This window comes from Hevea brasiliensis, chromosome 15 (genome assembly GCF_030052815.1).
Source record: "Hevea brasiliensis isolate MT/VB/25A 57/8 chromosome 15, ASM3005281v1, whole genome shotgun sequence".
Taxonomy (NCBI): domain Eukaryota; kingdom Viridiplantae; phylum Streptophyta; class Magnoliopsida; order Malpighiales; family Euphorbiaceae; genus Hevea; species Hevea brasiliensis.
Genome location: NC_079507.1, coordinates 67108507 through 67180595, shown reverse-complemented (window position 1 = coordinate 67180595; position 72089 = coordinate 67108507). Strand labels below are relative to the sequence as shown.

General features: G+C 32.9%; 1 non-coding gene and 1 pseudogene across 1 annotated transcript; both read left to right on the top strand.

The window, feature by feature from the left end:
- The first annotated feature begins 25057 nt into the window (after positions 1-25057).
- Positions 25058-56300, top strand: LOC131174105 (MDIS1-interacting receptor like kinase 2-like; annotated as a pseudogene).
- Positions 56301-69671: 13371 nt separating this feature from the next.
- Positions 69672-69778, top strand: LOC131174273 (small nucleolar RNA R71). The gene has a single exon (XR_009144521.1). It is a non-coding gene; the product is annotated as a small nucleolar RNA R71 (small nucleolar RNA).
- Positions 69779-72089: the final 2311 nt, after the last annotated feature.

Sequence of the window (72089 nt, the reverse complement as noted above, 5' to 3'; positions counted from 1 at the left end):
CAATTTTCGGCTGGTTCTGGTCACTTATGCGAAGCTGCATGACTTGGTGCATAGGTTATGCACAATCCCGTGAAGATGCATAAGGGAGGCGAGAATGTGCATAAGCTATGCAGTCTCCTTATGCACATTTCGGCTGGTTCTGGAACAGTGATCTTCCTCCTTATGCAGATCTGCATAGCTTATGCGGCAAGTTATGCACAGTTTGGTCAATGCATATTTCAGCTTGAAAACTTGTTTTTGACATCTTTTTGCTGTAGAAGACACTCCTCAATGGCAAAATTCTCTTCAGTCCTTCAAAAACACCATTTTTCCTACAAAACAAAGTAAAAATTACAAATTAGTGCAAAATCGACAATTAAGAAAAACTAACTAATTAACTAATGAAATTAGCTAAAAATGACTAATAATCAAATAAAAAGGGTTATAAAATTAGACCTAAATGACTATGCAAGATGTATGCATCACGGTCCTTTTATGGATAAGTCAAGGTAGGCACGGCTTGAGAGACACTCGCTGGCCCCCGCATTTGGTTTATTAAGCGAAAGTCCAGCTTGAGAGACACTCGCTGGCAGAGGTTGCATTAAGAGGGCTGTATAGGGGATCAGCTCCCATATATATACTGTTTGAACATTACTGAGTGTGTGAGTGCTCTAGATTATCTTTTGCTGCTATGATGTGATTTATAAGAAAGTGTTGCATTTCACTCTTCAGGGTGCATTAGCATTAGATAACTATAAAAATTATGGTTAAAATGAGTATTTTACTCTCTGAGTCAAACGCTCACTTCTGTTTACCTTATTTTTCTAGGCTACAGAAGGATTACTTATTGTGACTAACCTGCTCCTCTTCTTCACAGGTCAATTAGTAATGTTTAATGTATTTCATATAATTTAGCTAAATTCTAGAACTCCACATGTGTTAGGAGTATTTTAATCAATTTGGGACAGTGATATAAGATTATGTTAAAATTGTAAGAATATTAAACGCATGTATGTGTGCGTGTGATTGGACTGGATGAGGGAGTTGAGCTCCCGTTTGATTTTATGACATGATGAGTATATGAAGGGTGAGCTGAGCTCCCAAAATTATTATATGTTGTGTTTATAGGTCGGACGAATAAAAAACTCCCCGTTGTATGGTCCATATTATTGCCGGACTCTGTCTGATTGAATTCTTGAAATTATGCCTATATGGGCCTTAGGATTGGGTTGAGAAATAGTTAGGCTTACTACGGGTCTCGGGAGCTTTAGGCTGGCCCAGGTCTTAGTGCCGATCCGGCCCATAGGTTGGGTCGTGACAATTAGCTTATCATATTATATATAAATTTTTATCTAAATAATTTTAAATTTCAACTATTAAATCAAAATGTTGAGGTAAACCATAAATCAATAATACCCTGTAAGAAAGATAGACGACGACTACGATAATTAAAAAAAATAAAAATAATTAAGGTTCTCATTTTTTTCTTTTTATAAAAATGAAGAAATATTTCATTAGTTAAAAATAGAGTATAAAAGTGAAGTATAAATTTGACATATATTTTGTATAAATAAAATTAATTGTCTCTACAAAAAATAATATAAAAAATTTAAAAAATTCAATAATATTAATAAAATATGTAAATTAACTCATAGCCAAACTATATGCTCCTTTTTGAAATAATTAAGGCTCTCATTATTATTATTTTTTTTTATAATAATGATTAAAAAAATCATTATCTTGAAGTCATATTGGCATCAATACTTATAAAAGTTATATATATATATATATATATATATATATATATATATATATATATATATATATATATATTGCAACCACCTAAAATATGAGTAATAAGTAGATTAAAAACTCATATCTATTAATAATAAATATGTGAATGAGTGGGAATATACTATGAGCTGTACAGTTAAAATTTAAATTTTTAAAGAATTTTTCTCTTTTATTAGAAAATATTATCTATATATTTATGTGATATATAAATATGGAAAGAGGAGAAACATTGAGATTCCCCAAAATACCTTTCATTAATTTTATTATTTTCGATTATATTATTTTATTGTTTAAATTAATTATATAATTTATATAAATTAAAAATTTTTAATCTTATTTTTATTTAAATTCTACTTAATTACTTAAGTTTATTTTATAATTGAAAATATTTATTTGTAATTATAAAATTAAATATAAATATATATAAAAAAAACTGTGCGTTAATTAATGTTAGAGAACTATATTATAGTATTTTGTTAGAATTAGAATAGAAATAGCAATTTTTTCTGACTAAATTAAGAATATGTGAAGTATTAAAAGATGTACATTTTAATGGATCTTAATTAAATTGTTCTTTTTCCCAAAAACAATCCTAATTGAAATTTGCTTAGTTTATTGACGTGGAGCATTCACAATAATCACATAAATTTACTTGAGCCTTGTATTCCAAGTTGGGCGAATAATAGGATTATGAAAAATACCTTTAATTCTTTATATTATTTATAATATAATTATTTGTTATTTAAATTAATTTTAAAATTTAAATAAATTTAAAATTCTTAATTCTATTTGTTTAATTTTTTATTATTAAATAATATTTAAATAGAATTTACAAATTTGATTAGAGCTTTTATATATGTACCATGCTGTCAAAGATCAAAGTCTAGAACTCCTCTACCGTGAATCGTTGAATGTTTTTTTTTTTTTGGTAATTGTTACCATATTTATGTTCTATTTGATTCCAACTCTTTGTAATGATTGGAATATTGATAACTAATATCATCAATTATTTTCACAGGAAAAAATCATCCATACAAATTTAGAATCTCTCATGGACTTGTAGGCATACCAGCTTTAATTCTAGGAATAGGTTCATTAGTCATTGTGGAGACTCCAACAATTCTTGTGGAGCGCAATAAAATGTGGGAAGAAAGGGTGGGAGCATAGACAAATATTGATCTCGAGTTTGATTCCATGGTGCATGCTTGTGACATGGCAAGGCAAGTGACAGACCCATATCGCAGAATCATGAAGAGGCCAAGTAAACCCATGTCTCCCTATTAGTAGTTCATAATTTCAATTTTCAAGTGCTCAGACATTTCTATATATTTCCATGTTTCGCCTTCGTCTTTAAATGCTGACTACCATTGGAATTATCAATTATCCTGGTGAAGGATATGAAAAGACGGGGAATTTGCTAAGCTCAGAAGCATTAATTGTGTTGATCACGCTGTGTGTATTTGTTGTTGGTATTGTAAGAATTTATGATATGTGCTACTATTAGTTGTTGATCATGATGTGTGTATTTGTTATGGTATTGTAAGAATTTATGATATGGGCTACTATTAGTTATAAATTATTTTGATTTATAAAAATGGACTGAATAAATATAGTTTAGGAATAGATATATTAAGTCAAATTTATTTTTTACGATCACTTATACAACCAGTTTGAAAGGCCAGTATATTATTAAATTATTATATTATATATAAAAATTAATAAAAAAATTATATATAATATTATTATATTATATATATAAATTAATAAAAAATTATATATAAATAAATTAAATTACGAATAACACAAATAACATGCAATGCACATAAAAAAATTGTATCAATAAATATTTAAAATATCATATAATAAATTTGAATTTATATATATGTAATTTAATTGAGGCATTATTAATCAATTCATCTCATTTTGGTCGATACAGGATGAGATAAATTGGTTTCACATACCCAAATCCATAAAGAATCCCACCACACTTATGCAAAGACCTAAACTTAATTAGAAAATTTCATGGACAGTGTTGTAGACCTTAGGTATACATTGACACCACAAGCCAAATACTGGTAATTATATATGACTTGAACAGTTGAACTTTTAATAACTTTTATGGCAATGGCGGAGCATAAGGTTGACTATAAGGTTGACTAGAGGGGCATGGTCACCCCCAAATTTATTTTCTTTTTAATTTTTAATTTATTTTTTATTAAAAAATAGATAATATAATTTAAACTTATAAATTGACTCCTTAAATAAAATTCAAGTAAGTAAATTTAACCCTTTATTAATTTAGTTATAGGTTAACCACAAGTTAAAATTTTTAAAAGTCCCATTAAAATTATTTTTTAATTAATAAAGAAAATAAGAAAATTAAAACTTTTAATTAATCAAGAAAATCAGAAAGTTAAATTTTATTAATAATAAAAATTAAAAATTTAAAGCATTTTTATTTCTAGTAAATTAAATAATAATAAATTATAAATTTTATTGTAATTTTTTTTAAAATAATCTTGTATTATTTCATAACCATTAAAGTCTAGCTGATGTAGCTTATAGTCTACCTGATGTAGCTTATTGCTGAATAAACATGCATGTATCATTGGCATCAAAGCATCACTAATGTCTAAGGATTATAAATTTAATCTTCAAATAAATTTTCCACCAACAGCGTTTGGTAGAGATTCCACAGGACATTTGAAGGTTTTTATTTTTTATTTTTTTTTTCTCATATATGCTATATAGAGAGTAGATGCGATTGGAAATATGAAATTTGACACCACAGTGACTTTAATTAGAATTTATAATAAATAGCATACAGAAACAATTCATTCCCTCTTATAAGTTCATTTCACCTAAGTATTTTAGGATAGTTTTACATCTATTTTGTCTTTTTAATTTTGTAATTTTATACTTTTAGTATTTATTTTAATTAATTTATTAATTTTAGTTGCTTTATATTTAATTTTTTGAATTTTGATATTTTTAATAATTTTTAATATGATTTGAAGGTAAAAAGGTACATATGAGATAAATTTTAAATGATTTAGATGGTTAAAGTTGTAAAAAAAGTGAAGAAAATATGCCTAATAGAATTTACTATTCGAGATTTTCAAGAACTTTAACATGCCTTATATTGCAAGATGTGCATAGTTAAGAGTCAGTGAATAGAAATCCACATGAGGCATGTTGTTTCTAGTAGTATTCAGCACTAGGTCGTGCAACCTAAATTTTTGAGACCAAAACTCATCGAAAGTTTCAAGAACTTCAACATGCTCAGTGCAGATGGCTAATGCAAAATATAAAGCTTCTCTTTTGAACCAACATGAGGTGTGTTGAAAATCACTAAATTCAACACGAGCGTGTTGGAATATGCTAGCAGAGTTGCGAACCTAAAAAAATTCTTACATTTCACCATTTTCATATATTTTGTCTTTATCTATTTTTAGCCAATTTTAGGGCAAAATTTTGAGAAATATATAAGCATCATTTTCTTATTTTTACTATAAGAAGGAAGAGAGAGAGAGAAAGAAACTCTTGGAGAGAGAAAAGGCAAAAATGCCACTTTTGGAGAAGTCCTACCTTTGCAAGTGACGTTCTAACTTCTATTTCTCAGAGATTTGAATCCTCTTTTTTTGGGTTTTCTTTATTTTCAGTATGTTTTCATGTCTATTTACTTTATTTCATATTTTCTTCTTGTAAAGACAACTATGAGTGAGTAAATACCTGAGATTTTAGAGTTTGGTATAATGATTTAAGTTCTATTTTATAGATTTGGACTAGTCTTAACTAGATTTTGATATATATAAATTTTGATTTATATTTTATGTGCTTTATTTATATACCCATTGTTGGCACCCTTTGGGTTTTATTCTTAATTTTGGTTTAAAGGACCAAGAGGTAAAAATCTTTGATAGATAATCAAGATATTAAACTTAATCACCTAGTGTTAGAGATAAACTAGTGGATTAAAAGGAATTTTATAGTTAATTAAAGTGCTTAATGAGTTTTGGGTAATCAAATATTAGATGAAAATGAGGTTTAGTTCTTTTTTAAAAAACACTCTTTAGTTTGCTTAAAAGAGAAATTAAAGAAAATTAGAATCAACTTCCTTTAAACTTATATTTCCCTTAAAATTAGTTTTACTTATCCAAATATCAATAGAATTCACTTCAGAAACCCCAACTCTAGAATCACCTTTGCCATTAATTAATTCTATTTTTAAATACCCATTATTAATTTAGTGACTTGCACATAGTTTGGAGATTTAATTACTTGTCTTATTACTTATTTTTTTATATTTTCATTAAATTACTACAATTACTTCCTTTAGCTTATATACATTTTATTGATAGCCAAAACAATTGTAACATTTATAGTTTAGCACTCAAACAATAAATCTCTATGGAACGATATCTTTTCTTTATTATTTGAACGATCCATATACTTGTGGATTTATCAAATCATTAACTCCGTATTATAATTGATATATGGTTACATACACTATAGTCAACGCCTTTTCTCTCTCATATATGCTACATAGATGTGATTTGAAAGATGAAATTTGATAATACAATGACTTGATTTAAAATTTAAAGTAGATGATGGGAAAAGATGATATTTGATAACATAATAACCTGATTTTAAATTTAAAGTAGATGATAAGAAAAAATGAAATTTAATAACACAATAACTTGATTTAGAACCTCAAGTACGTAGGTGATGGGAAAAGATGACATTTGATAACAAAATGACTTGATTTAAAACTTGAAGTGGACGATAAGAACAGATGAAATTTGATAACAGAATAATTTGATTTAGAACCTAAGTAGATGATGGGAAAAGATGACATTTTATAACTCAATGACTTGATTTAGAAGTTAAAGTAGACAATGGGAAAAGATGAAATTTGTTACACAATAACTTGATTTAGAATGTAAATAATGGAAAAGATGACATTTGATAACACAATGATTTGACTTAGAATTTAAAGTAGACAATGGGAAAAGATGAAATTTGAGTAGATAATGGGAAAAGATGACATTTGATAACACAATGACTTGATTTAGAACTTAAGGTAGACGATGGTTAGAACATAAAGTAGATGATGGGAAAAGATAACATTTGATAACACAATGACTTGATTTAGAACTTAAAGTACACGATGGGAAAAGATGAAATTTGATAATACAATGATTTAATTTAGAACCTAAAGTAGACTATGGGAAAATATCAAATTTGATAGCACAATAATTTGATTTAGAACCTAAAGTGGATGATGGAAAAATATGACATTTGATAACACAATGATTTGATTTAGAACTTAGGTTATGTTTGGTAGAACGTAATATAATATAATTTAATTAATTATGTAATATAATCAAAATTATAATATAATATAATATAATTGTCATTGCATTTCTCTATTTGATTACAAAATAAAAACATAAATAGTATAATGTAATGATAAATTTTATTTTAATATTTAATTTGTTTATAATATTAATAATAAATGGTAATGCTTACAATGATTGATAGTCGAGTGGTAGTGGTGGCTAAGAGGCGATGGTGGTGGCAATAATAGTAGTTGGATGGTGGTAGTGGTGTTAGGTGATAGAGATGATAATAACTAAGTGGTGATAATAGTGATTAAGTGATGGTAATAGTGATGATAGTAACAGAATGGTGATGATGGTGGTTGTGGGCTGTAACACCCCTATTTGCATAACCTGATATATTTTACTGTTCCGGTGATCAGTGTCGGTCCGGACAATTAAGGGAAGTAGAACCATGTCTAAGATATCTAGATAAGCCTTGAATGAAAATAAGTATAGATCACCAGAAGTTAAGTATAAATAAGAAAAACAGAACACAAAAGGTTAAATGAGTCGGGAGTCACAGCGATGGGTGACTTTTCCGGGAAGTGACTGCGAGATTAGTCTTAACTCAAATTTTGAACCAAAAAATGTGACGCTGTAGTCTGTAGGACTATTGCGAACACAGTGGAAAAGAGAAATTCACAGAAAAAAATTGTTAAGCAAGTAAAATAATTAGGTCAGGGATCCTGAAGAAATATTGAATAATTAGCAAACCGGATCAGACCGGCGATGGGTAAATTGGTCAATTCACCCCTAGAGCTTACTCCTGACCTATCTGTTTAATAAAATCGGAGAAATGAAAATTTCGGAATCGAGAATTAAATTAAAGAACTATTGAAAAATTTAGGAAAATAGAAAAAAAGAGAAAAGAAAAGTTTATTACATCACCCTACCTCATGTATATGACATCATAAATAAAATTTAAATTCCCTATAATTTTTGACCAAGTCAAATACACTTAAATAATACATAAAAACAAAAAGAAAAAAAAGGAAAAATCACTCATCTTCTCCGCCCCATTTTCCGCCAACCCTTGTTCTCTCTCTTCCTCCATGCATTTTCTCCATGAAAGCTTGAATCAAGCTTTCAAACCCTCAAATCAGCCATAAATTTCCCCAATTTTATTGCTTAAAACTTCTTTTGGCAACTTGAAAAGAATCTTGAAGAAGAAAGGGAAGGAAGAAGTGGAGCAATTGAAGAATTGAACATCCAAAGATAAGGTGAGTGATCTAAACTTGTAATTGTTAGTTAAATTGTTATGTTTCTAGTTAAATAAACTTAGAATTGAAGTGATATGCAAACAAAAACAAATATGGGGGATTAATTGGAATTTCGGCCAGCCTATGTGAGGGTTTGAATTGAATGAATTTGGTGCAATTGAATTGCTAATTTAGGTGAATTAAAGGTGTAGATAATGAATATATACTTTGATTTTATTAGATTTTAAAATTGTGTAATTAGGGTTCTTGGCATTTTGAAAATTGGGGAAAAATTGGAAAAATTAGTCAATTGATGCAATTGACCTTAATTAAGTTGAGAAATGGTAATTGGGACCATTTGTGTTGTGTTTGAATTGATAGAATGAAATTGCAATTCGGATTGGTTAGGGTCACTGTTCTGGCAGCTTGACCTATGTCTCTTTCAGGAACTAAAATTGAAAATTTATCAATCCAATTAGTGTGAGACCAATTGGGAATGAAAAGAGACACAAAATGGCACATTTTTCATTTAGGAACTATGCCCAGAAAATGACATTAAGATAGTGAACAATTAGGTCAAACCCGGGTGTAGTGCACTGCCACTGTACCAAAATGACTAAATGAACAGTGTTTATTCATTTGGCCATAACTTGGGCTAGACAAGTCCAAATGACCTGATTTTTAGGGCATTGAAAAGGTATGACATAGCACTACAACTTTCATGAAGAACACCAACCCAAATTCTACCCATAAACCAGTCATTTTGCCACCCAAAATTAGTGATCTAAAACTGTCAGAACCAAATTAGGTGCCCAGAAATCTGGGTTAGACCAATCCGGCCAGCCATGTTCAAATGGCCATATCTTGGGCTACAAAACTCAAAATTGAGTGATTCAAAAAGGAAATTAAATCTAAGACAATAAGAAATAACTTTTATGAAGAATACTTAGCCAAATTCCTACAGCAACTTGACCAATAGAACAATACAAAATAGGACACTAAATCTGAAAATTTGCAATTGGGCTTAGGAGACCTAAAGTTTGAAGAAACAATCAAAACCAACAAATTAGGCAACCAAAATGTGGTATGTGGGTGTAATTGAATTTTTCATACTTGTTAAGCATAACAAAGTCAACATTTTGACTGGAATAGTATCATGAATAGTAACTCCAAAATGAAAATTTTCAAGAGCGTTAGTTTAAGCATATTGGGCTAGAATTGAGTATATATGAATTAATTATTGAATTTATTGTGAGATCAGGTACTGAAACACTGTCAATTATGTGTTTCAGCTGAAAAAGGCCCGGAAGGGACAAATGACTGAGTCAAGGCCTAAAGGCGACTCATATCATGTCTGTGCACAATAATTCTTATTTAAATATTTTGTTCTTAAAAATTTAACTTCTGTGTTAATTATGAATTGTGTTGCCATTTTATGATCGCAAATATGACTTTGGAAATTGATCAGATTTCTCACAAATTATTTGAATAAATTGTTTTGAATTGATTTAGTGTTCACACTTAGCATGACAGTACCATATTATTCCTCCTCCATTTATGGGGTTGAGATCATTTATTTTCCTCTCTCTCTGGCTTACCAGTTGAGGTCGAGATCGGATGAGTACTCATTACCTAGCTAGCCACCTCCCTCATTGATTTCGATTAGTGAGGTTGTAGATTGCTTTGTCATGGTGTACAACACGGCATTGATCGAAAATTTAGTGTCATGACTTAAGTGGTGTATGGATTGGCAACACTGTATTTATTAAATTGTTTGACCAAAATTGTGCTATAATGAGCTTTGAAAATTTGTGAAATATTTAAATTGTGATTTATCAATGAATGTTGCATGTACCGTATTTCGAATTTTTATTGTGCACCACTGAGTAATTTTATACTCAGTGATAGCTTCTTTTGCTGTCGCAGATAGAGGCAAGGACAAAGCAGCAGAGTAAGCTGCTGATTGTGGGGACTACACTAAGACTTTTGTACGGGTATTTAATTATACCTTGTAATTATTTTGATATAAATACTTTTGGAGTCATATGTATTATTGTAACTAAGCAGTTGTACAATCAATGTGTAATAATATTATCTTTTGGATTTTGTTGTTTGTACATTTAATGGTAAATGTAAGTTATTTATTTTGAATGCATTGTGCATAGCTTATTTTGAACTATTTGAAATAAAAATCTTATTTTGATTTGTGGAGATGGATGGGATTTATGTTGATTTGAATTTTGGTGGTTGAATTGGTAAAGTGTATTATTATTGGAAGTGTTTTTCTACAAGTAAAATTTTCAGTTTTTGCAAATACTGCCGGCACTCTGCTGAAATTTTTTCAAAATTTACGGAAAACTAAAAATGAATAAAACTCTTAACTAGTTTTGAAATTTAAATTAAATATTTTAATACCTGCTAAAAATGCTCACCACCTTCAAAAAAATAAGAAAATTATTTCAAAATCCTATGTAGTGTATTTAATGTGTTATCGGTAGGTGAAGTTCGATAATTCATTAGGTATACTATGGGATCATGTTATGTTTTACAGATGGGTAAGGTGTGACATGGGCAATTTACCAAAGGGTGGCAACTAGAAAAAAATTTACCAAAAAGTGGTGATTTCAAAATTATTTACCAAAAGATGGTGTTTTAACTGACGTGGAGGAGAGAGAGAGCTGGTTGCTAGTATAGGTAGTGACCAGCAAATAAAAAATTAAGAAAAAAAATATAATTGCTGAAAAAGTAGCTATACGTTACATAAAATAGCGTCTGGCTATTAGACGCTACTCTAACTAGCATCCAACTATTTTTTTGTCTTTAAAAATATGTATTAATTACTTTAAAACCCTTAAAAAAAATTTTAATTACAAAATAATTCATATATTTTACAAAATAATCCTAAATATTATAACTATTTACAAATAAGCCCTTATATTTTTGTAAATAATATTAATTTGTAAAATTAAAAAATTATTATTTATTGTATATAAAAAATTTGAAAATTGTACATAAAATTAATAAAAATATAATATAAAAAAATTTAAAAATATTAATATTATTTATATGCAAAGAAGCATTAATATTTATTTAGCAAATTAATAAAATTAGTATAGTGAATAAATTATATTAAATATTTTATAAATATTTAAAAATTGGTATTATTTAGTATTTATTAATTTAACAAAATATTAAATTATGATAAATATTATTAATATAAATTAATAAAAAACATGAATAAATAATTGTTGAAATAAATTATTTAAAAATAAATAAAATAATTTAAAAAATTAAATTAATATTTGTGAAATATGAAATTAAAAAAATCAAAATATTAAATATTGAAACTATATTTAAAATATGTATACATTATTTTTATTATTTTGTTTATTTTGATTTTTTTTTATTTCATATTTCACAGATATTAATTTAATATTTATAAATCATTTTATTTATTTTTAAATAATTTATTTTAACAATTATTTATTTATATTTTTATTAATTTATATTAATAATATTTATCATAATTTAATATTTTGTTAAATTAATAAATACTAAATAATATCAATTTTTAAATATTATGAAATATTTAATATAATTTTTTTATCTGATCCCATTGATTTGGGTTAAAGTAATTATAATTTATTTAAATTAATATTTAATTTAAATAATTTGTAAAAATAAAATTTAAATATTTTATAGAATTATTAAAGTTTCAAACTATTAATTATTAAAAAAATATATTTTTTTATGGATTATTAATTAAAAAATATAAAATTAAATAAATTTAAACATTTATTAAAATTAAATAAAAAAAGATAATTTTCACTAGTATTTTACCAATTACCAACTATAAAATATCTAATAATACTTACAAAATTCTTATAAAAAAAAACCTATAATTTTACAACCAACTAAAATAGTAGTAGTTGAGTACATTAAAAACTCATATCTATTAATAATAAATGCAATGTAAATGGGTGGGATTATATTATGAAAATTGTGCAATTAAAATTTAATTTTTTTAAAAAGAACATAGGCCACCAAGAATTCAATAAAAGACTTACCCTACAAACGGCCTTGTTCATCCGGTCAGGCACGGTGACGACTAGAAAGCAAATAGGAAAGCCTGTGTACGGCAAACAAAACAAACCTTCTCAAGTGTCAGAAGGCACATGGAAAAACAAAAAAGTCATACCAATTCTCATAGTGACATAAGTTCATCATTTATTTCGTTACAGAATTGATTACGTATATTACACTACTAGACCTTCTGAGTTTGGATCCACAACCCCCTTAATCCACGCATATTCAGCCAAAGCCAAACATATATATATATATATATATATATATATATTTCATTCAAGTCCTTAAATTTAAAATAACTCTTTATTTTATTTTTTTACACTTTCTTTATTTAATAAGACATTATTTTAAATTAATTAATAATAATATCTATTTTATTATATTGATTTATGAATAAATATTATATTTACATACACTTATTTTGCTATTGAAGTATCATATCTTTTGTTAATCTAATTTATTGTTTATAAAGTAATTGCTTTGTGATCAAGAACCTACATAAAAGTAAACATCACTTTATGTATAAAAAAAGAGGGATAATTTATGCTAAAATTTCATAAAATTTTAATATATTTATTCATAAGAAAAATAATTAAAATTACTTTAACTAAATAAAATAAGCATAGATTTACATGCGCTAAGTTTAACAAAAAAAAAAGAAAAACTTGCAACCGAGTAGAGTGGCAATTTTTCTTATTTGACCCGCTTGATTTGAGGTGACTTAATTATAATTTGTTTAAATTAGTATTTAATTTAAATAATTTGTAGAATTAATGATTAATTTATATGATGAATTTTAGGCTGTTTTATGTGGGAGCACTAATTCATACATTAACTATTTTTGTTTTATTATTATTATTATTATTATTATTATTATAACTGGCCCATGAATAAAGAAAAAAAGTCTTAAAAAAAAAAGTGTAATCAATATTTACAGCAATCACCTTTCTTCTATAAATACCTCTCCATGCATTTAAATATATGCGTGTCAAAACTTGCAACCCATATCCTATTCTCATCTATACTCATGTCTTCCTCCTAATTTCAAAGGAGATTAGGAATTGCCCAAAACTTTTGTTCTTGAACCTTAGCAAGAACAAGTTTACGGAGAGCATTCCTTCATAGATAAGGGGAAAATGACCTTACAAGGGGATTGTAGTACCAAAAATACTAAAATGGGATGTGGCATTGAAAAATTACCAAATAGGCATGAATACACAGAAAGGCGCTATTCAAAGTGATTCCAGTGGAGTGGACTCCTAAGAGAGAGCTCTTTCAGATGAAACCAGCCTCGCCTGATTTGGTGGCCTTTTCTCGTCCCGGCGAGGAGAGAGAAAATCAATTTTTTTTTTTTACTTTTCGATGAGATTTCTGACAATCCGACCGTTGGATCGACGTTCTAAGACTACCTATGGACTCAGGAGGAGGAGAGAAACATTTTGGTGTAACCAGTTCCGGCAGATGTCGCCGGTAACCAGCGGCAGGCCACCTTGCGCGGTGGTTCCGGCGGTTGCTCCGATGAGCTTTGGGGATGATTCAACTTCCAGAGGCTTTCTCATAAATTTTAAAAATTTTTGAGACACAAATAAACTTCGGGTAAGATTATTTTCATTATTTCTCAGTCTATAAAGTATAAATGCAGTGTTTCTTAAACAAGAACATTTGGAGAAAAATTCTAAGAAAAATATATGATGAAAGTAAAATTATTTGGAGATATTCTATGGTGTTTATTGAATTTTTGAGTGATTGTAGAATATTTTTTTAAAAAATATAGATGGATTTTAGTTAGATTTTTAGCATATGGGCATATAAGATTATCTGAAATTATGATATTTAAATTTTATATGATTGGTTAAAGCTTGAGAATAAAGGTTTAAATATGTGAATATTAAATTGGGTTGAATTAAGAATATATTAGCTATTGAAAACTTATGGAATTGAGTAATATTCTTAAATAAAATATTCATGGGTGATTAGAAAATTACAATTCCTTTTGCGATAGCTTTATAACTTTATTAAGGACCGCAAGGAAAAATTTTAGAATTTTTAGAGCTTGTTTGAGTAGATTTTTACAAAATATCAATTGTAGGGACTAAAACGTAATTTTTCAAGTTTATGACTATTGTCTGATTTGGAGGGCCTAGGAGAGGCCATATAATGTTGATGAGATGTGATTGTGGAAATTGAGAATTTAGAAGTGTTATTTGAATCTTTTTACAGGTTAGATAGGTCCTAGGTATAAAGGAAACTCTGCCGAATTTTCGGCATAAATTAGGATTGTCTCTTTAAATTTATTTTTATTTGAATTGGCACTAATAAATTCATAATAAAATTACGTAGGCTGATCAGGGTCAACCATCTTCCTTCACCCAACATTTACGGTCGTCTCTGGTATACTGTGAGTAAAATATTAATTTTAATTATAATTTCGATATTATTTTATATTCAAGCATGCCCATGCATCACTTATAAATATGTATCTATGTAGTTAAACACTAGGCACATTTTATATTACATTCATAATTGATGAAGTGCCATGAATATGGTTTGTGGCAATTTGGAGCAGTGTGCGTGCGTTGGCATGCGTGTGGTATGGTATTGGATATGGACAAGATGGGTAGACACGGCTTGAGAGACACTTGCTGGGATCTGGTCCTTTATGGATAAGTCGAGTTAGACACGGCTTGAGAGACACTCGCTGGGACCCCGCATTTGGTTTATTAAGCGAAAATCCGCCTTGAGAGACACTCGCTGGCAGAGGTTGGATTAAAAGAACTATATAGGGGATCAGCTCCTATATATGTACTGTTTGAACAGTGTTGAGTGGGTGAGTGCTCCAAATTGCCTTTTTACTGTTATGATGTGATTTGTATGAAAATTTTGATAATATTGCATTCCACTCCTTAGGATACATTAGTTTTAAACAGCTATAGAAATTGTAGTTAAAATTGGTAATTTACTCTCTGAGTCGAATGCTCACTTCTATTCACCATATTTTTTCAAGCTACAGGATGAGACATTTTTCAGAATAACCTTCTTCTTTTCTCACATGTTATCAATAATTACTTAATTTTATTATTATCCTCTAAATTTGTAATTTAGAATTCTGCATGTGTTAGTAGTAGTATGGACCTTGTTAGAAATCGTGTTAATTTAAATTCATGAGATTAATAAATGAAGATTTGTATGATATTTAAACAATTTATAAGTGATGGTATCAGGGTTGAGCGAAGCTCCCCTGACTTCAGTTTTTTATGGTTATCAGATTGGGTTGACCCGAATAAAAATATTTTATTTTATTTTATTTTATTTATATGTTGGGCCTAAGTTTTTGGGCCTTGGTTATGGATTTAAGAACAGTAAGGCTTACTACGGGCCTCGAGGGCTTTATGCTGACCCAGGCTCTAGTGTCGGTTCTGCCCATAGGTTGGGTCGTGACAGATTTGGCTCTAAATATTATGAAATTATAATAGATTTTTAGACATATTTTATTTTTTTTCTAATGTAAAATTAAAAAGAGACTCAAATATAAATTTAATATAATCTTTTCCGTTTGGTCGCAATTCTAATTTAAGGAGGAAGTCTGCAACTGGTCCCTTAAATCCTCAATCTTAACTGTTAATTCAAAGCTCAAAACCATTGATTCGATTTGATTCACAAGCCAAACCAACCCATGGCCGGGTCAGAAGAAAAGCGAAATATCATCGATTGTGTATATATATGTATATAGTCAATGGCCCAACTACCATATATTAATTCTATTAATGGCTACTTTATGAGATGCATTTACCTGCTTACACCAACGTCAATGTAATACTGCTCATGTTGTGCTTTTATTTATTTATTTTATGGCTTGATTTAAGGAAAGAAATTAAGAGGAAATAAATATTCAATACATTATTCTTTAATTCTAAATTTAAATCATTGCTTATTTGATTAATTTTTTAATTTAACCATATTAATTATCTTAAATATTAAAATTTAAATCTACATACGACAGAATTTCAAGTTAATTAGTTGGCTATTGATTTGGTTTCATTGCTTTAGATAAATTATACTAAAAATATCTCACTTTGGAAATTGCATATATTAACTTGAGATAAAGTGGAAAGCGTCCTAACTTACAACAACATAAATAAATAAATAATCATAATTATTTGTTGTAAAGCACTAAAATGGCTACTATTTATTTGTTGTAAAAGCACTAAAAGAGATGCTATTGAGGAGAATAGGGAGATGAATATGAGTCAGAGTTAGATCAAATCATTTTAATTGTGAGCAAATATGGTCTAAAAAATTGGTTATTATTACATGATGTGGACATGGCAATATATGGACGATATGTTAATGTTTTATATTTACCTTATAAGTGTTATGTAAATGTCAAATAAGTACCATATTTATTATGTATTATGTCAGCATCACATATTTACTATATCAGCATTATTTAACAGTAATCAATGATTTAAACCACATTGTTAATATTAATTACTAAATCAATATATATATTATTTAGTAGTATTTTATTTTAGTTCAGTTGATTATTCAATGTAAATAAAATACTACTAAATTTATATATATATTATTATATAAATTAATATGATAACTAAATTTTGTTGTTAATATATAGAAAAAATTAAATAATTTAAATAGTTGAATTTCAATAATTCGTAAAATTAATGACTAATTTCTATGATCCATTTGAAGCTGTTTTATATGAAATTGATCACTTAAAATTAAATGAGTATTTTTTTTTTTTTTGAAAAAAAGTTCAATATTTTCTCCTAACACAATTCATAAATTGACTTTTTTTTATTATTTTATAATTAGCTTATAAATAATTTCAATCAAATCATAATTGGATGGGTAATTTAATTCGAAATTTCTAACTCGGCACAACTTGTAATTAATTTACCTAAAACATTACTCAACTCGAATAATAAATAAAATTGAAAATCAATTGAATGATATATATGGCCAAAACCAAAATTTATCCATTTAGATTTTGATTTTATCAATAACCAAAATTTATCCATTTAGATTTTGATTTTATCAATGCAAATTTTGATTTAAAAAAAAAATTAAATGAATAAAATCTATGTATCGACTCAAAATTGAAAATGACCACCCGTTTGCTATCTCCGCCACCAAATCAAAGGACAGTAATTATTTTTTATTTATATAAATAATTAAAACAATATTAAAATTAATATTTTAATTTAAATAATTAAATATATATAAAAAATTATATAAAATAAGTTTGTAGAAGGAGTATAATAAATAGGTGTAACGCAATTGCAGAAAAAAACTAGTCTTAAAAAAAAGTGTAATCAATATTTACAGCAATCACTTTTCTTCTGTAAATACCTCTCCATGCATTTAAATATATGCGTGTCAAAACTTGCAACCCATATCCTATTCTCATCTAAAGGCATGTCTTCCTCCTTATTGAAACCACTCTCCATATTTCCCCCAGTACTACTCTTGTTCCTCCTTATTCCTTTCTTTTCATTTTTGCTTTCCATGCAACTTCTTTTGCTGCTTTTCAAAATGAAGTGGGGCATGAATTGTCTAGTTTTTTTATGCTATAAGACAAAGACTCAATAATTAGAATGACTAAAGAAATAAGATCAAGGAAAGTTTTGGAATTTTATGGACCAGACTGTTGAGCTTTAATTTATAATCAATTTATAGATTTTATCAAATTGGAAAGATGAAATTTGACACCATAATGACTTGAATTAAAATTTATAAAAAAATTAATAGACGAAAACAATTCATTCCCCCTTTTTAATATGATATTATAATGAATAGTCACATACACTATAGTAAAGTGTCTTATTTCCCTCTCATATACGCTATATTGAGGGTGTATTAGATTTGATTTGAAAGATGAAATTTAAAAATACAATGACTTGATTTAGAACTTAAATAGATGGCAGTTAGGGACAATTCATCCCCCTCCCTTTTCCCTTACGGTATGTTAATTGATGGTTACATGCAGTATAGTACAGTGAGTGTTCTCTCTCACTCTCACATATATGTTATATGGAGGGTGATTTGTGCGATTTGAAAGATAAAACTTAGCATCACAATGACTTAAATGAAAACTTACAATAGATTCTCCCCTTTTCAGCATGGTGTCGGCATTATAATGATACTTACAGGCCGTTTAGTGATTTTTCTTCTCTCATTATATAGAGATTGTAATTTGAAAGATAAAACAATGACTTGGATTAGAATTTATAGAAGACGATAAATGAAGACTATTCAATGCCGTGTGAAAATTGATAGTCAAATATAATGTAATATCAGTTATACATATATACACACATAATTGATATTATTTTCAGAAAAAAAAAAAAAATCTCAAACCACATTTCAATTTTCCACAGAGAAAATGATTGACAAAGATTTGAAGCGAAATCCCTCTTAAGTCTTAGATTTAATTTCCAACATCCAAATATTAATTACCACTGAATGTAAAGTCTATATTTCCAGGTATAAAAATTAAAGTACCAAAAAATATATATATATATAATACATATATCTATTTTGAAATTTCTCAATTGGCGTATAAGTTATAATAAGTAGCCAATTTATTTATTTTTTGAGAGCCATATTTAATTTGATTATATGTTAAAGCAGAAAATTTTCTCAATAAAGAAAAGTATCCGACCTAGATTTTGCCTAAACAATTTTTTCACGTAACACATGGAATACATGAGCTTTTCCACATGCTAAGGCAAGGATAATTATGGGAAAAACTGAAATAAAATGTTATTTATTTATTTAGAACTTAAAAAAAAAATCATTTTTAATCAACTTAATTGGTAATGAAAAGACTAACAATAAAACCGCATTACGATTCATATTAGCTTATTTTGAAATAAATTATTTAAAAATTTTAATTAATTTTATTTTTATTTTTTTAAAATAAATTTTTTATAGCTAAAAGAAATTAAATTTTTTTTTCTTTTGAATTGACAAAAAAAAAAAATAATTACTTCTGTTGAATTCTTATAAAATTATAATTTTCAAACATGAAAAAAAAATAATTACTTCTGTTGAATTCTTATAAAATTATAATTTTCAAACATGAATTATTATTTTTTTTTAAAAGAATTTATATTATTTCAGAAAAATATCACATCAATAAATATTTAAAATATGGAATGTCACAAGTCAAAATATGTTTAATATTTTTTAAAAGTTCAATTATATATATTTATTTATATAATTTTGACTTTAATTATGTTTTCTTTAATTAAAGTTGAAAATGCGACCTCCTATAACATTAATATCATAATTTTAAAAATTATTATTCTTCAAGAATATCTTAATTTTAAAGACATGTCAATATAGAAAAATAAAAAATTATATATTTTATTATACCAACATTTATGAATAACCTACATAAAGGAGAATGTCTCCTTTTCTAATTGTGCAACAAATATTGGGAAAGAGAGCTACTAAATTAATTTAATCTAATGTTAGAGTTGCACTAAACTTAGTTATACAAGGACTCTAAATTCTATCCCTCCTCTCTCCTTTTTGTCTTTGTGAACCATTTAGGGTAGTCATCAATAAGTATTTTCATTTGTAGTAATCCTTCTCTCTTTTTCTTTCTGTGGTTTTTTATATTTATTTTGTATTTTTTTAATAATATTCAAATCTATATTTTTTTTGGAGCAAGTTTGTTTTATTTTTGGTTTATTCTTATTAATAGATTTAACTTTTACCTCATAATTTAAGAGAATTTATTGTCTTCTTTTTTGCGAGGATTTGTATTTCATCCTACACACGGATTTGTTATTTTTGCTATTGCGAGATTTTTTTTTTTCTGTTTTTATCATGAAATTAGTTATTTTGTTTTGTTATTGTGTAGTAGTATAAGGATAAGAAATACAAATTTATCTTTATGAGTATATTAAAATTTGATGATTTCTAAAATCAAACAAATAAAAAGATCATTGAGTCGAACAATGATATATTACCACTAAATGTAGTATGCTTCACACCAAATAGCCAACTCAAATGTTCTGTCAACATGATTAGGTCCTGCAAATTAAAATAATTGCTATTATATGTTGTATAGGTGATTTATTTTAAATTTTTTTTAATGTAAAATTATAGTAGTATGAAATCTTAAACTTTATATTTGTATTCTATTTTCATTTAATTAAAACTCTATCTTTTATTTAAAAAGATAACAACTATTAGAAAAATAATTAACGCTCTCATTTAGCTTTTTATAAGTTAAAATTTTATTAATAATAAGATCAGAAAAAAACTTAGTATGAGGGTCACCGACTAAACCAGCCGATAAATCACCCCTATACACCCAATGATACATAGTATATTTATAGTTTTCATTTATATTAATTATTATCATTTTTTGTAGAGTAATTAGTTTAATCTTTGTTTTCTCTTATTTAATTAGTTTTTACTATTTTTATGTAAGAATTAATTAAAAGAGTTTTTTTTTTAGTGGTGAAACATGTGAGAAAAAAAATCAAAATTATCAAACTTAAATATTAGAGTGAGAGTTCCATGCAAACAACTAAAATATAAGCAATTGAGTAGATTAAAAATAATATTTTTTTGGAAGGATTAAAAATAACAATTGAGCAGATTAAAAACTCATATCCATATCAATAATAAATACAATGTAAATGAGTGGGAATATATTATGAAAATTGTATAGTTAAAATTTAAAATTTTAAAGAATCTGCTTTATTAGAAAATATCCTATCATTAAATATTTAAATTATAAAATATTATATATTAAATTCTAATTTATTTTATATAAGTAAAATTTAATCAAGTCATTATGAATCGAATCAAATAATCTCATCTTTGATCAATATAAATTTAGACGGTGTCGTGGAACTTCAGGCATTGAAAAATGAAGTTTGATAACACAAATGTAAACGACAGACGGAAACAATTCATCCCCTTTAACACGGTATGATGATCGATAGTTATATGTAGTGTATTGATTTTTCTTTCCATCTCTCTCATATGTGCCACGTGGAGAGTGCATTAGTAGAGGGTAGATGGAGACAATGCATTGCCCCTTTTCACATGGTATTATAATTGAATTGATGAATACATCATGATTGAATTGATGAGTGCATTATTCAAGATTCATCCTGATTTTAGATAATTGGACCGTTTCTAATCGGGATATTAGTAAACCATGGGCTGAGCTAGTTCTGGTTGCGAATTGGGTGAGGGTCATTTTCAATTTATTAATTTAAGGAGACTGAAATTAGATAGTAGAGTGTTTCTTGGCTTCAGTTAAATTCTAATTTCATTTTTATTTAATTAATTCAGCTTTAATTAAATAAAACAGTTATTTTTTAAAAAAAATTAAAAAAAATTGATTTTGACTTAAAATTAGATCAAATCCATTGATTTTCATCCAATTTAAAATGGATTTATATCAAATCAGTTCAAATTTGTTTCAATTTTAAATTAGACCAATTTAATTCTGAATTAGAATCAAACTGTGGCTATAAGCTATTGATTTTCAAAATCAATTCTAACCTCTCAAATCTCAAACCAAATTATTTTCATGGAAAAAAAAAAAACCACATTTGAACTTTCCATAGAGATGATGATTGGCAAAGATTTGAAGCCAAGTAATCCCTCTTAATTCTTAGATTTAATTTTCCACATCCAAATATTACCAGTGAAAGTAAATTCTACATTCCCAGTTATAAAAATTAAAATTAAAGAAAAATAATGCATCTATCCATTTTGAAATTTACATTTCGAAATTCCTCACTTAGCGTATAAGTTATAAAGAGCCAATTTATTTATCCTCTGGCAGCTGTACTTAGTTTGTATACATATTAAGGTTCCCTTTTTTTAGCGGGAAATCTATTCTACATATTTTAACATTTGACACACTAAAAAAAAAAAAGTCGAATAGAAAATATATTTTCTTTTTTACAAAGAGAAAATTAATTAATTTTTTATTTTATAAATTTTGATAATTTTATTAAAATATGAAAACACTTATATATACATAACATAAATATATACTTTAGTTTAATATTACAATCAGATAACGTAAAATACTTTAATAAATAATATTTCTTAAAAAATTATTTTTTATAAAAAAATATTTTTTATATATAAATTATTTACAAATTTTAAAATAGAATGCTTGATCAATAAAAAAAATATTCTATAGATTTTGCCAAAACAATTTAATTTTTCACACAGCACTATGGAATACTTCAGCTTTTTCAACAAGTTGTGGCAAGGGAGCTGTGGAGAAAGACAGGAGGAAGATGATAATTATCGAAGAAAATTGAAATAAAATGTTGGCGAGTTTTATAATTATTTATTTATTTAAAAATAAAAATTATTTTTAATCAACTTATGTTCTGTTTGGGTGGGGGTGAGGAAAGGGTAAATAAGGGTAAGGAGGGGTAAGTAACTATTATACCCCTGTTTGGGAAGAGGTGAGTTAGTAAAGGATAAGGGTAAGTAAGGGTAAGGCTTACCCTCCCTTACCCCTCAAATCCCAATTTTTCTTACACCCCAAATTGGGGTGTAAGCAGGGGGAGGTGAGAGCTGAAAATTACTTTATTTTTTATTTTTCTATTGTATCCTTAATTTTTTATTAAAAATCTAATTATACCCATTAAAAATAAACCTAGCATACTACCATAAATAAATATTTTCTCTCTCAAGTGGCCATACATAGTTTCTCTGCTTTCAATCATTTGTTTTTAAATAGTTTGCTATAATTATTATACTTCAATTATCATTTTTTTATTTGTTCTTTCAATAGTTTGCTTCAATTATTATAATTCAATTATCATTTTTTTTCTAAATAATCCATTTTTTATTCAATCTTCGTTAAATTTGTGCATTATTGTTTGATTTATTAATTTTATGATTTATTTATAGTGGACCATTATTATTTACAAATTTAAGATTTATCATAATGAGTTTACCATTTAATAAATTATCTAATAAAAAATGATATTTTTGTACTTCTAATAATTATTTATCCTTCTTTCACCTCTTTCCAAACATGAAGAATATACATTACCTTTCCTTATTTTTCCATTAATTCACTTCTTTCCCAACATGAGATTTTTTTTTATTGTAACCATCTTCACCCTTCCCTTTCCTTACCCTCCCTTATCCTTTTATTAATTACCATTCCCTCACTCCATCCAAACAGAGCCTTAATTGCTAAAATTATTACCAATATTTAAGATTAAATTAAAATTCATAAAATTAAAACAAAAAATTAAAAAATGTGAGTAAAAGCTTTATTAAATCACAAGCTTTTACACTACGTTTGAATCATAATTTAGAATGATTTTATAATATATGGTATGAATACTCTACATGTTTTAAAAGATTGTTGCTAAAAATAATGATTTAGGGCTGTAAAATGATGATTTCCACCAAATTATTTTATTATAACTTTTCAAATATCAAATTAGTGATTTGACATTGTTTAAAATTTTTATTTATTCATTTTATTCCTGTACAATATATAAAATTTTAATTATACATTTTAATATTATATATTTGTGAGACATATTTAGTGATTAATTAAAAAATAAAATGTGTCTTTAATTAATATTATAATAATATTATTTATAAATAATATTTTATTTAAAAAATATATTTAAATCATTTATATATTTAAAATTGTAATAAAGCATATTTTAATAATATTCATATTTATTTTACTATATATCATTTTACTATATATTTACTTTCTAATAAAATAAGAGAATGTTATTAAATTATCCTATACTATATCATCTTTTCAAACACGTTAATAATAAAAATCATACAATACTATACGATACGATACATTAATAAACCTTACTATAATGGTTTGATTAGTGTTTGGATCAATGATAGTGATAATAGAGATATGAGAAATTTTTTTTTGAGTAAATGCATATTATATATATATATATATATATATATATATATATATATATATATATAATCGCATTCAAAAGTAAGTTATTTAGCATTAAAATACTTAAAATTAAGATAATTTAAAAAATAATATAGTGATTAACTTATTTCAAAATTGAATGAGTAACTTAACTCGAATTTACTGACTTGGCACAACTTGTAATAAATTTACCTAAAATATTACTCAACTCGAATAATAAATAAAATTGAAAATCAATTGAATGATATGCATGACCAATTTATCCATTTAGATTTTTATTTTATCAATGAAAATTTTGACTTGAAAAAATTAAATGAATAAAATCTATGTATCGAAGCAAAATTAAAAATAACCCAAATTTTTTATCTCACCCGTTTATTATCTCCGCCACCGAATCAAAGGACAGTAATTATTTTTTTATTTATATAAATAATTAAAATAATATTAAAATTAATTTTTTAATTTAAATAATTAAATATATAAAAAATTATATAAAATAAGCGTGTAGAAGGAGTATAATTAATAGGTGCAACGCAATTACAGAAAAACACTAGTCTTAAAAAAAAAAGTGTAATCAATATTTACAGCAATCACTTTTCTTCTATAAATACATCTCCATGCATTTAAATATATGCGTGTCAAAACTTGAAAACCATATCCTTTTCTCATCTAAAGTCATGTCTTCCTCATTGAAACCACTCTCCATATTTCCCCTAGTACTACTCTTGTCCATCCTTACTCCTTTCTTTCTCCTTTCTTTTCATTTCCGTGTTTTTGCTTTCCATGCAACTTGTTTTGCTGCTTTTCAAAAGGAAGTAGAACAAGAGGCTAAGGAGACCTATGCTCTTCTAAGATGGAAAACCACTCTTGATGACCACAGCCAATCTATTCTGTCCTCTTGGACTGGAAGCAGACACTGCAATTTGTCTGGTATCTTTTGCAATAAGGCAGGAAGCGTTGTTAATATTAGCGTTACAGATTCCGTTTTGAAAGGTACGCTTCAGAGTCTCAGCTTCTTGTCCTTTCCCAATCTCATGAAGCTTAATCTCCGCAAAAACTCACTTTATGGTGCCATTCCTTCACAAATTGGTAATCTTTCCAAGCTCACCATCCTTGACTTGTCGTACAATAATATCTCTGGAAAAATTCCATCGGGGATAAGCTCACTGGCAAGTCTTTGCATATTTTCCCTAGCTGTCAACCATATCAATGGCACCATCCCCCCCAGAAATTGGCTTTCTTACATCACTTTCGGGGGTCTTTTTTCATGAAAATCATCTTACAGGCTCAATCCCGGCTTCAATGGGAAATTTGGGCAACTTAACTGATCTTTACCTCAATGGTAACCTCCTCTCTGGCTCCATACCACCAGAGGTTGGAATGATGAGATCTCTTAGCTTGCTAGATGTGTCGAGAAAAAACTTCAGCGGTGCACTTCCTGCATCCATCGGAAACTTAAGCAACTTGGTATATCTTTACCTTTCCTATAATGAACTCTCTGGTTCCATCCCAAAGGAATTAGGAATGCTTAGAAATCTTTACACGCTTCAGCTTTCAAGCAATAATATGGTTGGTACAATCCCTGCCTCCATAGCAAACCTGAGCAACTTATATAGTCTTTACTTGGATGGTAACAATTTTGCCAGTGTCATACCTCATGAGGTTGAAATGTTGACGTCACTCACTGTCCTTGAACTGCAGTACAATAATGTTACCGGTGCAATCCCAAGTTCTATAGGAAACCTGACAAAGCTATCAACTCTAAATCTTGCCTACAACCAAATTTTTTGTTCCATACCTAAAGAAGTTGGAATGTTGACGTCACTCACTGTCCTTGAACTGCAGGACAATAATCTTACCGGTGCAATCCCAAGTTCTATAGGAAACCTGACAAAGCTATCAACTCTGAATCTTGCCTACAACCAAATTTTTGGTTCCATACCTAAAGAAGTTGGAATGTTGACGTCACTCACTAAGCTTGATTTGCAGTCCGATAGTCTTAATGGGGCAATCCCAGCTTCAATTGGAAACTTAAGATACTTATCTTCTCTCTACCTCCGTACTAATTATCTTTCTGGAACTCTCCCTTCAAAGATGGACAATCTTACTCTCTTAATTTCATTTCAAATATCTGACAACCGATTGATGGGCCATTTACGTGAAGGTACATGCGTTGGTGGAAAACTTCTGTATGTCGCTGCAGAAGGAAACAATTTCACGGGCCCTATCCCAAGAAGCCTGACAAATTGTAGCAGCTTGTTGAGACTTCGCCTTGAGAGAAACCAACTCACAGGAAATGTATCTGAAGATTTTGGTTTTGGTGCATATCCTCACCTGAACTTTTTGGATTTGAGCGATAACCAATTATATCGCTAGTTTTCATGGAAATGGGAAGAATTCCGGAATTTGTCGGCATTAAAAATATCAAACAATTAGATCTCTAGCACAATACCAGCTGACCTCCATTGCATTTACTTGACCTCTCATCAAATCACCTTGTAGGGGGTGATTCCAAAGGAAATGGGGAAGTTAAATTTGTTTGAACTTTATCTTCATGATAATAAGCTTTCAGGCAGAATTCCTGCAGAATTAGGAATGTTATCTGACCTTGAACACCTTAACATTGCAGCAAACAATCTATGCGGAGCAATTTCAAAGGAGATTGGGAATTGCCCAAAACTTTTGTTCTTGAACCTTAGCAAGAACAAGTTTACGGAGAGCATTCCTTCAGAGATAAGTAATTTGCGCTCTCTACAAAGCCTTGATCTCAGCCAAAATATGTTCACACAGGAACTTGGAGGTCTGCAAAGACTAGAGATGTTGAACCTTTCTCACAACTTGTTGACAGGTTCCATTCCAACTTCTTTCGAATATTTAACAAGCTTGACGATGGTGGATATATCCTACAATGAGTTACAGGGTGAAATTCCAAACGTTAAAGCCTTTCGTGAGGCTTCATTTGAAGCATTGAGAAACAACAAAGACCTGTGTGGTAATAACACCACACTAAAGCCTTGCCGTTCTCTCGCAATGAACAAAACCACAGGGAAAAAGGGCAAAAAGGTTGTCAATCTAATAGTTTTTCCTCTCCGGGCTAGTCTGCTTCTATTGTTTATCTTGGTTGGATGTTTCTTCTTCCTCCACCACTTAAACAGAAGAGCCAAGTCAAGTGGGGAGAAACATTGCAAAGATGCCTATGCAATATGGAGCCATGTTGATAGAGATATGCAATATGAAAACATTATTGAGGCTACAGGGGAGTTCAATCCCAAGTATTGCATTGGGGTAGGAGGGTATGGAATTGTCTATAAAGCTGAGCTGCCAAGGGGTCAAGAGGTTGCTGTGAAGAAAATTCATCAATCAACAAATAGTGAGGTGGCTGATTTGAAAGCATTTACAAGTGAGATTTCTGCGTTGACAAACATACGTCATGGGAACATTGTGAAGTTATATGGGTTTTGTTCGCATGCCAGACACTCATTTTTTATTTACGAAATCATAGAAAGAGGAAGTTTGAGAAAAATTTTAAGCAACGAAAAAGAAGCAGTGGAGCTGGATTGAAGTAAGAGGCTAAATATTGTTAAAGGAATAGCAAATGCTTTGTCGTACATGCACCATGAGTGCTCTCCTCCAATTATCCACCAAGACAATTCCAGTAAAAATATTCTGTTGGATTCAGAGTTAGAGGCTCATGTCTCTGATTTTGGGATAGCTAGGCTCTTGATGCCTGACTCCTCAAATTGGACCTCATTTGCGGGCACAGTCGGATACATAGCAACAGGTGCATATCTTATTATTATTATTATTATTATTATTATTATTATTATTATTATTATTATTATTATTATTATTATTATATCAATTAGATTACTTACATTACATATAATTTTGTCTTGGAATAGAGGAAATTGCTCTATTTTAGAAGCGTTTTAATTTAGCCTTGAAATTCGAATCCAGGTTACTAGTTATTCTTTCTTGGTATGTTTTTCTTTTCAAAAAATTGTAAATATTGCATTTTGATCAATCTAAGAAGCGATTCACTATTTCTACATTAAATAAGGCTGTTAGTGAAAAATGCGACATCTATAGTTTTGGTGTGGTCACACTTGAAATACTGATGGAAAAACATCCAGGAGATCTTGTCACATCTCTTTCATCTTCATCTCCATCAATTGAAAAGTATACACTTTTGAAAGATGTGATCGATCAATGCTTGCCAATTCCTCAACATAAGGATGCTGAAGGAGTGATCCACGTTGCAAAACTAGCACTTGCATGCCTGAGTACAAATCCTCAATCTCGGCCAACCATGAGGCAAGTTTCTTCAAAGCTGATGATGGCCCTGTGGCATCCATTAACAAAGCCATTCTCTGAAATAAATTTGGGAGAAATTTTGATCCACGATGCCTAAGCTTACTGGAAAGATCTTTCTATCGTACTGTTATCTTTTTCTTTTCCTTTCTTTCTTCTTAATTATTTAGTCTTTCCCTCTGCATTATATATTTGGTTTGAGCAAAAATGTAATATAAATTTGATCTATTTTACATACTTGATCTTGGCTGAGTGGTTGAAAATTTTTAATCAAAATCACAATTGTAGTCCTAGTAACCGTTGCTATTGCACAAGGAGCAATTAGACATGAATTTTGATTTACTTAACCTTGGGCTGAGTCTCTCTTTATTCCTTCGAATTTTTCATCAAGAGAAACCAAGAGTCACATAAAAGATAAAAAAGGATAAATCCATGAATGATCAAGCTGACGAAAACTATATTCATTTGTGAATCAAACGGTAACTCCTAGAGCTTGTTGGACCTAATTCAAACATTATTGATTTAATTTTTAAAATATCCTATAAAGATAATAATTTTTAAAATATTTGCACTTAAATTTTTAATTAAATGATTAAAATATACATGAGATTTTATTTTATTTAGTTAGATGTTATAAGTGTTATATAAATAGTACAATCAATCAATATTTGAGTCAATAAAATTGTATACAAAGTTTTTTTTTTCCATCTAATAAAATATTCTTTACTTTTCGCATTTATTTTTTAACAGAGCCAGAGCTAAATTGAAAAAGAAAAAAAGTTGTTTGATAGAGTAATTACTACTGCCATCTACTAACAAAATTGCTTTTCAAAAAGCTACTAAGAAAATCAACAATTTTAACAAATATATCTCTAGTGAGACCTTTCTATTTTAATATAACTTATTATGTAATCCCTGAATTTTGTTGTTATTTATTAATTAATTTCTATATTTTTAAAATTAAATTAATTGATATTTAATCACTTAACAATTTTAAGTACTTACATTCAGTATTTATATTTTCTATTAGTCGAAGATATAAAAATATGCAAAAATGCTCCTAATAGATACTTCCATTCCTAATTTCAAGTCTCTGACTGAATTGAGGAAAGAAAAAAAATGCTCTAAAGACAAACTATACCATGGGACTTAACTATAGATTGTTTCTTTCTGTTTTCTGATGTGGCCCAACTGCAAGTGCACGGGTCGTACAAATAATATAGAAAAGTTATCGTTCCCTCGAAAAGTTGTGTTAATAATTGAATTTTTTATATAAAAATTAACTAATTCAAGCTAATTTTGAAATTCAAGCGATAGATTGATAGAAATTGAGGTGTAAAATCTATATATGCAAAATTAATAATCTAATTACCAATATGAAGATTCAACTAAATTTACGGCAAATTAAAACGAGCAAATTGAAATATGACAAGATTTAAAATGATAAGCAATTAAATTCGATTAGAAATTAACAATGATAAAAGGGCGATTCCGGAATTTGGGGATTCATATTCAAGTTATTTTATGATTTTTTTAAATTGGTTATCCAATCTTATGGAAATTATGGGTTTTAAGGAGATTAATTCTTAAATCCTCCGAATACTCTTTCGAGTGAGACAAAGAGTGCCTTAATTAACTTAATTCTACTTTCTGTTAGTAGTATGCCCTAGAGCATATCATTTAGTATGTATCTTGTACATATTTTTATTAATAAAAGGCATTTCCACTTTTCCGTTTACATAATATATTTATGTGTAATAGAAAAGGTCCATTGATATTTTGTTAGAAATATTATTCTTAAGTTGTTAAGAATATGAGTGACAATATTTCTAGCACGAAGTATCATAAATAGGTTCACAATCGAGGATACTTCATAATAAGGACATGACTTATCCAGAAAGATTGTATTCATGTTTGTTCTCAAGTTATTTATATGAGATATAAATAAGTTGGAATGGTGAGTCTCATGCCATATAACAAACATGATAGGCACTTATAAATGATAAGTAGGCCGAACCAGTGACACTTATGACAAACACATGGAGTTTACTCTTGTCAATGTTTTGTCATAAATCATATCGATGCATATAATCTTTAGACCTGAGATAGCACAGTTATCTTATATATAGGTAGTTTGAGTTTGATACTGCTTTCATACTTGTACTGTGTATGGGTATATGGGCATCTGTTGGCTCCTACTAGTTATATATGGAGGTAGGTGTTAATCAAGAACTGGAATTAAAAGAGAACATAATATTCATAGCAAATGGAGTTTGACATAAACCATGACTCCAGCTTGAGTTGGGATTTTGTAATGTAGAGATTCTAGTGCATGGTAACATATGATTATAGGTTCATTTAAGGTAAATCTTATTACTAATTGGGTGGCCATGGCATGCTATGCTAGGTGTTAACCATGGTCTATGAGGTTCATAAAATGATTTAGAGAAATCATTTATGGTAAGAAAGAGTTCTGATGATATTAAGAGTTGATATCATGTCTCATTGCCAATTAGTGATGAGCCTAGTAAGTCACACACATACACAAGTTATCACCTAATTAAATATGATTTAATTAATTAATTAAAGAGTTTAATTGATTAATTAAATAGGTTTGGTTTGCAATTAGATTGCAAAGTCCCTAGCATGACTTGAAACCAAATCTAGATTATTGGATGTGTAGTATAAATTAAATTTATATTTAAAGTGTTTAAATATGAATTTAATTGATGAGAAATTAATTAATAGAGATTAATTAATTAATTTATATTTGATATAAATTAATTAGAAGAAGAAAATAATTATTTTGGGTTAAGAACTCAAAATTAAGACACAGGCATTTTGGTCATTTTATGCAGTGACACGTGGCACCATGAGATGGTGACACATGGCATAACACATAAGCTTGCCAAATGTTTTTAATCATGTAAGATGATTAAAATCAAGATTAAATATCGGTTTGACACTTGGCACAATGTGATTGGGTTACTTAAACCTAGAGCTAATCAAAAGGTGACATGTGGCTAGGGTTTAATGTGTTAACCTAGCTATTTAAGTGTGGTTATGAAAAGAAAACATAACCATCAGCCTCTCCTCTCATTTGTCACGCCACTTTGAGCCTCTCCAGCTATTTCTCTTCATCTCTCATCAATTCAAAGAGATGAGCCTTCATTCTCTTGAATTAAAAACCCTAGAAATTGTTTCTAGTGTCCTGATTACATCTTTAATCTCTTAAAAGGCGTAACTTGATTTTCTAATTAATAGAAAAAGCTTTAGAAGCTATTCAAGGGCTGCCATAGGTGTTCTTGGTGTGGACAAGCTAGAGGGACAACATCCGTGTCCTCAAGACGATCTCAAAGGCGCAGTACACGCCGCAAAGACATCAAGAGGTTAGTGTAATCGTTCTTGATTTAATCTAGGTTCTAAAATTAATCTGATTAATTTTAAAATCTTAAATGGCAAATACAGATTCAAAACATATTAAAAGAGTTTTAATATGTTGTTTATCATTGAAATCAAATAGATAAAAATAAATCTTGCATGGTGCATGTGACAATAGGTGAAAAGTTTTGAATTCAATGTTATAATCTTGTGTTTTTCACGCCTGCTCCTTCAATTGGTATCAGAGCCACTATATTTGCCATTTAGATTGTTGATTATATGATTTAATTGTGTGATTTGATCATGAGATGATTGATTCATTGCTGGTTGGATTAAGAGGTGTGGCGGCACACATGGTGAAGCCACCATTGGTGGCGGCAACAATGGTTCCATGGGTGGTTCAAGGTTTGGCTTTTAATTCTGCAATTGTTGTATGATCTAAGGCCTATTATTTGACTAATTAAAGTGTTTAATTAGTTGTTTTAATCACACAATTAAATTATGATTCAAATCAGAATTTTAAAAAAATGTTTGAATGTGATTCAAATCTGAATTTTAAAAGTTGTTTAAATGTGATTCAAATCTAAATTTTTAAAGTTGTTTGAATCATATTTAAATCTGATTTTTTAAAATTGATTCAATAAAATTCAGATCTGATTTTTAAAAAAATATTTGAATGTGATTCAAATCTGATTTTTTAAAAAATATTTGAATGTGATTCAAATCTGAATTTTTGAAGTTGTTTGAATGTGATTCAAATCTGAATTTTTAAATTTATTTGAATCATATTCAAATCTGGATTTTTAAGTTGAATATGAGATATTCAATTTAATATAAGTATGTATGTTTTATTTAATTGTTAAATAGTGATATGCATGATGGATGATCATGGACTATAAAAGACCAATGTGATTGGATTTATTTTCTTTTATGTTTATTTGGGATTGTAAATTAATTAATTTATTTTAATTTATTTTGGGCATGTATTATTAAGTTTGTAATAATTTTTGGGTTGTAATTTCATTTATTTAAGTTCTTGTAAATTCGCCTTGGTATGCCAAGGATTACTATGTAATATTGGATTGCAAGAAGTTCAAGGAGGTCAAGAGCATTGGTGGGACCAGAGGGAGGAATTCAAGATCAAGTGTTGATTATGTACTCCTTCAGCAACTCTTGTAAAATGAATGAATGAAATGCACCTAGGAATGCCCTGATTCAAATCTTGGTGGCTCAGAATTGAATCCCTTAGAAAGTCCATGATCATACCATATTTACTGCTTATCCATGAATGCATGAGATGTATGGGAATGTATGCAATTATATGATATATGCATGCTAAATGGATAATGTGCAAAGTGAGACCTTAATAGTAATTAGAATGACCATAAAATCTTCCAAACAAATGATTAAGTTGGAAATGCTATAATTAAAGTAATTATAACATAGGCCCTCCATTGGGGCAATTATTTTAAGAAATTTTAAATAGTTGCATAAGATGCAATTTATTTAAGAGATTTTCTTAAGAATAATTGTTAAGCATGAGATGTTGTAAATATGTAAATGGTTTAGTGGCCAATATTGGATGTACTGAGGACATTAAAATTATTTGCATAATTATCGCTCAATGGGATCAACTTAACTAATGTAAGATAAGTCAATAATAGATGTACCTGAGATTTTGAGCATTAGGGGCTAGGTAAAGGATTGAACCTCACATGAGATATGATGGGCAAGGAGTTGCTTACTTATAGTTTATTGTAATTCCAATAATGGATGTACCTGAGGATGATCAATAGAATTATAAGAATTCAATCACCCACTAGAAATCCATCCAACTAGGATTTCCGTTTTCTACTTTGGAAGTGTAGGATTCGCTAAGTTAGTGGGAGGACCAATTTGATTAAAAGACCATAATCATTTTGGTTAATTACATGATACATATACTAATTAATCTGTTATTTTCTCAGCTAATTTTCTCGATAAAAATGAGCACAAAACAACCACCACCATCCAATATCCTTGCAAGCATACTTGATCACAATAGGTTGACAGGACCTAATCTGTCTGATTGGCTAAGAAATTTGAAACTTGTGCTGAACCTTGAACATATAGGATATGTTATAGATTCAAATGTTCCTGGTCCCTTACCTCCAGAGGCCACACAAGAGGAACATGAAACTTTGGACAAGTGGAAGGAGCATGATATGAGAGCTAAGTGTTACATGCTTGCTTCCATGAGTAATGAGTTACAGAAGCAACATGAGAACATGCAGAGTGCGAGTGAGATCCTCCTTCACCTACAAGAGTTGTATGGTGAGCACAGCAGAAATGCTAGGTATGAGATATCTAGACACTATTCCGTATGAGGATGTCCGAGGGATGTAATGTTGGGGATCATGTCCATAAGATGATTCGGGTGATTGAGCAGCTTGGAACATCTTGACTTCAATATGGATTTCCAACTACAGACGGATTTGATCCTTCATCCTTCCCGAGTCTTTTGGGAATTTTGTGACAAATTTCCATATGACTAAACAGGAATGCACCTTAGCTGGTTTACTCAACATGCTGGTTATTGCCCAAAAGAATATGCCAGGCAATAAAGGAAAAGAGGTAGCTTTGGTTGCATCTTCTTTTACTGGAAAGTCCAACAAGAAGAAGGGCAATAAGAAAAAGAAACCTCAGATTCCTGGTCCTTCCAAGAAAATAGCTAAACAGAAAAGGAAGACTAAAGCTGATGGAGGCACAGGAAAGTGTTTCCACTGCCAACAGGAAAGTGTTTCCATTACCAACAGGAAAGTGTTTCCATTGCCAGTAAGAAAGTGTTTCCAATACCAAGAGTATAGCAATCTAAAAGAATGCAATGCCATGGTGAAAACCAACTCAAGTTCAAAATATATTTGGCACTTAAGGTTATGTCATGTTGCAGAAGATAGGATTGCAAAACTGGAGAAAATGGGGATTTTATCCTCATTGGGCTCTGAGCCTACTCCAACTTGTGAATCTTGCCTTCAGGGCAAAATGACTAGATCACCCTTTGTTGGACAAGGGCTAAGAGCTGAAAATATTTTGGAGCTAATACATAGTGATGTATGTGGTCCATTTAAAGAAATGGCTAGAGGGGGTTTTCATTATTTTATTACCTTTACTGATGATAAATCAAGATTTGGGTATTTGTATTTGATGAAATACAAACATGAATCCTTTGAAAAGTTCAAAGAATTTAAATCTGAAGTAGAAAATCAAACAGGAAAGAGTATTAAAGCTCTTCGATCAGATCGTGGAGGTGAATATTTGAGTATCGAATTTGATGAATACTTGAGAGAGCATGGCATTGTTTCTCACCGACTCCTCCAGAACGCCACAAATGAATGGTGTATCTGAAGGAGAAATCGTACCCTATTGGATATGGTACGTAGTATGATGAGCTATACCGATATGCCAATCTTCTTTGGGGATTTGCATTAGAATCACTTTGTATATTCGAATAGGATTCCATCAAAATCGCTTTCTTCCACACCTTATGAGATATGGCATGGAAGAAAACCAAGTCTTAAGCATGTTAAGATTTGGGGTTGTCCAAATTTATATCAAAAGTCGAACACCGATAAATTGGAGACCGGATCGTAAAAGGTCGATTTGTTGGATATCCAAAAGTTAGTTTTGGATATTATTTTTATTTGCCTTCTTTACATTAGGTTTTGATAAGTAGAGATTACACATTTCTTGAACAAAATTTTGTTCAATAAGGAGGAAAAGGTAGGAAAATAGATTTAGAATTGGATAATTCGACCAACCATCGCATCGATGGATATAGATCCATCTAGTCAACCTATACCCATTGATGAAACATCTACAAATGCTCCTCGTAGAACAACAGGTATCTCACCCACCGTGAGATATGGTTTTCTTCATGAAGAAGAACAAGAGTTGTCTACTCATGAAGAAGTAGATCATGGAGATGATCCATTTACCTATGAAGAAGCTATATCAGATATAGACTCTTCAAAATGGATTGATGCTATGAAATCCGAGATTGATTCCATGTATAAGAATCAAGTTTGGGATCTTGTTGACCCACCTGAAGGTATTGTACCTATAGGGAACAAATGAGTTTTCAAGAAGAAAATTGGTTCTGATGGAAAGGTAGAGACCTATAAGGCAAGGCTAGTAGCGAAAGGGTTTTGCCAAAGGCAAGGAATCGACTATGAGGAGACTTTCTCGCCTGTTGCCATGCTTAAATCAATTAGGATTTTATTAGCAATAGTTGCATACTATGATTATGAGATTTGGTAGATGGATGTCAAAACAGCTTTTCTTAATGGATACATTGAAGAAAACATTTTCATGGAACAGCCTAGGGGATTTGAATCCCAAGATGGTTACAAGGTATGCAAGCTAAAGCAATCCATTTATGGGTTGAAACAAGCTTCGAGGAGTTGGAACATCCGTTTTGATGAAGCCATTAAATCCTTTGGTTTTATCAAAAATGAGGATGAGCCATGTGTATATAAGAAGGTTAGTGACAGTGCTATCACTTTCCTTGTCTTATATGTGGATGACATACTATTGATGGGTAATGACACAGGTATGTTGACGACTATAAAGGTATGGTTGTCAAATACATTCTCCATGAAAGACTTAGGGGAGGCAACCTATATTCTTGGGATTCGCATCTATAGAGATAGAGCGAAAAGAATAATTGGTTTATCCCAAAATCTATACTTGGAAAAGGTGTTAAAGAGGTTTAACATGCTTGATTCCAAGAGATGATTGTTACCAGTGAGACATGGTATCCACCTTTCTAAAGAGATGTCTCCAAAGACACCTGAAGAAAGAGATAAGATGGCCAGGATTCCATATGCTTCGGCTATTGGAAGTTTAATGTATGCAATGTTGTGTACTAGGCCGGATATCGCATATGTCGTTAGTTTGACTAGCAGTATCAATCCAATCCAGTTTGGAACATCGATAGTCACAAGAATATTCTTAAGTACTTGAGAAGAACTAAGGATTTATTCTTGATTTATGGAGGTGAAGACTTGCAATTGGATGGTTATACTGATTTTGATTTCAATCAGATATCAATGATAGAAAGTCTACCTCTGGATATGTGTTCATTTGTAATGGAGGTGCAGTCAGTTGGAAGAGTTCCAAATAGAGCACGACTGCAGATTCCACTACAGAGGTTGAGTATATTGCTGCATCGATGTCGCAGAAGTCGCTTTGGATAAAGAAGTTCGTGATGTAACTTACAGAGTTCCTTCCATTGAGTCGCAGCCCACTACACTGTGACAATAATGGAGCAGTCATACAGGCTAAGGAACTAAGGTCTCACCAAAATCCAAACACATAGAAAGGCACTACCACATTATCAGACATATAGTTGGGCAAAGGCGATATAGCCATACAGAAAAATAACATCAGCTGAAAAATTCAGCTGATCCATTCACTAAGCTTATGTCACAGACTCAGTTAGACCGACATCTTGAGAAGATAGGTCTAAGATATTGTAATGAATGGCTCTAGTGCTAGTGGGAGATTGTTAGTAGTATGCCCTAGAGCATATCATTTAGTATGTATCTTGTACATATTTTTATTAATAAAAGGCATTTCCACTTTTCCGTTTACATAATATATTTATGTGTAATAGAAAAGGTCCATTGATATTTTGTTAGAAATATTATTCTTAAGTTGTTAAGAATATGAGTGACAATATTTCTAACACGAAGTATCATAAATAGGTTCACAATCGAGGATACTTCATAATAAGGACATGACTTATCCAGAAAGATTGTATTCATGTTTGTTCCCAAGTTATTTATATGAGATATAAATAAGTTGGAATGGTGAGTCTCATGCCATATAACAAACATGATAGGCACTTATAAATGATAAGTAGGCCGAACCAGTGACACTTATGACAAACACATGGAGTTTACTCTTGTCAATGTTTTGTCATAAATCATATCAGTGCATATAATCTTTAGACCTGAGATAGCACAGTTATCTTGTATATAGGTAGTTTGAGTTTGATACTGCTTTCATACTTGTACTGTGTATGGGTATATGGGCATCTGTTGGCTCCTACTAGTTATATATGGAGGTAGGTGTTAATCAAGAACTGGAATTAAAAGAGAACATAATATTCATAGCAAATGGAGTTTGACATAAACCATGACTCCAGCTTGAGTTGGGATTTTGTAACAGAGAGATTCTAGTGCATGGTAACATATGATTATAGGTTCATTTAAGGTAAATCTTATTACTAATTGGGTGGCCATGGCATGCTATGCTAGGTGTTAACCATGGTCTATGAGGTTCATAAAATGATTTAGAGAAATCATTTATGGTAAGAAAGAGTTCTGATGATATTAAGAGTTGATATCATGTCTCATTGCCAATTAGTGATGAGCCTAGTAAGTCACACACATACACAAGTTATCACCTAATTAAATATGATTTAATTAATTAATTAAAGAGTTTAATTGATTAATTAAATAGGTTTGGTTTGCAATTAGATTGCAAAGTCCCTAGCATGACTTGAAACCAAATCTAGATTATTGGATGTGTAGTATAAATTAAATTTATATTTAAAGTGTTTAAATATGAATTTAATTGATGAGAAATTAATTAATAGAGATTAATTAATTAATTTATATTTGATATAAATTAATTAGAAGAAGAAAATAATTATTTTGGGTTAAGAACTCAAAATTAAGACACAGGGGCATTTTGGTCATTTTGCAGTGTGACACGTGGCACCATGAGATGGTGACACGTGGCATAACACATAAGCTTGCCAAATGTTTTTTAATCATGTAAGATGATTAAAATCAAGATTAAATATAGGTTTGACACTTGGCACAATGTGATTGGGTCACTTAAACCTAGAGCTAATCAAAAGGTGACATGTGGCTAGGGTTTAATGTGTTAACCTAGCTATTTAAGTGTGGTTATGAAAAGAAAACATAACCAGCAGCCTCTCCTCTCATTTGTCACGCCACTTTGAGCCTCTCCAGCTATTTCTCTTCATCTCTCATCAATTCAAAGAGATTAGCCATCAATCTCTTGAATTAAGAACACTAGAAATTGTTTCTAGTGTCCTGTTTACATCTTTAATCTCTTAAAAGGCAGAACTTGATTTTCTAATTAATAGAAAAAGCTTTAGAAGCTATTCAAGGGCTGCCATAGGTGTTCTTGGTGTGGACAAGCTAGAGGGACAACATCTGGTGTCCTGAAGACGAATCTCAAAGGCGCAGACACGCTGCAGCACATCAAGAGGTTAGTGTAATCGTTCTTGATTTAATCTAGGGTTCTAAAATTAATCTGATTAATTTTAAAATCTTAAATGGCAAATATAGATTCAAAAACATATTAAAAGAGTTTTAATATGTTGTTTATCATTGAAATCAAATAGATAAAAATAAATCTTGCATGGTGCATGTGACCCTAGGTGAAAATTTTTGAATTCAATGGTATAATCTTATGTTTTTCACGATTCCGTTCCTTCACTTTTGTGGAGTTAAAATTAATCAAGGCCCATTAGGTTCCTTAATTAATGTGTAAATCCTCTTAATCCTTAGTCTATTTCTAGATCTAAGTTAATCAAGTTCAATTTCTTGATTATCTATCATAGGGTTTTCTCCTTTCGGTGCTTCAACCATGGATTAAGAACAATACTTAATGGGATCCTACACTAAGCATGTCATTAAGCACACAAGAAATAGATAAAATCTCATAAAAATCACAAAATACAGATTACCCAATCAAAATCCACAAAATATCTCAAATATTACATCCCAACTCCAGAATCTATGAAAAACTACTCACTATCCATAATAATTACAAGAAATTCTGAGTAAATATGGAAATAAAACTTGAAACTATATTAAGAACTAAGAAACCCAATACAAGAAAGGTAGAAAGTAGTGAAGAAAATAAGAAAACTCCAAATCTAGTTCAGAAATGGAGAGTGACGCCTCTTGCTCTGTTTTCTAACTTTTCCTCTGCCTTTTTCCTCTTTCTTCCTTCCTTTCTTCCCTTTCTAAAATGAGATAAGGACACTATTTATATTCTTTGATAAATAACCCTAAAATGGTATGTTTGAGGTGAAGTTCACATGAGAGAGTCTTTCTGCCAGCTCATTATGAAGAGTTGCACAAGTTGTGCAAGTTTCTTATGCAGGTTCCATGCAAAATCAGTGGTTGTAAGTGCTTCCTGTGATGTTGCATAAGTGATGCAAGTTGGTTGTGCAGATTTTTTAAGCTTTGGAGTCCTCTGTGAAACTGCATAAGTGGACTGTGTAACACCCCTATATTTGGTAGTGCATTCTACTGTTCCGGTGACCAGTGTCTATCCGGACAGCTAGGATGCTTAGAATTATACTTAAATGTTAGTGAGGTGACATAAAATAATGAAATACAATAGAGGAAAATACAAGAAAAACAAAGGAAAAATAAGAGCAATGAAATGTGATTAAGTTAAACGAGCCAAAAACCGTAGCGATGGGTGACTGCACCGGGAAGTTGCGGCGAGGACCGTTAACTAGCCCTGAACCGTGGGGAACCCAGGAAAATATTTTTGGGACCTAATTAAACATCTATTGATGTATAAATGACATTAGAAATGTCAAAAAAAAAAATAAATTAGTACAAAGAAAAATGAAAAATCAAGAAATAAACAAAAATCGATGTTACCGAAAAATCAGGAATACAAACTGAATAGGGGCATTTTGGTCAATTGACACCTAAAGTTTCCTTTTAACTTAAATGTCCATTAAAAATGAGTGATAGCACACTTTGAAAATGTCATAAAAATTAAAAATGTGGTACATAAAATAAATGATGGAAGTTTGGGGCATAATTACAATTAAGTAAAAATTTGAATTATTAAACATTTAATCCACCTTAGTGGAGCACTATGGATTTGTATATTGATTAAGTGGACAGCATATCCCACTTCAGCCACTACTTCTTCTTCATTTCATCTTCAAGCAGAATCCAATCCTCCCAAAAACTCCATGGATGGCCAAACCTTCAAGCTCTCATCCACCAAGATCAAGCCATGAAATCTTCAAGGTTCTTTCATTAAACTTTATCCTCATACCTTGGGCAGCATATTAGGAGCAAAAAGAAGGAGTTTTGTTAAGGTTTGACCAAGCTCTAAAAAGAGATAAGGGTCCAATTCACTTCCTTTCTTAAGTAAAGTTTATGTTTAGCTTGAGATGAGTTGATTGGTGATGAAAATTGATGGAATTATTGAGTTATTGGACTGCCCAATTTTAGGCAGCCATGGAAGCCTATATTATTTGAGTATTCTGCCCAATTTACTTTGCTGGAATTGTGTTGAATAAATATAGAAGTGCCAAGAATGAATATTGAAGTATTGGGAGGAGGAGGATTGCCAAATTGGGAGTGCAAATTCTCTTATGCAGGTTGTGATTGTTGGCAGTGTATAAATTAGGTTATAAGTGTAAAGTTGTGACTCCAATTGGTATGAGGCCAATTGAAAGTGAAACTAGACATAAAATAGGCCAACTTTCATGTAGAAGTATTGCCCAAATTCTGCCTAGAAGTAACCTAAAAGAATGACCAAATCCAGATTAGCATAACATAAGAACCCAGAATTTGACTATGTGAACAGTAATCAGTTTTTTTGCCATAACTCACTCAAAACTGGTCCAAATGACCTGAAATTTATACCATGGAAAGCTTAGATATAGAGCTACAACTCTTATGAAGACACCAAAGCCCAAAAATGACCAGAACCAAGTCAAAATGCTTGCACAAGTTGGGTTACAAAAACTGGCCAAATTGACTTTGACCTAAAAATGACCTAAACTTTGCAATATAAGTGCAACTTGACCAGCAATAGTAAAATGACCATAACTTGGTCCATAGAACTCCAAATGACATGAAATCAGTCCCAAAATTTCAATAAGACATAAATCTACAATATTGGTAATTTGACCGAAACTCAAAAATCAAGGGAACTAGGTCAATTAACTTGATTAAGTTGGCATACCAAATCTGAAAATGGTTCAAATGATCATTAACTCTATCAAAGTTTTTTAAGTATAACTCCCACTAGAAGTCTTCAAACAAAATGACCCATACCATTCTGGAAAGCTAAGAAATAGACCTTCAACTTTGTTTTAGATCTCTCCCTCACCTTATGAATGTAAGAAGCTCAAATGTTGGGTCAAATCTACTGCCCTAGTTGAACATCCTCTCACTACAAGACCATTGAGTCCAGTCCAATAACTTGACCATAAGTAACTCTACAAGACTTGAAAAATTACAATAAAAAAATTCTTAGTGACCATAAGACATAGGGTAACATATCCTATGAAGAGTAATAGACCTAAATATGAAAGCAACCTACTCAAATAAAATTGGCAAAGTGTAATACTAAAACTGCCTAGTAAGGCAACCAAAATTCAGAATTGACCTAGTTATGGTCAATTGATCATAACTTGAGTTATACAAATCCAAATGACATGATTCAAAAAGGAAATTAAAGAAGACACAATGAAAAATAATTTAATGAAGAGAAATCTGTTAAATTTACACTGTAGTTTGGTCCAATAGACAGTCAACATTGGCCATAAAATCTATATAATTACAATAAAATGCAATAAGCTTTAAAATAAAATTGATAACATAAACCAACACTTAGAGACTATAAAATGTGACAAATTGGGAACATTAAAATTGACTCACTTAGAGTGCATCAAAGGTCAACATTATAGGTTGACTAATGAAATGAATTGAAGGAAATAGTACCAAGAAAATTTAGATATTGGATTTTATTGTCAGAAACGATTTAACTGAGTACTGAAACACTTTAAATTGTGTGTTTCAGTTGAAAATGATATTGAAAAGTACAAGGAACATTGAGTTAAGGCCAAGAGGCGACTCATCAGAGGTTTGTGCACAACTAGTTTTTAATTGATTTTGTTCTGAATATTTCATATGATTAAATGACGTTATTTTCCTTATGTATAATGTTTATCAAGTATTGGATTTAATTCAATGATTATTGAAATTGTTATAGTATGTATGAATTTAGCTTTGTGAAATGGTATTTCAACAAGTATTAAGCATTGTTGTGGATTGAATAAATTATGTTTTGAAAAATTGTGATAGAATATATTTTGAATTGTGATGGGCAATTTGCATGGAAAAAAATACAAACTTATGTTTTGAATTGTGATGAGCATAAAAATTATTGGATATTGGAATTGACTTTGAATCGAATTGTGTTGTGATTTATGCTCACAAAAAGGACAACGAGATTTATGATATTGTTTTTGTATCTCACTATAGATGCTTGACTAGGTTATTACTTACCTCTCTTATTTGTTGAGGAGACAATGGAGTTAGCTTTGTTTTGATTACCATGGTACGTGCACAGGCTTAGATTCTCCTCTTATTAGAGCTTAAATCTAAGTTTTTATGTTATGGCCCTTTCGAAAGTTTCATTATTATGATGTGTACTGTGCATGATGATTCGACCTCCCCGACCATAGGGAGTTAGAATCCAATTCAACCTCCCTGACCATAGGGAGTTAGAATCATCTCGAAGATGGCCCTTGCTGATTAGTCTTGCATAATTAGTGAGATAAAGAATGGTTTTTGAATAGTAAAGAATTTCGATTTCAAATGGGATTTATGCATAATTGATTTTGTTGGAATTAATCTTTATTTCCATGATTGCTGGAATTACTTTAAATGTCCAATTGTGATTTGATAAATTGAATTTCTTGCTCAAAGTCATTTTAACTAATGATTTATATTATTGGCAATGAAGATTTTGACTTTAGGAATTTTGTTGAATTTTGAGACTTTCAAATTAATTGTTATAATTTTGTTAATGTATATTGTACTATGTTTTAAATTATAGTTGTGTACCATTGAGTTCACCACTCAGCGATAGCTTTGTATGCTGTCGCAGGTGAAAAGAGCATAGAGCAGTTGAGTAAGCTTCTTTGAAGACACATTCAGATCAGCTCCAGGTATATCATAGGTATACCCATGTACATAGGTTTTGATGTATGCATATAATAATATGTATGTAAATTATTTGAGCAGTTGTATAAAAACTCTTGTAAAATATTTTGGCATGTAATTAAGTGCAAATTATTGTAATGTAAATTTGATATTTCATTTACCTGTATAGTTTTGTAATATTAATTTTTGAGTCTTGTAATTAATGAAATGTTTCTTTTATGATGAGGTTGGTTTGAAAATGAATTGATTTGATTATTGAGATTTGAATTGTGAGATGAAATAAAGTTTATTGGGGTTGTATTTGAGAAATCATATTGGGAGTGTTTTCCTTCTCAGGTTTGAAGAACTGTTTTCTCAAAATACAATGTGACTCACAAATTTTAAAAATTTTTTATAACACCAGATTTTAATCGATGATTTAAATTTCACGAGAATTATTTTAAAATCCCTTATAGCATATTTAATGGGTTACCGGTAGGCGAAGTACGGTAATTCATTAGGTGTACTACGGGATCATGTTACATATTACGGAGGGATAGGGTGTGACAGACTGCATAAGTAATCCAGGCTCTTATGCAGATTTCGGTAAGTTTGGGAGCTCTTTCCGTGAAGCTGCATAAGTGGGGAGTGAAACTGCATAAGTTATGCAGTAAGTCATGCAGGATTCCGTGAAGCTGCATAAGCAAGGAGTGAATCTGCATAAGTCATGCAGTAACTTATGCAGGTTTCAGCAGGTTTGAAAATTTGCTTCTTCTCCTTGTGCAGAACTGCACAACTTGTGCAGTAGTTTATGCGCATTTCAGCCACTTTGTATTTTTCAACTTTCAAGCTTCATTTTGATAATTTTGGCTCTGAGAATCACTGCTCAATGGCACAATTACTTTTTAGTCCCTCAAAAACACTATTTTCACCTACAAAACAAAATAAATTACAAATTAATCTAAAAATTGATAATTATAGAAAATTATCTAAATAACTAATAAAATTAGCTAAAAATGACTAACAAATAAATGAAATGGCCATAAAATCTAACCTAAATGGCTATGCAAAATGCATGTATCACTTTCTTGGATTTTCCATTGAACCAAATAGAAATCATCATGCTTTCAAGTGAAGTTTCATCTTCATAGTATACCTTTTTCTTAAGTTTTTAATAAACTTTTTTTTTTTTGTAAAATTGCCCTTCAACATAATGTCATGCAAATTCTCCACCGAAAATGTTATGCTGCCTCCAATGGCAAGTCTGATTGTGTGAAGTCCTTTAGAAAATGAAAACCTTGTGATTCACTAATTAGTGATTGTAAGCCAATTCTGAGAATAGGCCATTTCCTTAAACCTATCATAGCCTCCATTGATGAACCTGATCTTTCTTCGCACTCAGTGTCTTTACCACTGACACCAACCCTTGAGCCCAGAAAGTATCCATTAAAGGTTACTTTAAGAACATGGAGAAACCAAACAACTAATGAAACAAATGGGTTTCTCACATGCATTCAACAAACCATTCCGCATGAGAAAAGGTAGGTGTCTGTGAAGCAATTCTTAGTTCTACCTTTAAAATACCTAGATATGATAATTTGATTTTTGGGTTGGCCGAGTACTGATGTCCTAACAACAACATGTCTATTTTTCTTATACAAAAGCTACTATTACGTTAGAGGATGTTATGGTTTTGCAAGTTACCTTGTTTTGGGATCCCCTGTTTCATTCTCTGTTCAGAGCATAGAGTGAAAGAGGATTGAAGAGAAATTGATGAATGGTGGAAGAGTGGTTAGGAGGACTAAATCTAACAAGGTCCGTCAGTATAAATGGGTGAACAATTTAATTTAGTGTGGCAGTGAAATGGAGCACGAAGCATTTTTTTTACTATGGTTGTGAAGATTTGTTTTGCACAATTCAGACAATTAGAAAAGAGGTTTTCCACATAGCGTTTAATCTAGCTAGAGGGATCCCTTTTGCTCTTGCACCAATAGTTGTAGAAAGTATTTGTAGGGATTTAAGTCAATTGAGTGCAATATTTAACGTTGCCAAATTTAGTAACGATGAGGATGTAAGTAATGAATTAATACTGCACATTCCCTCACCATTTCATTTTTTTTTTTTTTGGACTATAAGATGATTGATGTGGCTTAACCGCAAGTGCACGGGTTGTTCAAGAAGTATAGAAAAGTTATCGTTCTCTCGAAAAGTTGTGTTCTAAATTAAATTTTTGATATGAAAGTTTACTAATATAAACTAAATTTAAACTAAAAATTAATTAAATGAAGAGATTGGAGGTTTAATATGTATACATGCAAATTCAACAAAGAAATTAATTGAATGGCAAGTATCACTAAAATTGCAAGCAATAAATGCAGCAAAATGAAATATGGGAAGAATTAAAGTAATAAGCAATAAAAATTAACGATTAACAATGATAAAAGGGTGATTATGGAGTTTTAGGCTTTATATTTAGGCTATTTTAGAATTTTAAATTGATTATTCAAACATATAGAAATTATAGGTTTCAAGGAGATTAATTCTTAAATCCTTTGAACACTCTTTCGAGTGAGAAAAATAGTGATTTAATTAAGTCAATCCTACTTTTGTAGAGTTGAAATTAATTAAGACCCATTAGGCTCCTTAATCAATCTATTAATCCTCTTAATCCTTAGTCTATTTCTAGATCTAAGTTAATTAAGTCCAATTTCTTGATTATCTATCACTAGATTTTCTCCTTTCGATGCTTCAACCAAGGATTAAGAACAATACTTAATGGGATCCTACACTAAGTATGTCATTAGGCACACAAGAAATAAATAAAACGTCATAATACCCATAAAATCTGGATAAATCAACTCAAATCCTCAAAATATCTCAAATATTACATACCCAACTCTACAATCTAAAAATAACTACTCACTACTCATGTTTGATAAAATGATTTTAGCAAAATAAGCAAATAAAAGATGAAAAGAGAATTAAAATTGAAGAAACTCGATGAAAGAAGTTTAGAAAATGGTGGAGAAGAAGAAGAATTAGAGCTTCAGATGGAAAATAATGAGATTGGCAGCTCCTTTGTTTCCTGCTCTCTCAATCTTTCTTCTCACAGTAAAAATGAGGTAATAATGCTTTTTATGTCCTCTGACATAAACCCTAAAATGGACTAAAAATGGTGTGTGGTGAGGTCATACACATGTGACAAAATCTTGCCTCTTCAGCTAATTAATGAGGGATTGCATAGCTGGATCTGTGCCCATGCAGCATCTTATGCAGAGTCAGAACTGAAAAGAATAAGTAAAAATAGGTTTGCAAGGCCATGCACGTCCTTATGCATGTTTTAGTAAGCTTCAGATAGTTTATGTGAAGGTGCATAAGCATTTGCATAAGCTATACAGAAGGTCATGCACATTTCGGTAAGATTAGGAAATTTTTCGGTCAGTTACATAAGCTATTGCATAACCTATGCATGAGGCTATGCAGGTTTCGACAAGGTTGAATTCATTCCCCGTGAAGGTGCATAAGCTATGTAGGAAGTTATGCACATTTCGGCAGACTTACAGTACCTCTCCGATCTCTTGCATAAGATGGTGTGTAGCCTATGCACTAAGCTATACAACTTTGGGCAACTTAAGAATTTCTTTAATTTTCTGAGAACAAGCTGCATAAGTTATGCAGTTTCTTATGCAACTTTCAGTAACGTTCAAAAATCTTCAATTCTAGGCTTCAATTTTCATACTTTTAGACTTAAACTTCACTCCTTACTTGCAAAATTACCTTTTAGTCCCTCCAAATAATATTTTATCTACAAAACAAAAATAAAATTATAAAAATCAATCCAAAAATTGATAATTATGTAAAATTAAGTAAATAACTAATAAAATTGACTAAAAATGACTAATAAATGGATAAAATGACTATGAAACTTAACCTAAATGACTATATAAAATGCATATATCAATGATATTTTTATAGTGTTGATTGTTAACTGTACTCTTCCAAACAAATTTCCTCCCAGATGATAAAATATTGCCGCTCTTCTTATTGTTTTGCTTAGTATAATTTGTTCTTACTTTGTTTGAACGATAATGTTTTATTGTTAATTTTTCAATAATATAGATATCTAAAATAATATATATATATATATATATATATATATATATATATATATATATATATATATATATATATATATATATACATAATTATGTGAGTCTTAACATATGATCTATGTTACATATCACATAGTTAGTTATAAATTGACTTTATGTACTATACATCATATTAGCCTTAAATTATGATTTATGTTACATAATCAATTATAAATTATTAGTTGATTCAAAGTTACAATCCTATCACTATACAAAAAATATTTCATATGAAAATGTTAATAAACTTGAAGCTAAGTCATAGAAGTTGTAGACTTAAATCTCAATTGAACTTTCAATATTCAAATCATTCAAGTTTGGATTATTATTTCAAATTTTATTTATATCAAAATTTATTACCTTTAACAAAATGACCCATATCTAAGTCAAGTCCTTTTCATAGGCCAAATAAAATATTAGAAAGTTATTTTGATTATTGAAAAAAAAAAAAGCAAGTCAAGTCTTTTTGATAATATATAAAATAAATGAAAGGCAATATAGAAATTTTTTGTAAAAAATAAATAAATAAATAAATGGCAACCAATGGAAACTGCTCAACTCGAGTCTTTTTTTATAATATATAAAACCCTAAAATATATAAATAATGGAATCATAAAAGATAATTTACATGTTTTTTTTTTATGTATTTGTAAAAGTTCTATAATTTACCTCCCTGACTTGATCTATAATTTATTTTTTCTTTTATTATAATATATAAATTGATGGGACAAACCAACTAACAGTATAGAAAAATGGACCATCTCTAATAGTTGTATGAGTGAATCATGGACCGGTCAATTTCAGTTGTATTAATTTAAGAAAACTGAAATTAGATGGTAGGATGTTTCGTGATTTCGGTTTAATTTTAATTTAGTTTTGATTGAATTTAATTTTAATTAAATATAATGGTTGAACTTTTCTTTAAAAAAATTAAAAGTGTTTTTTATTAATAAAGAAAATTAGAAGTTAAATTTTATTAATAATACAAATTAAAATTTTAAAGCATGCAGTGTAATGAGTTTTTTTTTTCCTTTTTTTTTTTTACTAGATGGTATTTGAAAGATGAAACTTGACACTACAATGACTTATACTAGAACTTATAACGATTTAATTTAACATGATATTATAACGATATTATAATAATTAATTTCTCCCATTTAACTTAACATGATATTATAACGATAGTCACATTTAGTCTAGTGAGTGTTTTTTTTCACTCATACATGTTGTGCATAGACAGTGGCAGATTTAAAAAAAAAAAAAGAAAAATTTTCAATATATTAAAAAAAAATATATATATATATATATATATATATTAAAAATAAAATTTTTAAATATTAAGAGTTTGATATTTAAAAATTTAATAAAATAAAATCTAATCTATCTAACTAATATTTTTTTTTTTTTGAAAAGAAGAGAACAAACTATTATATTCAATCAAGTCATATAAATAAATCATTTATTTTAATATTTATTAAAGAAGATTCATTAATTAAATTTATGAGAAATTAATTTAAAACACACATATATTTACTTGAAACATTTTAATAAAAAAAAATAGTCAATAACCTCTCATTCTTTAATGTGAATTCACCATGACATCAGATATGATTTAAAAAATGAAATTTGATATCACAATAACTTAAATAAGAGCTTATGGCAAACGGTAAATGAAAAGGATTCATTCCCCTTTTAACAAGGTATTATAATTGGCGTATAAGTTACAATTAGTCAATTTATTTGTTTTTTGAGATCCATATTTAATTAAAATAGAATACTTTATCAATAAAAGGAAATTTTCTAGATTTTGCCTAAACCATTATATGTTCCACATGACACCATGGAACACATGAGTTTTTAAATATGCTGTCGCATGAAAATTATTAGAAATATAGGAAGCCCAAAGCGCTTGGATAGAATCTCATTCCTACTTTTATGTCTCTTACTCATCTCATTTTTTTTCAATGTGGAAACTTTACACTTGCATATTCCTAACAATCTCCCCCTTAAGTATGGATTTCTTCTACATTTAGCTTATTGGGCATGCTTGCCCTTAAACAGAAGCCTTTTTTCTTAAGTATTACGGTATTACTGAGAGCCCAATTACTCTATCAAACCCACTTGGACATGCACCTTTAAGAGCCACGCCAAAGCCATCCGTGTTTCATCATCACGTGCACTAAGAGTTCTCATTCCATCAGTTTGCTTTTCTCTAGAAGAGTGTCTTCCTGCTCCATTGGGCTTACTAGGAGTCTCTTAACTCTTTCATCCACGTGTCAGAGCACCACAAGAATCACTGACCATCGTTTCCATACTCGTCCCTTGCCAAACCAAGACTCTAATATTGCTTGTTAGAGATCTGGAGAGCCCAAAGCACCTAGGGAGAATCTTTCTTGATGAGCCTTATGAAAAAATACATTCATGGACTTAACACCACATCCAACCCACAACTTTAAGGCATTGGGTTAATGGGTCTTTCCCACTTATACGTCTCACACTCATTCCATCTTTTTTCGATGTGGGAATTTCACACTTGTATAGTCCCAACAATCTCTCCCTTAAATGTGAATTTCTTCTACATTGAGCTTACTAGGTCTGCTCCCCCTTAAACGGAAGCCTTTTTTCTTAACTCAAGTATTATGACATCACTAAAAACCTCAATTAGTCCAGCAAACCTACTCAACCATGCACATCTAAGAGTCATGCCAGAGCCATCATGTGTACCAAGAGTTTCCACTCCATCGATCTACTCTTTACTAGAAGAGTGCCTTCCTGCTTTATTGGGCCTACTAGGAGTCTCTCGACTCTTCCATCTACGTGTTAGAGTATTACAGGAATCACTACCAACCATTTTCTTACTCATCCTTTGCCAAACCATAAACTCTAATACCACTTATTAGAGATTTGGAAAATCCAAAGCACCTGAGGAGAATGATAGAGTGGGTTTGATTAAGTGTATGATAGAGTGGGGTTGTTTATTATGGTTAAAGACCATTTGTTAGAGACCTTCTAGCTTAATTAAGTCTATGATGGAGTGGGGTTGTTTATTATCATTAGTCCTTGTTTATGAGCTTTGCTCTTCCCTTTTAAAGAAAAGAAGTTAAATTATCCAAGCATCACATCACATCACATCTAAACATTAAGATTAATTGGCCTTCAACTTCTATTCCTTACCCCTTAACCAACGCTACGCAAAAAATTATTTTTGCAAACAAAGATATGTGTTTTCCACATTGAATATTTGTGTTACATATAAGATTTAAATAATTTTTTTTTCTTTAATCTAACATTTGAGGTGGCATAGCTAGGCTGTTGATGCCTGACTCTTCAAATTGGACCTCATTTGCCAGTACAGTTGGGTACACATGTCACAGACCAAGAGGAAGGATCCCAATTTTTTGCATTTTCAAGGCAATTTCAACCGCAGAGGTCATTTGTGGCAGTTGACTAAGTGGGCACGTTAACTGGCCAATTTGGTGGCAAACGGGCCAAAACTGCCTAAGGAAGAGCAAGCCAATCCATCGGGGAAGATTGGCCAGCTAGCAAGTACTACGGGCCCGTGGGGCAATAAATGAGGTTCACTGCCTAGGAGGAGGCAGCATAGATGCTGGAGAAATGCCAAGCATAAGGGAGAGCTGCTTGGCAAGTCGCAGGCCCAAAAGAGGTTCACTGCACCTGAAGAATTAGCCCAGCGAGGCAGGCCCAGCCCAGGAGTGGGAAATGAGGTTCCTGGTGCCCAGACAGCACGCTAGGCGAAGTTCCAATGGTCATCCCGCCAGCTCCAATGGCTAGCCCACCCAGAAAACTTGCTAGACGAGGTTCCAATGGCTAGCTACACGCCAAACGAGGTTCAAACGGCTAGTGCACAATGCTCCCACCCAGCCACCTTGCTTTGAGTTGCTGCCTTTAAATACCCCCAGTGAGGTTCATTTTGGGCAGATCTGGAGAGTTGTGAGGTTCACTAAGTGTAGAGAGATCACTTGTGTATTGAGTGTATAGTCTTCTCTAATTGTAAAGACATTCTCATCATTAATAAAGCTCCACTTTTATCCCCCAAATACTTGTGTTCTCCTTCTTCTACATCTCTGAGGTTCATAGTGCTACTTGGCCAGCATAAGTGAGGTTCTGCCTGTGCATTTTGCCAGCCAAGTATGGTTTGCCAGTAGGTTATTCCGCCCACGTGAGGTTCCGCCTGGGGCATTCTGCCAGCCAAGTGATTCGGCCAGTAGACTCTTCAGCCTAGTGAGGTTCGGCCAGGCTATTCCACAACCCAAGTAAGGTTCGACCAGTAGGCTTTTCAGCCCAAGTGAGGTTCCTCCTGGGGCATTATGCCAGCCAAGTGATTCAGCCAGCAGACTCTTTAGCCAAGTGAGGCTCGGTTTGGCTATTCTACAGCCCAAGTGAGGTTCAACCAGGCTGTTTTCAGCCCAGTTGAGGTTCGGCCAGTGCAATTGTGCCCCAAGTGAGGTTCAGCCAGCACTTTCACCCAAACATTCTCACCATAGCCACCCTGGTGTTTTGGCCCAAGGCAGTTGGGAAAGGCTGACTTAGTCAATTGGCGTGGATTGAGCTGCGCATTAATTTGTGCCGTGATAGGTGGTATCAGAGCCTGGTTAGAAGAAGTTCTACTTGTGCAAGATGTCAAACCCGAGTGAGATACATCAAGCCACAACTATTGGTGAAGCCGCTCCTGGAGGAGTGGAGCATGGTGGGAGGCGAAAGGGTAGAGGCAAGTCTCGCGAGTCAGCACGTGCCAGGGAGGAACTTGGCGACATGGAGATCCTATTGGCAAAGGTCGAGCGGAGGCTCATCGAGGACGAAGGGAGGTTTAAGGAGATGGATACCCACATAGAGGGACTTATTGCGGGCATTGAGGAGTTTCGCGATGAGATGCAGGGTGCCTTGAATGTGTCCATCGACAAGCTGGCTAGTGAGATGGAGACTTTGCGACACTCCCACACCGAGGAGATCACCAACATAAGAGAGGAGAACCAGATTCTAAGGGAGGAGCTGGACTGCATGGTTACTAGGATGAAGGAGTTGTTCGAGGAGCTGGTGTTGGTCAAGAGGGCCATAGCGCGCAGTGGAGTGCCCAGCACACCCAAAGTACCTAGCACCATTCCGATGCGCATGGATGTACCAAAGCCATCACCATATGGAGGGGCGCGCAATGCGAATGAGATAGACAATTTCCTGTGGTCCTTGGAGCAGTATTTTCGAGCAATTGGTGTGATGGAAGATAGCCAGAGGATTAATTATGCCCCGTTGTTCCTAGTGGACACAGCCTTGGTTTGGTGGCGGTGTAGGCAAGTGGATGTGCAGAAAGGGACTTGCACCATGACTGCCTGGGGTGACTTCAAGAGAGAGTTGAAGAGGCAGTTCTATCCAAACAATGCTACAGACGAGGCTCGTGCTAGGCTGTGCAGGTTGACACAGAAGGGCAGCATTCGAGACTATGTGAGGGAGTTCTCGGAGATTCTTCTAGAGATACTCGACTATCCAGATTCAGAAGCATTTTTCTCCTTCAAGGATGGCCCGTAGAATTGGGTAAGGTTGGAGATAGAGCAACGGGGAGCTCAGGACCTCACCACAGCCATCTCTATTCCCGAGTCTCTAGTGGAATTTCAAAGGATTGAGAAGAGTAAGCCTCAACCACCTAAGGAAGTAAGTGGAGGAGAGACCCATGTCGACAAGGAAGGGAGTTCCAGGTTTGGCAAGCCGAAGGAGAGGAACTTCCACAGCACGAAGGAGGATCGCAGAGGCGAGAGGTCTGTGTTGAAGTGCTTCATGTGCGACAGACCACACAAGGAAAGGGATTGCCCAAGGAAGGCCGCATTAGCAGCCATGGTCGAAGAGAAGGAGTAGCCTTCTCCACTACCAGAGCCATCAAGCATGGGGAGCTTGCAGTATTGTTCGCTTGGTGCCCTGAGGTTAGTTGGCCCGAGTGATACTCCTAGTGAGGATGGGGAGCAGGAAGATGGCACGGGGGATACCTCTGAAGAGAAGGATTTAGAGGAGTGTGCGACTCAAAAGGAGTCCGAGTTATCAAGGGAGCTACCACCAGAGGAGCAGGTGGGCTGTGTAAGTGCTACACCAGAGGAGCCACCAGTAGCCAGAAGTCCAGAAGTGGCATTGTCGAAGCAGGAGGGACTGAGGCAACACCGCTCAAGGAGGAGCTGAAATAGGTGCAAGGCCAAGAGGAGGGCAAAAACACCTAGCCACAGGGATGAGGAAGGTACTAGAGCATAGTAAGAGGCTAAAGGCAATGGGTCGCAGGGACATGAGAGGAGTCCTAGGCAACGAGGGCGTTGCCATGATGAGTGGGGGAGAATGTCATGGACCAAGAGGAAAGGGTCCCAATTTTTTGCATTTTCAAGGCAATTTTGACCGTGGAGGTCATTTGTGGCAGTTGACTAAGTGGGCACGTCAACTGGCCAATTTGGTGGCAAACGGGCCAAAACTGCCAAAGGAAGAGCAAGCCAATCCATTGGGGAAGATTGGCCAGCCAGCAGGTACTACGAGCCCGTGGGGCAACAAACAAGGTTCACAGCCTAGGATGAGGCAACATAGGCACTGGAGAAATGCCAGGCGCAAAGGAGAGTTGGCTGGCAGGCCCAGGCCCAAAAGAGGTTCACTGCGCCTGAAGAATTGGCCTAGCGAGGCAGGCCCAGCCTAGGAGCAGGAAATGATGTTCCTGGTACCTAGACAGCACTCCAGGCGAGGTTCCAACGGTCATCCCGCCAGCCCCAATGGCTAGCCTGCCCAGACAGCTCGCCAGATGAGGTTTCAATGGCTAGCTGCACGCCATACGAGGTTCAAATGGCTAGTGTACAGTGCTCCTACCCAGTCACCTTGCCTTGAGCTGCTGCCTATAAATACCCCCAGTGAGGTTCATTTTGGGCAGATCTGGAAAGTTGTGAGGTTCACCAAGTGTAGAGAGATCACTTGTGTATTGAGTGTATAGTCTTCCCCAATTGTAAAGACATTCTCATCATTAATAAAGCTCCATTTTATCCCCCAAATACTTGTGTTCTCCTTCTTCTACATTTCTGCCAATTAAGGTTCATAGTGTTGCTCGGCCAGAGCAAGTGAGGTTCTGCCTGGGCATTCTGCCAGCCAAGTGAGGTTCAGCCAGTAGGCTATTCCGCCCACGTGAGGTTCCGCCCGAGGCATTTTGCCAGCCAAGTGATTCGGCCAACAGACTCTTCAGCCAGTGAGGTTCGGCTAGGCTATTCCACAGCCCAAGTAAGGTTCGGCCAGTAGGCTTTTCAGCCCAAGTGAGGTTCCGCCTGGGGCATTCTGCCAACCAAGTGATTCGGCCAGCAGACTCTTCAACTAAGTGAGGTTCGGTCAGGCTATTCTATAGCCCAAGTGAGGTTCGGCCAGTGCAATTGTGCCCCAAGTGAGGTTCAGGCAGCACTTTCACCTGAACATTCTCACCATAACCGCCCGGATGTTTTGGGCCAAGGCAGTTAGGAAAGGCTGACTTAGTCAATTGGCGTGGGAATTGGCTAAGTGCCACACGGCATTGAGCTGCGCATTAATTTGTGCCGTGACACACAACACCGAGTGTATGTCTTAGTTTCATTTACTATTTTTATTGCTACATCAATTGGGTTAATAGTTGTTCTTTCTTGATATGTTTTTCTTTTTTTGATCATCTAAAAATCGATTCACTATTCCTACATTCTTTTTTTGACTTGGCATACGCAATGGCAATCAATGAAAAATGCGACATCTATAGTTTTGGAGTGTTCACTCTCAAAATACTAATGGGAAAACATCCAAGAGATGTTGTCTCATCTCTTTCATCTTCAACTCCACCAATGGACCAATAAACACTTATGAAAGATGTGATTGATCAATGCCTGCCAACTCCTAAAAATAAAGATGCTGAAGGAGTGATCCATGTTGCAAAACTAGCACTTGCATGCCTAAGTACAAATCCTCAATCTCAACCAACCATGACACAAGTTTCTTCAAAGTTGATGATGGCCCAGTGGCATCCATTAACAAAGGTATTCTCTCAAATAAAATTAGGAGAAATTTTGGTCCACGATGGGTTAAGTGCCTAAGCGATTCTGGGAAATTAAGATCTTTGTACTTTTTTTTTTCCTCTGCAAACCTTGTATTATATATTTGGTTGGAGCAAAAATGAAATGTCAATTTCATCTTTTTAATAGACCTGATCTTGACGTGGGTAGTTGTAAATTTTAAACCATAATCACAATTATAGTCCTAGTAACCTTTGCTATTGCAGAAGAAGTTAGACTTGAATTTTAATTTCCTTAGTCTTGGGCTGAGTCTTGATGTGGCCCAACCGCAAGTGCACGGGTCGTACAAGTAATATAGAAAAGATATCGTTCCCACGAGGAGTTGTGTTAATGATTGAATTTTTGATATAAAAAGTTGACTAAATTGAACTATTTTTGAAATTAAAGTAATGAATTGATGGGTAATGGAGTATGAAATCTATATGTGCAAAATTAATAATCTATCCAACAATGTATTAATTAAACTAAAATTGCATCGAATTCAAATAAGCAAGTTCAAATATGGCAAGATTTAAAATGGTAAGCAATTAAATTCAATTGAAAATTAACAATGATAAAAAGGCGATTCCGGAGTTCGGGATTTCATATTCGAGCTATTTTGGGATTTTAAATTGGTTATCCAATCTTGTGAAACTTATGGGTTTTAAGGAGATTAATTCTTAAATCCTTTGAATACCCTTTCGAGTGAGACAAAGAGTGCCTTAATCAAACTAATCCTACTTTCGTGGAGTTAGAGTTAATTAAGACCCATTAAGTTCTTTAATTAATCTGTGAATCCTCTTAATCCTTAGTCTATTTCTAGATCTAAGTCAATTAAATCTAATTTCTTGATTATCTATCACAAGGCCTTCTCCTTTCGGTGCCTCAACCATGGATTAAGAACATTACTTAATGGGATCCTACACTAAGCATGTCATTAAGCACACAAGAAATGAATAAAACTCATTAAGACCACAAAATATGGATTACCCAATCAAAATCCACAAAATATCTCAAATATTACAACCCTTACTCCAGAATCAAAAGGTAAAACTACTCACTATCCATAATGTTTACAAAAAAATCTGAGTTTATATGAAAATAAGCTTTAATCTAAGCTAAGAAACAAGAAACTAAACACTAGAAAGGTAGGAAAAATATAAGAAAAGAAAGAAATCTGCAAATCTTGGTTGAAAATGGTGTGGAAGGTGAAAATGACTCTTCAGCTGCTGCCTCTCCTCTTCCTTTCCTTTTTCTGCTCCTTGTCCCCCCTTTCTAAAATGGGAAATGGGACTATTTATAGCATATTCTGACATGGAGCCCTAAAATGGTGTGTTCTAGGAGGAATTTTCTGAGGGAATCTTCTGCCAGCTCATTAATGAAACCTTTGTGGGACTACATAAGTGGACTGCATAAGTTATGCAGTCCCTTATGCAGTTTTCGGCTGTTTCTGGTTCACTTATGCGAAACTGCATGACTTGGCGCATAGGTTATGCACAATTCCGTGAAAGTGCATAAGGGAGGCGTGAATCTGCATAAGGCATACACTCTCCTTATGCACCATTTGGCAGGTATTAGAACAGTGATTTTTCTCCTTAAGCAGATCTGCATAGCTTATGCGGCAAATTATGCACAATTTGGTCAATGCATATTTTAGCTTGAAAACTTGTTTTTGACATCTTTGGCTGTAGAAGTCACTCCTCAATGGCAAAATTTCTCTTCAGTCCTTCAAAAACACCATTTTTCCTACAAAACAAAGTAAAAATTACAAATTAATCCAAAATTGACAATTATGAAAAAACTAACTAAATAACTAATGAAAATTAACTAAAAGTGACTAATAATCAAATAAAATGGCTATGAAATTAAACCTAAATGATTATGCAAAATGTATGCATCAAATACCCCCAAACTCAAGCTTTTGCTTGTCCTCAAGCAAACTTTAAAATGTGATGCAAATTTTTTTAGGGGTGCCTTATCCAAAGAGCTATGAAAATCACCTATTAAAGTAACTTAACACACCTTCAGCCATACCAGCAATCCATATACCCATCCTTCAAAATGCAAAGAATTTAATGCTTATCCAAGCTTTCACCGCTTAGCCATCAAGTCAATTATCATTCAAAATCCCCAAACCAACCAATCAAAAGAGAGAGTCATGCTCACAAGGAATTCTAGAACAATCAATAGTCAAAGTGTCTCTATATAGAATGATGGAATTAAATGAATGAATAGATAATTTTCTAATCCCATAGGCAAATTCTCTACTCCTATCTCCACTAATGTAGCAAGTACTATCAAGAGATCAAAGGTCTTTTTAGGGATGTAATGGGGCCATGGGGTTCAAAAATGAGGCTAAGAAGAAAAATGGGTAAAAAGGATTCAAAGCATGAGAATATTTTCAATCTTAACAACATAAGGTACACTTCTTATTTTATTATTTTTTTCTTTTTTTTCTCTTTTTTATATATATATATATATATATATATGTAGGAGAGAAATACACAATGAGAATTGTCAAGTGCTAGCATAGTTTACAAAACACATAAAAATGGAGGGACATTTTGATACTTTAAACTTGTATCTTGCATTTTCTTTTGATGATTGTCCCTAAAAATGCCACCCCCAAACTCATTCCTTTTAATACTTTGGGTGGATTTCTTTCAATTTGAATGACAATAACGAAAAGTACATATACTAGCACTTTTACAAGATGACAAGCATTTCTTCTCCCTTTTATTGTATATTTTTTTTCTTTTTTTTCTCTTTTTATATATATATATATATATATATATATACCTAATGTTGTAAATAATTATTCTCATGAAAAGGGTTGGAGTGTTTGGTTCATTGGCTAGGTAACAATAAGGATTTCAAGAAAAATTAGAGATAAAAAGGCTCAAAGGGGTTTGCAAGGGTAAATTTTAATTGGGAGAAAGGGCCAAAGGTTTAAAATGAGAAGGTTTTAAATCAAAGAATGCCTAATCATCTCTCTCTTCAAGTACAAGCTGGTATTTCGCCTTGAAAGGTTTAGAAAATTTGTTCTAGGATTGGTGAGACATCATTTGACTACCTTATATCCAATAATTCCCTCTAAACATTCCAATCTCTAAAGGACTAGTTGGGTGGCTTTTTGGCTAAGAAGATATAGGCAAGGGATAGACACTTTAAAATCTTGCACCTCTTAGGAAACTTTCAATCCACAAACCCAACTAAAGGTAAGTCAAATCACTCTCATAGGTAACTTTTCAATACTCAAGGGATTTGGCAAAAGATTTTAATGCATGATGCATGATTCCTAAAAATGAGCAATGCATTAACTAAATGGAGTGAATCTATTTGTCTATTTGTGTGCAATGTGTACAATTCTAAGTGGTGTATAATGTGTGTGTAAATGTGTAATGTATATGTATGTATGGATGTATATGTAAAATATTTACAGTATATGTAAATGGAATGGGATGAGATGCTCTTATACTCAAAATGTGAAAAATGAAGCAAAAATCAAAATGTGCACCCCCAAACTCAAAATTAGACATTGCCCTCAATGACACAACAAGTATATTACCAAAACTCAAAGCAAGTAATAATTACCAGGAATTGTGAAAGTTAAGAGCAAAAAGAAAGAGTTACCTGGTATAGAGCAGATGAGAATTCAAGAGATAATGGGGATGCATAAGAAGCTGCACAGGTTATGCAGAAGAAAGTATTGTCCAGAACAAGTGCATAAGGGAGGTGCATAAGCTGTGCGGTTCTGCATGAGTGGCAAAAAGGACTGCACAGGCTATGCAGAACATTTGCATGAGGGGATTCACAGCCTGTGCAGTTCTTGCATTAGTGGCATAGAGGATCGCATGTGCTATGCAGAACATTTGCATGAGGGGATTCACAGCCTGTGCAATATATTCAAAAGCTACTGCATGATGATTAGCAAGGAAAAATGTGCAACCACCAGTAGAAGCATGCAAAAATATACAATGTATGGACAATTATGCACAAAAGGGCAGTAAAGGCAATGAAAATCAATGAAAACTAATGTAATTGCCATTCAATAGAACCTTAAGAAAAACAGAATTCAAAACAAACTATAATTGTTTGAACATATTTACAAAGAAAAAGTCTTACAAGTTTGAACAAAAGTAAAGCAAAAACTAATCTAGTTCTATTGTTTTGCCCTTGTCCATAGATGTTGCTAAGGGGCTGGTAGCTGCTGGTTGCTATCGAAATGATGGTGCTGGAGGAGGTGATGGAGGTGGAGGTGGCATTCCCAGAAAGGTCATGAGCTGCTTCATCATCTCCTTCAATTCTTTCTGCTTATCTCTGGTTTCCATGACAAGGTCAAATAGGTGATCATGACGATCCTTGAGGGTATCAAGACCAGTGTCAAGCTTCCTATCCACAAAGTATATATCATCACTAAGCCTGTCAAGGTAGGTGAATAAGGCTTTAGTGTTGAAGGCAGGAGGGGCTGTGGATGAAGAAGGTTCAGCTGAAGGAGGTGTGGGCTGTGCAGAGGTTGCTGGGGTGTCCTGTGCAGATTGAGGGGGTGGGGTAGGTTCAATAGAGTGTTGTGGGGCTGATGGGACAGGTTGGGCTTCTGGTTGTGCAGTGGGTTCAGTTTCTGCTGCTTGTTGTGCAATGTCAGAATGTGGCAAACTGAACCCTGTTTTGGATAGGTGTGCAGTATCAAAATATAAGGTGTCCACAAGTGCTGGTATTGGGTGCTCTTCAGGATTAAAACCAAAATGCTTGGCTATAACTGTTATGAGCCCACCCAAGACAATGTCACCTATGGATTTTGTAACGACCCAGCCCAGCCCAGTCAGTATTGTCCGCTTTGGCCCGTGGGCCTCACGGATTTGTCCCTTGGGAGGTTTCGCTCCCAAAAGCGCTGACCAGGCTTTAGGTGACCCCACATATATGGCCCAGATTCCCTTCTCCCATTTCCGATGTGGGACGGGCACTGCGCAGCGCATGACGCCGTCCCCACACGATCGTTACAACCCACCGCCTTCCGGGGCGTCCTCGCACTCCACTGCGTCTTGAGGGAGTCCGGCTCGATACCAATTGTAACGACCAGCCAGTCGGTATTGTCCGCTTTGGCCGTGGGCCTCACGGATTTGTCCCTTGGGAGGTTTCGCTCCCAAAAGCGCCGACCAGGCTTTAGGCCGACCCCACATATATGGCCCAGATTCCCTTCTCCCATTTCCGATGTGGGACGGGCGGCACCTGCAGGCGTTACGTATCGCCGTCCCCACAGTCCGTTACAATGTGATCCCATTTTGGGTTTTCCACCCTCAGACAGACGGACAGTCCGAAAGGACAATCCAAACACTGGAAGACATGCTTCGCATGAGTGTTTTGGATTTTGGAGGTCGATGGGATGATCAACTAGCTTTGGTGGAGTTTGCCTACAACAACCGTTATCACTCCAGCATAGGGATGCCACCCTATGAGGCACTATATGGAAGAAAGTGTAGGTCTCCTCTGTGTTGGACGAAAATGGGGGAGCGAAACCTCCCAAGGGACAAATCCGTGAGGCCCACGGGCCAAAGCGGACAATACTGACTGGGCTGGGCTGGGTCGTTACAATTGGTATCAGAGCGGACTGTGGTGACGGCGATACGTAACGGCCGCAGGTACCGAATGAACTAAGGTGTAAGGTTCAGTTTCAAAACAGTTAGCGCGCTTTTGGGAGCGAAACCTCCCAAGGGACAAATCCGTGAGGCCCACGGGCCAAAGCGGACAATACTGACTGGGCTGGGCTGGGTCGTTACAGATTTGGTGGCAATATGCAACACATGCTCACAAAAGAAATAACCAGGAGAAACCTTGACCTTGTGAAAAGCACACCATAACATGAATAATTCAGATTTCCCCACAAAGACCGTAACTAGTCCTCTACCCAAAATAGTGCTAGCAATCCCATGAATAAACCTAAGTGCGTGGTCAAGTATTTGAGAGGTTTTTGATCTGCCAGCAGAAAAAGTCTGAGGTTGATTTGTGATAATTCTCCAAAATTGAGCAGCATTCCAAATACCCTTGTTTGCTACCTCTACTCCTGTATATGGCACTCTAAATAGCCCATCAATTGCAAAACCAAGAATGCTATGAAATTGATCCAACGATAACTCTCTATTTTGCCCCAAACATCTAAATTTCATAGTTGGTTTAAAATCTACATCATGCAATTTCAGGGTGGCAGAGAATGAGGAAATAAATTCCAAAACTAAAGCTGGGTAAACAATTTCTTGCTTGTGCACAAATTCCATCCAACCCATACCATCAAGATAGGCAACCACATTGTCAAATAAACCAAGTGACTGAAGAGAGTCCACAGAAATATACCTAGTGGGTTGCACCTTCCTTTCCTTAAGTCTCTTAAAGGCTACCTTTTGAATTGCATCAGGAAGAGGCCAAGGTAGTTTTGATACCAGTGAGACTGCTGACATTTGCTTTTTGCTGGAAGAGGGTGATTTGGCTTGTGTGGAGGCTGAGGTTTTGGGGTTTTTGGGTGGTGGTTCTGAAAATAGGGTGGGTGGTTCTTTGCGTTTGGATAGAGGAGGTACAGAAGCAATGGGTCGCATAGATTTCGACCTAATTTTTCACTTGTAGGTGGTTGTGGGAGGTGGTGGAGGTGTCTCGTGTGGAGGGGAATCAGGGTTGGGAGGCCGCATTGACAATGGCGAAACCTGAAGAGGAGAGGTAGGAGGGGAATGGGGAGGCGACTCCATGGTTCCCGATGGTGAGGGTGGAGGTGTCTCGTGTGGAGGGCGGAAATAAAAATTGTAGGGAGAAATTACGGTTTATGCGGTGGAAATGTAAGTGGAGAAGAAGGGGTATGCCGAAATTGATGCAGGGATATCGGGAGGTGGAGGTGGGAAAAGAAAATTTGCCGAAAAGAAGTTTTAAACTGGACTCATATAAAACTGCATAAGGGGAAAGTGAATGTGCATAGCTTATGCACCCTGCTTATGCACCTCTCGACAAGTTTTGGAGTTCAGAATGTGAGGTCATGCAGAAGTGCATAGGCTATGCACCTTGCTTATGCACCTCTCGGCAGATTTTTAAATTCAGAGAATGAGGTCATGCAGTTGTGCATAAGTCATGCACCCTGCTTATGCACTTTTCGGCAGGTTTTGAAATTTTGGGTTGGTGGTCATGCGGTTGTGCATAAGTCATGCACCCTCCTTATGCAGGTCTCAGCAAGTTTTGGGATTCAGAGTTTTCGGTCATGCGGAAGTGCATAAGTTATGCACTCTGCTTATGCACCTCTCGGCAAGTTTTGAAATTTGGGGTTGGTGGTCATGCGGAAGTGCATAAGTCATGCACTCTCCTTATGCACCTCTCGGCAGATTTTGGATTTCAGAGTTTTCGGTCATGCGGAAGTGCATAATTCATGCACTCTCCTTATGCACCTCTCGGCAGGTTTTGCTTTTTGGAGAGTTCGGTCATGCGGAAGTGCATAAGTCATGCACCCTCCTTATGCAAGTCTCGGCAGAGAGAGAAAATCAGAGTTTGAAGTTATGCAAACGTGCATAGGTCATGCACTCTGCTTATGCAAGTTTTGAAAGATATGAAATTTGACAAAATTAGGCTATGCAGAGTTGCATAAGCTATGCACTCTTCTTATGCACTTTGCAATAGAGATGAAAAATGGCAAGAATTGTGGTTATGCAGGATTGCATAAGCTATGCACCTTCTTATGCAGTTTTTAGCAGGGTGAGAAAATGGCAAAATTTGTGATCTAAAAGCTGCATAAGCTATGCAGTTACTTATGCACAATTCAACAAGAATGAGATTACAACTGAAAATGATTTGGAAGTGTGAAAAATACCCTAGAATGAAGAAATATAATTCTATGAAGCATAAACCATGAGAAATTTTCACCAAAAACACATCAATATATACAAAGTCCATCAAAATTGCATGACACAAGCATGTAGAAATGGATCCTGTATAAAAAGGCCTTTGTGAACCATGCCATTTTTACTCAAAGTCTGCAAATCAACATTTAGCACAATAAAAACTCAATAAACCTGCATAAAGTTGCATCTATCCACAAATGATGAAATGAACTCTCCAAGTTATGCCAAGAAAATGCAATATGTTCACCTTGAATTCCACAACCCAAATAAGCTCAAAACTACAAAGATGACCAACTTACCACCATATTAACATTAAAAGCACATATACTTAAAAGTTACACACCCAACCTCACCAAGAACATAAGCCATCTGCTGCAGACACCCTCTTTGCTGCAGAATTCATTTTTCCTCTCTCTGCATAAAACTGTGAGCACTCGCAGTTATGCAGCAAAAATCAATCAATTTATAGGAGATTTAAAGAACATAATTTCAGGTTAAGGGTCACTCCCCAGCAGTTCACCAACCTTCCTCCATTTGAAATACATCTACAAGGGACAAGATTCAACAATGTCAAAAATTGAATTTGGGGAGATTTAAGATAAAAACAAAAGCAATGAAAATAAAAGTAAATCAACAAAAAGCAAAATAAAAGAACTTGGGATGCCTCCCAAGAGGGCTAATTTATAGTCCTTAGCTGGACTTTCCATGTATTTCACTGAAAAGAGGTGAGGGATTGGAGAGCTTGTAACAGCTTGCTCCTTTTATTGGGTCTCCAGTTATGTAATGTTTCAATCTATGCCCATTGACCTTAAAATTCCCAGATTTTTCACTCCAAATTTCAATTGCTCCATAAGGGAAAACCTTAGAAACTCTATATGGACCAGTCCACCTTGATTTAAGTTTTCCAGGGAATAATTTCAATCTTGAGTTGAACAACAAAACTGAATCACCTTCTTTGAATTCCTTTTTCCTAAGGTGCTTATCATGCCAAACTTTAGTTCTTTCTTTGTAAATACGGGCACTTTCATAAGCATCCATCCTTAGTTCTTCAAGCTCATTAAGTTGCAATAGTCTCTTTTCACCAGCTTGCTTAAGATCAAAATTCAAGGTCTGAATGGCCCAATATGCTCTATGTTCTAGCTCCACAGGTAAATGACAAGACTTACCATACACCAACCTAAAGGGAGTAGTTCCTATAGGGGTTTTGTAAGCAGTCCTATATGCCCATAAAGCATCATCTAGTTTGATAGACCAATCTTTCCGAGAATTGTTCACTGTTTTCTCCAAGATATGTTTGAGCTCTCTGTTAGAAATTTCAACTTGTCCTGAAGTTTGAGGGTGATATGGGGTAGCTATCTTGTGCACTACACCATACTTCCTCATTAAGCTCTCAAATTGCTTATTGCAAAAATGGGAACCCCCATCACTAATTACAGCCCTAGGAGCTCCAAATCTACTCAAGACAAATTTCTTCAAGAATTTCACTACCACTCTAGCATCATTAGTTGGAGTTGCAATAGCTTCCACCCACTTTGATACATAGTCAACCCCAACTAAGATGTATCTATTACCATATGAAGGAGGAAATGGCCCCATAAAATCTATTCCCCAAACAACGAATAATTCCACTTCAAGAATATCATTTAGGGGCATTTGATCTCTTTTTGACAAATTTCCACTCCTTTGACATTTATCACATTCCAACACAAACTTCCTCACATCCTTAAAAAGATTTGGCCAAAAGAAACCAGCTTGCAAAATTTTACTAGCTGTTTTAGAGATTCCAAAATGTCCTCCATAATCAGAAACATGGCAATGATGCATAATACTCTGTGTCTCATCATCAGGAATACATCTCCTTATTAAACCATCACAGCATCTCCTAAAGAGTAAAGGATCATCCCATCTATAAAACTTTACCTCATGCAAAAACTTTTTCTTTTGTTGCCATGTCATACCTAGAGATAAAACTCCGCAAGATAGATAATTCACCAAGTCTGCATACCAAGGTAGTTTAGCAACAAGAGAGAAAAGTTGTTCATCCAAGAAAAACTCATCAATAGGGATTTCATCCAATTCTTCATCATCCAATTTCAACCTACTAAGATTATCAGCAACTACATTTTCAGCTCCCTTCTTATCTCTAATCTCCAAATCAAACTCTTGTAGCATCAGAATCCACCTAATGAGCCTAGGTTTAGCCTCTTTTTTACGGAGCAAATACCTGATGGCTGCATGATCTGAAAATATAACCACTTTTGAGTCAATAATATAAGGTCTGAACTTTTCCAATGCAAAGACAATTGCTAAGAATTCCTTTTCAGTTGTTGCATAATTTGTTTGAGCCTCATCCAGTGTTCTACTAGCATAATAAATAGCATAAGCCTTTTTATCCTTTCTTTGACCAAGAACAGCTCCAATTGCATAGTTGCTAGCATCACACATAATTTCAAAAGGTAGGCTCCAATCAGGTGGTTGCATGATTGGTGCAGTGATAAGAGCTTGCTTCAACCTGCAAAAGGCATCCAAACACTCTTGGTCAAATACAAATGGTATATCATGACTTAACAAATTAGACAAAGGTTTGGCTATTTTAGAAAAATCCTTGATAAAGCATGTGTAGAACCCAGCATGTCCTAGAAAACTTCGAATTCCTTTGACATTGGTAGGATGAGCCATCTTCTCTATCACTTCAACCTTGGCTTTATCAACCTCTATTCCTCTGTTAGATACCAAATGTCCAAGCACTATCCCTTCCTGAACCATGAAATGACACTTTTCCCAGTTTAACACAAGGTCAGTATCTGCACATCGCTGCAAAACTTTAGAAAGGTTAGCCAAGCATATGTCAAATGAAGATCCATAAACAGAAAAATCGTCCATAAAAACCTCCATTATGTCTTCAATGAAATCTGAGAAGATTGCCATCATGCACCTTTGAAAAGTAGCTGATGCATTACACAACCCAAATGGCATCCTCCTATAAGCAAAGGTTCCATATGGACAAGTAAAAGTGGTTTTCTCTTGATCATTTAGATGGATAGGGATTTGAAAAAAACCTGAATATCCATCTAAATAGCAAAAATAAGAATGCCTAGCCAGTCTTTCTAACATCTGATCAATGAAGGGAAGTGGAAAATGATCTTTTCTAGTGGCAACATTTAATTTTCTGTAATCTATGCACATTCGCCAACTAGTCACTATTCTGGTGGGAATTAATTCATTATTTTCATTTTTGACCACTGTCATTCCACCCTTTTTTGGGACAACATGTACTGGGCTCACCCAAGCATCTCGAGATGGGATATATGATCCCTGCATCAAGCAACTTCAAAATTTCCTTTTTAACAACTTCTTTCATATTTGGGTTCAACCTCCTCTGATGTTCAATAGATGGCTTACAATTTTCTTCCAAAATGATTCTATGCATGCAAAAGTGTGGGCTTATTCCCTTAATGTCATCTATGGTGTATCCTAAAACTTTCCTAAATTGCCTCAACACTATTAACAACTTATCAGCCTCTAAGGTACTCAAGTTTGCATTTACAATTACTGGATAAGTGTTATTGGTGCCAAGAAATTCATACCTGAGCTGAGAAGGAAGTTGCTTAAGTTCTACCTTAGGTGCATCTTCTTCCTTGAATGATGGTTGCTTAGATTCAACTTTTTCCTTTTGTGTGAGTTGAAAAACTGGAGCAGAAATGAATGGTGGACTACCCTCTAAATGTTGAGCATATGCAGCCACATGAGGGTTGTCATAGTCTATGCCTCCTCCATGAACCAAGCAATTTTCAAGTGGATTTTCTGGATATTTCTTTCTGAAGTGTTCTTCAACCAGCTCATCAATAATATCAACTCTCAAGCAAGTATCAGCTTCAGAATGATGCTTCTTCATAGTGTTATTAATTTTGAAAACCAATTGCTCTTCACCAACTCTAAGAGTCAATTTTTCTCCCTTAACATCAATCAATGCTCCTGCTGTAGCTAGAAAGGGTCTTTCCAAGATAATTGGAATATTAGAATCCTCTTCCATGTCCAAGATGACAAAGTCAACAGGTATATAGAACTTCCCAACCTTTAGAGGCACATTCTCCAAAATCCCTTCAGGGTACTTAATTGATCTCACCAATCAAGAGAAATGTGGGTTGGTTTAAGATCTCCCATATTGAGCTTCTCATAAATGGAGAGGGGCATAAGGCTAACACTAGCCCCTAAATCACATAAAGCTTTTGTGGAACATGATTCCCCAATATGGCATGGAATTGGAAAACTCCCTGGATCCTTGAGCTTTGGAGGAAGTTTCCTTTGGAGGATAGCACTACATTCTTCTGTCAAAGCTACAGTTTCATGATCTTCAAGTTTCCTCTTGTTTGAGAGAATTTCTTTCAAGAATTTTGCATAAGAGGGCATTTGTGAAAGAGCATCAATAAAAGGCACATTTATGTATAGCTTCTTCAAAACCTCTAAAAACTTCCCAAATTGCCTATCAAGCTTGGCTTTTTGAAATCTTTGTGGGAAGGGAAGTTGTGGCTTGTAGGGCTCAGGAGGTATATACTTCTCTTCCTTCTCTTCAATTTTCTCTTTACATTTTTCTGCACTCTCTTGTTTTTCACTCTCATCAGTTTCTTTCTCATTTTCTCTCTTCTCACTATTTTCACTTTTCTCATTTTTTTCACTCTTCTCATTATTTACAACTTTCCCACTTCTTAAAGTAATAGCTTGACACTGCTCTCTTGGGTTTTCTGGTTGACTTGGAAGTTTTCCAAAAGACTTGGTACTTGAGGAAGATGCTTGTTGTGCAATCTGATTTTCCAGCATTCTGTTATGTGTCTGCATCTGTTCTAGCCTTGCTTTCATCTCTCTCATCTCCTCATCATGCTTAGTTTGGTTAGCAAGAATCTGTTGCAATAAAGCTTCAGTGGTGGAACTTTGTTCTTGCTGTTTTGGTGGAGGATTCATATTTTTCTGCTGAAAATTAGGCAATGGTTGCCTATTTTGCTGATATGGAATTCCTTGTTGCTGTTGTGGTTGAAAATTCTGATTTGGAACTTGACTTTGCTGATTTCCCCATGAAAAGTTGGGATGATTCCTCCAAGTTGGATTATAAGTTTGAGAGTAAGGATTCCCCATTTGTTTGTTTCCATAATTACCAACATATGCTGCTTGCTCTCCATAGTCTACTCCACAGCTGGTAGTTCCCTCTGCATAAGCCACTTGTTGTGAACTTCCAGATGATGATGATGAACTAACCAACATACTCAAATCTTCCATCTTCTTAGCCAAAACATTTGTAAGTGCATCAAATTTTGCATTAATCATGTTGAACGGATCAAGATCATACATTCCAGCAGCTTGCCTTTTTTGAGTTGGAGCTGGTCCTCTTGGACTACTCCAAAGATGAGTATTCTTTGCAATTTTCTCCAATAGCTCATAAGCTTCATCTTCATGCTTCATAATAAATTCTCCTCCTGTTTGAGCATCAATAATCCCTCTGATTGCAGGAGTGACATTTGTGTAAAAATTCTGGTTTATCATCCATTTCGGAATGGCATGATGTGGGCATTGTCTCTCTAATTCTTTCCATCTCATCCATGACTCATATAGAGTTTCATCCTCTCTTGGTCTAAAAGCTGTCATTTGATTCCTCAATTCTTGAGTTTTTCCAGGTGGAAAATATTGTGCAAGAAATGCATCAGTGAGTTGCTCCCAGTTTGTAATGGAGTTGTGAGGTAAAGAATCAAGCCAATCCAATGCTCTATCTTTCAAAGAGAATGGGAATAGCTTCAATCTTGCTGCATCATCAGACACTCCAGGTTGTTTTTGCATATCACAAATCATAGCAAACTTCTTCAGATGTGTGTGTGGATTTTCAGAAGGATGTCCTCCAAATTGAGAATTTTGAATCATTTGGAGAACTCCAAAATCCATCTTGTAACTATTTGCATCAATTCTTGGTCTTGCTATGCTCTCTCTCAAGTCATCAAAACGAGGAAAAGCATGATCCATCATACTTCCCCTAGGCACATTAGCATTTACAACCTCTCCACCTTGGGCTGCATTTTCATTGTTTCGATCATTTCCAATATTACCACCAATTCTGATTCTTTCATTAGCCATGTCTGCTTCTAATTCAGTTTCTCTCAAAGCTTCTTTCCTTCTTCTGGTTTCTTTCTTGTTGGCTTTACAAAATTTCTCAATTTCAGGATTAAACAATAAGGATGTGTCACTTGTGCTTCTAGCTCTTCTCATAAAAGATTAAAAGTACCTGAAAAAGAACAAACAAACACAAAATGAAAAGATAACAAAGATAAAACTAAAAACAACTAAAATAATCAAGAATTCAATCTTAAACAAACAACTCCCCGGCAACGGCGCCAAAAACTTGATGTGGCCCAACCGCAAGTGCACGGGTCGTACAAGTAATATAGAAAAGATATCGTTCCCATGAGGAGTTGTGTTAATGATTGAATTTTTGATATAAAAAGTTGACTAAATTGAACTATTTTTGAAATTAAAGTAATGAATTGATGGGTAATGGAGTATGAAATCTATATGTGCAAAATTAATAATCTATCCAACAATGTATTAATTAAACTAAAATTGCATCGAATTGAAATAAGCAAGTTTAAATATGGCAAGATTTAAAATGGTAAGCAATTAAATTCAATTGAAAATTAACAATGATAAAAAGGCGATTCCGGAGTTCGGGATTTCATATTCGAGCTATTTTGGGATTTTAAATTGGTTATCCAATCTTGTGAAACTTATGGGTTTTAAGGAGATTAATTCTTAAATCCTTTGAATACCCTTTCGAGTGAGACAAAGAGTGCCTTAATCAAACTAATCCTACTTTGGTGGAGTTAGAGTTAATTAAGACCCATTAAGTTCTTTAATTAATCTGTGAATCCTCTTAATCCTTAGTCTATTTCTAGATCTAAGTTAATTAAGTCCAATTTCTTGATTATCTATCACAAGGCCTTCTCCTTTCGGTGCCTCAACCATGGATTAAGAACATTACTTAATGGGATCCTACACTAAGCATGTCATTAAGCACACAAGAAATAAATAAAACTCATTAAGACCACAAAATATGGATTACCCAATCAAAATCTACAAAATATCTCAAATATTACAACCCTTACTCCAGAATCAAAAGGTAAAACTACTCACTATCCATAATGTTTACAAGAAAATCTGAGTTTATATGAAAATAAGCTTTAATCTAAGCTAAGAAACAAGAAACTAAACACTAGAAAGGTAGGAAAAATATAAGAAAAGAAAGAAATCTGCAAATCTTGGTTGAAAATGGTGTGGAAGGTGAAAATGACTCTTCAGCTGCTGCCTCTCCTCTTCCTTTCCTTTTTCTGCTCCTTGTCCCCCCTTTCTAAAATGGGAAATGGGACTATTTATAGCATATTCTAACATGGAGCCCTAAAATGGTGTGTTCTAGGATGAATTTTTTGAGGGAATCTTCTGCCAGCTCATTAATGAAACCTTTGTGGGACTACATAAGTGGACTGCATAAGTTATGCAGTCCCTTAAGCAGTTTTCGGCTGTTTCTGGTTCACTTATGCGAAACTGCATGACTTGGCGCATAGGTTATGCACAATTCCGTGAAAGTGCATAAGGGAGGCGTGAATCTGCATAAGCCATGCATTCTCCTTATGCACCATTCGGCAGGTATTAGAACAGTGATTTTTCTCCTTATGCAGATCTGCATAGCTTATGCGGCAAATTATGCACAATTTGGTCAATGCATATTTTAGCTTGAAAACTTGTTTTTGACATCTTTGGCTGTAGAAGTCACTCCTCAATGGCAAAATTTCTCTTCAGTCCTTCAAAAACACCATTTTTCCTACAAAACAAAGTAAAAATTACAAATTAATCCAAAATTGACAATTATGAAAAACTAACTAAATAACTAATGAAAATTCACTAAAAGTGACTAATAATTAAATAAAAT